At 41.9% G+C, this 72089-nt stretch overlaps 1 protein-coding gene across 1 annotated transcript; it reads right to left on the bottom strand.

The window, feature by feature from the left end:
- Positions 1 to 17165: 17165 nt before the first annotated feature.
- Positions 17166 to 48703, bottom strand: LOC137277750 (uncharacterized). The gene is made up of 2 exons (XM_067809668.1): positions 48637 to 48703; positions 17166 to 17524 (listed from the first exon to the last, which is right to left on the bottom strand). Exons 1-2 carry the CDS (start codon positions 48701 to 48703, stop codon positions 17166 to 17168), a joined length of 426 nt encoding a protein of 141 aa, XP_067665769.1.
- Between the last annotated feature and the right edge of the window lie 23386 nt (positions 48704 to 72089).

The following is a 72089-nucleotide window of genomic DNA, read 5'->3' as shown; positions in this document are numbered from 1 at the left end:
CCGGAAAACATAGATGAATTATCAATATGATAACAAGGGATTTAATTTAAGTCGGTGTGAAGAAACACCTGTCGCTGAAGCAAAGTGGACATCACTTTCCTGACAACGTCATCACTAGACACGTGGCTCGTTCCTCATATTCACGAGGCAAGTGCCAGTCACAATGATCACATTCATGAGACACGTGGCTTGCACAACTGATCACATTCATGGGCCACGTGGCTCTCACACACACATTCTGGAGACACGGGCCAGTCGCATGATAAACATTCATGAGACACTTGGATCTCACAATCTCCCCTATTCATGAGACATATGGCTTTCACAATCACGTGCCAGTCACAGTCACCACATTCGTGAGACACGTTGTTCTCACAATCACACATTTGTGAGAAAAGTGGTTCTCACAGTCACCACATGCAAGGGATTCGCGCAATCACCGCTATTATTAGACACGTATCTCTCACAATCGCCACTTTCATTAGACATGTATTTCTCACAATCTCCACATTCAAAAGACATGGGCTCTCACAACCACCTCAGTCATGAGACATTTAATTCTCACACAGAGTTACATCTTCACATTGGCGTTCTCCACGCGAAGTCGGCCATTTGTATTCATAAGAATTATGTAACTATAATCAAACAACTATTATCCAAATCCAGCTACGTACATCAATGTGTGTGAGTTCAGTTACAGTAGCATGTGTCGATATGTGGATTTGGTAGTTGTTGCAGAATCCCCTGTGGTTATTCCACGAGACGATCCTAATTGGAATCTGAAGTAGTTGTTCCAAGAGTCACCCTGGCAGGAATCTCCAGTGGTTGTTCCATGAGATGCCCCTGGTAGGAATCGCCAGTGATTGTTGCATGAGATGTACCTGATGGGAAACTCCAGTGTTTGTTCCACGAGATGCCCCTAATAGCAATCTACAGCGTGTGTTCCAAGAGATGTCCCTGATAGCATTCTCCAGTGGTTGTTCCACGAGATGCCCCTGGTAGGAATCGCCAGTGGTTGTTCAATGAGATGGCCCTGATGGGATACTCCAGCTGTTGTTCCAAGAATCTGTGGGGATTATTCCGATAGACACATGTGTACAGTATAAGAGTGTACTATGCACTTGACCTTTGCCGTAGGCACTTCCTCTTGAATGATCAAACGAACTGAAAAAAGTTTATTTCTGTGCAACCCCCTTTACCAATACAATTACATATTTTAAGGCACTGTGAACTCTAGACCTTTTCTTTTTTGTATTAACCATTCATTTCCCCATTACTCACCCATTTGATAACAAGGTTAGTTTTCAAACTGTGTTTGTGCACTTGCCGAATTCAGTAGCTTTTGAAATCAGTATTCAGTGCGGGACTACCGGAAGCTCGCATCACGTATCGTATCAGCTACGTCTAGTCATTTATCGTCACCTAGCGACGGCGGCGGTGGCGGCGGGGTGACAGGTCATAACGTGATGCAAGACGAGGTCACATCGCAGCTCGGCAGCAACATCAGCACAATAGGACCAAGCCCATCTTCAACATCTTTCGTGTCATTTCGTGTTTAAGCGGAACAAAGTCTAGACTAATAGTTACTTTCAGCTTCCTCTGATTCATAATGCTTCAAGGACCTCGACCCCAGTGCCCAGAACTAAATGCTCAAGGTCAGCCCGTTAGTATGCAATGTGGAGTTTCGTTTCTTTTTGTTTCGAACCACAGACTTTGCACAGTCCGGACAGACGCCGTATCCACTAGGCCATGAAGGCAGTGGAGGCCCGCCCCAATCAGTGTGTGTGCGTGTATACGTGCGTGTGTGTCTGTCGTGGGGGTTGAGGGGCTGGGGGTTGAAGAGGGTATGTGTAGAGCTTACTGTCGAATTGCGTGAAGGCTTTTAATGCACAGACTTTCCATGAGAATGCTTTAATGTATTCCAACTTTTATAAAGACTGACAATCGCACGCTGTGATTGTACGGTGTTGAATATCTATGATAGTTTCTGTGTTCACGACATCAGTACATCTACATCGTTCACAGAGACATACCATCCAGCACACTGCTGGGTAACAGATACTTCGGACGATTTAGGAGAAATTATACCATGTGTGATTGAAAGGGACTAAAATAAAAAAACATGTCAACGTTGATTGAATGACGTCTTTCGTGATATTCAATGGCCATGATGTGCGTGAAGCTGAAACAAACTGCCAGGTAACCGATATTTGAGAGATGTGGTGTAGCCCACTCGACACGTGATTGCAGGATACGAGCCAGGTACGACATGGACCAGGGGATGGCCGCGCCGTAAGATCCGGGCGTCAGGACCGAGGTGAGTAGGTACTAGGACGGCAGGGGGCCGGCGGCTACACCCAACACCCGCCCGACCTATTATCAAGACATATCTGCTGTAATTTGGGTATTTCCCCTCCACGGGATATTCCGAAGGGCAATCTATCTCCATGACATTGGATGACGGAGCGAGGTTGCTGGGTACATCCACCAGCTCCAGCTCAGCAGCGCCACAATACAACAAAACTACCTCGTCCACATCCACGCCTTCTCTGAATGGGCACAAACACGGCAAGTGTCAGACGCTAAAACATTGAAATATGAAAAGTCCACGACAAATTCGCTTTTGGTTGACTTAAAGGTACAGGACATTGGCAAGAATATGGGTATTGTTCAACGTTGTTGGCTGACACGCTTTTGATTACATTGGTAACAATAGTTACGAGTTTGGAGAAAGCTGAACCTTAATCTTGTGTGAATGGAGGAGAGGGATCTACATAAAGGGGACTCCTTATCCCAGCTCGTATTGTATAAAGCTCCAATGCCATTGTGTCGAGCTGCTGTATCGTCCTCTACCCCTGATGTCTGAGTTACAAGTGTATTCAAAGTGGTAACAATTGTACATTTTGTTTCCACCCTGACTTTATGTATTGGGCACACGTCAAACAATGGCGCCGTACGCGACCGCGGCACCTCCGTCAAACCTCGCCCCCTCCCAGACCCCAAGACGCCAGACTGTCGAGCGATACAGTTCCAACTGATTTAGTTTGAATCTGAAATGTTGCATGTTTGACTCGTGCGAGTATTTCAGAAAACACTCTTTCAAATCTCCTCTTCCCAGTGTGTATGGCAGGCTGACGAGATGTCTAAACATCCCCTCGGGTATGCATTGTCAGTCGTGTTCAAAAATAAGTCTCAACGGGTATAGTAAAACACCCGGTAACTCTTTCAGAGGAAGGTTACACTCTTTTTAAAGGTGAACTGAATTTTATGTAAAACACAACACATTTTGAAATTATCGATTCGATCGAGTCTCGGGTACGGAAAATGCCACATTTTAATACCCTATAACACAGCATATTTTTTTTCCGTGGCTCTAAAAGATACTACACCTGTTCCTATTTTCATATCGGGCAGGAAACCAGGTAGGCGTGTAGACATAGGTATTTGTTGCAATTGGTGCTCAGCAGCTGTTTCGTATAAGTCAACAACTTGGTTATACAAGCAATTGCATAGATCAACTTATGATCTTGTTCACTGGATTGTCTGATCCAGCCTAAACTATTTACGGAGCGCAGCTATATAGCTCGTATTTCACGGCATTAAACACCGAGCAAAACAAATGTTGGTTGAATCTTGATTCAACAATCCAGTGACTATCATTAAAAGAAACGGCTATTTATACAGTTACCATGTGTGACCACGCAGCCATTATCTACCGGCATGTTTGACCACGCAGCCATTATCTACCGGCATGTGTGACCACGCAGCCATTATCTACCGGCATGTTTGACCACGCAGCCATTATCTACCGGCATGTTTGACCACGCAGCCATTATCTACCGGCATCTGTGACCACCCAACCATTATCCACTTAAATGTCTGACCACCCAGCCATTATCTACCAGCATGTTTGACCACCCAGCCATTATCTACCGGCATGTTTGACCACGCAGCTGTTATATACCGGCATGTGTGACCATGCAGCCATTTATCTACCGGCATGTGTGACCACCCAACCATTATCCACCGACATGTCTGACCGCCCAGCCATTATCTACCGGCATGTTTGACCACGCAGCCATTATCTACCGGCATGTTTGACCACCCAACCATTATCTACCAGCATGTCTGACCACACAGCCATTATCTACCGGCATGTGTGACCACACAGCCAATATCTACCGGCATATGTGACCACACAGCCATTATCTACCGGCATGTCTGACCACGCAGCCATTATCTACCGGCATGTGTGACCACCCAACCATTATCTACCGGCATGTCTGACCACGCAGCCATTATCTACCAGCATGTGTGACCACACAGCCATTATCTACCGGCATGTGTGACCATGCAGCCATTTATCTACCGGCATGTGTGACCACCCAACCATTATCCACCGACATGTCTGACCACCCAGCCATTATCTACCGGCATGTTTGACCACGCAGCCATTATCTACCGGCATGTTTGACCACGCAGCCATTATCTACCGGCATGTTTGACCACCCAGCCATTATCTACCGGCATGTCTGACCATGCAGCCATTATCTACCGAAGGTGTGACCACCCAGCCATTATCTACCAGCATGTGTGACCACACAGCCATTATCTACCGACATGTCTGACCACACAGCCATTATCTACCGGCATGTGTGACCACACAGCCATTATCTACCGGCATGTCTGACCACGCAGCCATTTATCTACCGGCATGTGTGACCACCCAACCATTATCCACCGACATGTCTGACCACCCAGCCATTATCTACCGGCATGTTTGACCACGCACCCATTATCTACCGGTATGTTTGACCATGCAGCCATTATCTACCGGCATGTGTGACCACCCAGCCATTATCTACCGGCATGTCTGACCATGCAGCCATTTATCTACCGGCATGTGTGACCATCCAACCATTATCTACCGACATGTCTGACCACGCAGCCATTATATACCGGCATGTCTGACCATGCAGCCATTTATCTACCGGCATGTGTAGCACCCAACCATTATCTACCGACATGTCTGACCGCCCAGCCATTATCTACCGGCATGTTTCACCACGCAGCCATTATCTACCGGCATGTTTGACCACGCAGCCATTATCTACCGGCATGTTTGACAACACAGCCATTATCTACCGGCATCTGTGACCACCCAACCATTATCCACTTAAATGTCTGACCACCCAGCCATTACCTAGCAGCATGTTTGACCACCCAGCCATTATATACCGGCATGTCTGACCATGCAGCCATTTATCTACCGGCATGTGTAGCACCCAACCATTATCCACCGACATGTCTGACCGCCCAGCCATTATCTACCGGCATGTTTGACCACGCAGCCATTATCTACCGGCATGTTTGACCATGCAGCCATTATCTACCGGCATGTGTGACCACCCAACCATTATCTAACAGCATGTCTGACCACACAGCCATTATCTACCGGCATGTGTGACCACACAGCCATTGTCTACCGGCATGTGTGACCACACAGCCACTATCTACCGGCATGTGTGACCATGCAGCCATTTATCTACCGGCATGTGTAGCACCCAACCATTATCTACCGACATGTCTGACCGCCCAGCCATTATCTACCGGCATGTTTGACCACGCAGCCATTATCTACCGGCATGTTTGACCACGCAGCCATTATCTACCGGCATGTCTGACCACACAGTCATTATCTACCGGCATGTCTGACCACGCAGCCATTATCTACCGGCATGTGTGACCACCCAGCCATTATCTACCGGCATGTGTGACCACCCAGCCATTATCTACCGGCATGTGTGACCATCCAACCATTATCCACCGACATGTCTGACCACCCAGCCATTATCTACCAGCATGTTTGACCACCCAGCCATTATCTACCGGCATGTCTGACCACGCAGCCATTTATCTACCGGCATGTGTGACCATCCAACCATTATCCACCGACATGTCTGACCACACAGCCATTATCTACCGGCATGTGTGACCACACAGCCATTATCTACCGGCATGTTTGACCATGCAGCCATTATCTACCGGCATGTGTGACCACACAGCCATTATCTACCGGCATGTGTGACCATGCAGCCATTTATCTACCGGCATGTGTGACCATCCAACCATTATCCACCGACATGTCTGACCACCCAGCCATTATCTACCGGCATGTTTGACCACACAGCCATTATCTACCGGCATGTCTGACCATGCAGCCATTTATCTACCGGCATGTGTGACCATCCAACCATTATCCACCGACATGTCTGACCACCCAGCCATTATCTACCGGCATGTGTGACCACACAGCCATTATCTACCGGCATGTCTGACCACACAGCCATTATCTACCGGCATGTGTGACCACACAGCCATTATCTACCGGCATGTGTGACCATGCAGCCATTTATCTACCGGCATCTGTGACCATCCAACCATTATCCACCGACATGTCTGACCACCCAGCCATTATCTACCGGCATGTCTGACCACACAGCCATTATCTACCGGCATGTGTGACCACGCAGCCATTATCTACCGGCATGTGTGACCACACAGCCATTATCTACCGGCATGTGTGACCATGCAGCCATTATCTACCGGCATGTCTGACACCCCCACCCCCCCCCCCCCCACCCCCCCCCCCCACCCCCAGTAGCCCCTTATGGCGAGCACCGGTCACTTCTGGTTATTGTGGCCGGAACTCCCAAGAGTGTCGCATGGGTAGTTGCATGACATGTCTCGTACGTCAAAACATGTGATGAGTTACGTCCCTAAGTCGAGCAAAAACCCAGTAAAGGAGGCTTGAATCCAATATATGGGACGACCATCGGTTCGACTATACTTTTATTCTGTTTAAGTAACATATCAAAATCTGTATCAAAACGCCCTAGTCCGTCTCACGGTCGACCGGTTTGTCTCACCAGCTCCAGCATGGCACTTCCTGTCTTTGTATACCCACCTATCTGAAGTGAATAAAAAGATTTTTTTTAAAAATTAAATATATTCTCTGAGACAAAACATTAGTCTACGAAACGTCCCATCATGATCTAATAAAGATAAAACCACCCAAAAAACACCTTGCCTCTACTGGTACTTGAGCATCCCACCAAAGCGGTAACAGATCTTAACTGGCTACCGTTCCATATTTAGCTCACAGGTGACTTACGCTTGATTTAAAGCCAGGCTTATATGTGTATGCGAGTCAGTAGAATAAAATCGGAAAATCTGTTAAATAGATTTTATTAGAGATCATGTGTTTAACAGTCTATGATTTTAGCTAGTTCTCCAAGTCATGTAACAAAAATTAAATTACGACCTTACAATAGTCTGACATTTGGGAGTAAGCTATTTAAACCAGACAAATTTCAGCTGTTACTTTTATTGTTCATTATAGGAATAATTATTATCTAAACTTGCAATTATGTTAACATAAACAGTGTCGTGAAAAAGTCCGAAAATGTGTTTATTATTCGTTTCTTAACATTCTAAATCATTCTTAAGAGTGTAGATATGTTATATCTCCTTATGTTCGCTGTGAGAACAGATCTGACAGCGGAGATACTTCCTTAAATACACTATATCATCTCCAGTGTTGAGATATTTAAGACTCAAGTCATCCATTCAGGGCGTAAGTCAGCCAGCGCTTGGCCCCAAACAGGCGTTTTATCTGCCAGCATTAAGTGTATAGGGTTACAGGAGTTGAGCAATTTACTGCATAACGTGTTACAAGCTTATCTGAAACGGTCTTAGTGCCAAAATGCTATCTTTAACAGTATAGCTCAATCAGCTGTTTATCTTCCATGTAGATAACAGAAAATACTCAATCTATTGATAATGAATATTAATAGTTTTACTCTCGTCTCTCCACCCCGAGTTTCGCGCAGGACACTTGATATTAAACAGGCCAAGATAAAACACGACTTTCCTTTAAAATATTAGAAGATTCTACCGACAAAAATACATTTTGGATAAAAAATTATCGAGGCAACCACCAACAAGCAATGTCTTATATTTTAATTGGCAGAACACAGCGACTTTGGGCATGCAATAGCCCTATCTGACTCGCCATATTACTCAATTTCCAGTTATTTGACCAAGCAACACTTTTTCCTTGATAACAAACTGCTCTAAAAGTCAATAAATCATTTGCCCCTTGTCAGATCGTTTAAATGGTTGCGAAAAGAAAAAGAAAGATTTGTCTCCCTTGGCCCTGTGACCTTAATTTCTCACCTCACACGTAAATACTTTCGCTTTTCTCGATTAGTCTGGCCTTCTTCGTCAAGTAGCGGGTGGAGCCAGGACCTCATGCTAGTTTCGTATAAATCATACTCGACTATCGATAAGAGGGGAAATGACAAATTAGTTGAAAAAAAGGCCATGGACGGGAAAAAAGAAGCGAACAGGGAATTTCTATCGCAGAACATGAGACAAGTTGTATACTGGAGGCCTCCTTGCCTTAACCCCGCACCAATCCATCACTTTTCCGGTCGCTTACGACACCAACAATGTCGTCCCTATAACTAGATCACTGATTCGCAAACACAGACGACTGCGCAAAACTATGCAAAGACGGAACCAAGTTTACTTTTCTGTGGTCTCTCGTTACAACACTTTCGGTATTTTCTGATCACTTCTACCACCAAGATTCACCTTGTAGTTGCACCTTTACACGACTAAAACATCCCAAATCGATAATAAATACGGCACTTCAAAGAAATAAGCTCCATTTGCTGTGGAAGCAAGTGTCTCGCGATGCCTTCTCGACGCGTTAGGGGTCGTTTATTCCTCGTCACGCATCATCATTCATCCCAAACTTCCCCGTCTCGTCTCTCGCATCCAGGAACACCGTTATTCATCCCAGTGTTCAAAGCGAGGGCACGGTCGGGTGAAATTGTCAGGTTCTTGGATATCTACAAATGGACCAAACTTCCTCTTTAGAATATCCCTCAAGGAATCTATCACATTCAGGGAGAATTATTGTTTTGTATTTTAACTAATGTCTTCGGCAAACGACATTTTGTTTAGATTCCACGAATTTCGCAAGTAACATCACATTGAAACATATGTTATGTTATATTAGGGGTTACACTTTCTTTACAGTTCCCAAATATAACAGATGTTGCATTTGACTCCTTAATTGTTCGGTATTGTGCAATAATAAGCTCCTAATGTTTTTGTCTTAACGCCTAGATGTTTGGAAAAGTCAGTGTTACTTCCCTTCCCTGATAAACAAAACGTCATCCAAAGGACAAATGAAACTGTACGGAGCTATTACACACTAACTCGGGAGAGAAATTGTAAATACAAGCGTGAATCCATGTGAAACGAACAACTGTATGCTGAAACTGTTAAACGGGCGAATTATCTGTTTTTGAGTGGACGATAGATAGACTCTCGTGCTGAACAGAGGCAGAACTGTCTTAATGTAAAGCTGGTACATCGGTTCTATAAGGCGCCATGTCTCTTCGTGTCAATATAAAACAGACGGGACACCGTTAATTAACTTACAAATCTCACAAAGTCATAAGCAACTTGTGTTTACAATGTTCACCATGCATGTTTAGTGGAATGAAATAATATTAAGTAACATGATTTATTTAATGTGAAATAGATTATTTGAAAGCAATTGATAATTAATGTACTTTCGGAAACAAAATCTCGATAACATAGGACCGCTGACTGTGGTTCAAGTTATTCCCCCGGTACCGCCAAGTCTGTCCTTTGCATGTTTCCTGGTGTGTTTCACAAGGTAACGCAAAGATGGAGTACTACATGGATGTTTTAAACTACCTTGCCCGACTTTCTGATCACGAAATGAAACAAAGAAACAATGCGTTAATTAATTTCTTAAACCAACATGGGTGAAACAAGATAAATTGTCTGTGTTCACGAATATAGGATGGATGTTAGACTAACATTTTCAGTGTTAAATTCGTACCACCGTCTAAACAACAATACTAATATTTGGGGAAAAATCCGTGTCAAAGACAAATCGGTTGATAAGTTGCCAACCAATCAATCAACCAATCAACCACTCAATCAGTCAATCAATACTATCAGCAACAAATATTATCAGCAACAAATATTATCAGCAATATAATCATGGACATGGATTAGTGGTATTACGTCTGTCCGTAGTCTCATTCGGAACGAAATCCTTCAAGGACGATGCTAGTAATGCAAGTCTCTGATATTAGCCACGACTTTGTATTTTCGAGTTCCAGGTCGCCATGTTTCCTAGTATTTGAAATGAAACAGCCATCTGACTCCGGAGAAAGGATCAACAAAAGGAAAAGTGTGGATTTAAGAGAGACATCTCTTTGAAACGTGATTTGCTCTTTGTTGTCAGTTTGAAAATTACTTAGCACTCCATATTTCATGAATGATTGAAACATACTGATTGTTGTTTCACACAATGATGTGAAATGGTTGATCTCCGTAGTGTTTGTTGTATACATGTATACATTTGTGACAAACTGACCAACCCATTTCAAATCTCTGTCAAACTAACACAGGCATGCTGCCCCAGTAGATTCACATAAAACAAACGTGTGTCTCAACTAACTAAAAATATCAACCGATCAAGGTTAAACAGTCTGATTTCGTTATGTATTTGGGAATGTTCAGTGTTCTATTCGGGAATTGTTTCATTTCTTTGTTTGCTGTTTAGCGCCGCACTGCAATATCCAAGCTATGTGACGATGAAGTCATAGCTGTCAGTAACAATGAGAACATCACAAATATCAATAGAATATAACCTGTTCATTCAGATAATAAAAACCGTTGGGACAAAAAAAGCGATTTTACACAAGGGATTGCGAGCTGTGAGTTGACTATATGTAGTTCACAATGCCGTGTCAGAATGTGGTCAATGTGACAGTATTGAGGTCAATGTGACAGTATTGAGGTCAATGTGACAGTATTGAGGTCAATGTGACAGTATTGGCACGGTATTTATGTGAAGAAGGCCCTGGCATGATACACGACCGGGGTTGTTGTCTCATCTCCGAGCCCGTGTGGAACGCTTGTCATTCCAAAACCCCAACCAAACCCATCACTATGGCAACACCTATCAATCATCCAGATAATCTGGTAATCTTGGTCTAAATGACAAAGAGTGGTCAGTCTCTAATCACGTGCACCAAAGGGACTGGGGATGGCCGTTAGTGTGATGAATAACGCCTTCATTCTGGTATGTGCCAGAGTTGCATCCCTTGGCTGCTTGTCAGATGTGAACGTCAGATTAGGTCAGCTGTTGTCAAAGGGTTACGTTTGGTTTTTAAGGGTGACATATTTGCCAGTGCAGCCTCCAATAAATTGGTGTCAGTCGAAATACACCGGTGGAACGTCACATTCATTACCAGTTTAGTCATATGATAGCGTTGCATCTGAATATGGTATGATAATCACCAGACTGACCCTACTTAGGGGTATTCCTCTGGACAGAATGGTTCAGACATTGGGTGAAGGAACTAGCTCATTCATTGTTTCAGTCCTACACCAAAAGGCATTTACTCAATATACCATTGATTATAGAGACCCATCACAGCCAATCTCCTTACGTTGTTCTCCTAGACGATTTGAACCGTTAGAGACTACACGTCAGTATACTCGCAAACAGACTCACAGAGGGGTCTCTATATGAACTTCCACCCAAGTTTGTTTTGATTCTCAATGCAATTTGCGTTACTATATCGATGACAATATATCAGCACTAATGTTTCTTTTCAAACTGTCTTCGGAGAACTGTGTATGGAGTAACATGAAAATATTTAAAAACAAAACAAAAACAGCCCAAAACAACAAAAACGTGCTAATGAATTATCAATCATGAAACATGATAACAAGGACTCTGATATTGTTTTCTTCAGATTTCAGAAACAAATGAATCTAGACAAGACACATATCCTTGGGTTGCTGCCAATAGCGTCTACTCGCCTTTGTGACAACTTTCAACGCTGAAACGCGTCTTTCTTCATCGTCCGTGCCCATGTACTATCGTGATAAATACCTAAATACTCTCGACCATACATAACAATAGCTTCGATTTCAGACAGATATGTTGGGGATCCTAGAAGGGGCATTGTCACATTGTATCCTCAAAAAAACAAGCAAAATGTGGCAAACTTAAGGAACGCTTGACAGTGCGACAGCGCGACTATGTCCCTACGAACGTTTCGAGAATAGCTATTGCTGTTGGTTGCTAGTTCTGTCATAGGATACAAACGTGTTACCAAGTTGATCAGTTTTTTGGTAACTCGTAAACAAAGTCACGATCAATAATGAAACCCTTCCGGACAATGAACTTGTGTTGTGTATATGACGTCATTGAGAGAGAGTTACCAGCTGCACGTGCAGCAGAAGGCTCAGCCTAAGTAAACATAGGCTCTGCATTATTCGTTAACGCTGCTATGCTTTACCGAGTCTGACATGCAAGTCCTAGCAAAAGGCTAGCTTAGGGCTAGGTTTCACCGTGGAAGATCTACACCCAGTGCCAAGTGACAGTCCAGATGCCCCCATGTACATAAGATGCAGAAGGTGACAAGGATTTGCAGATTTCACATGCCCGACGATGATCTGTTACTGACTCCAACAGTCAGTCATGGAGTCAAGCAGAGAGTCAACCAGTTACAATCATTCAGTCAAGTAGCCCGTGAAAGAGTCAAAGACTCAGCGTAACCGACAGTCAAAGAGTAGATACTGTCAATTCAGTAAAACAGTTAGAAAATGAGCCAGTCCAATAATCGGTCATTGAATCTGATGAAGATTCAGCCAACGAGTCTGAATGAATCTGTTATAGAGCTTGTCAAACAGTCAGTCATACGGTCAGCCAAACTGTCAGCCAAAGTGCGGATTCCGTCAAACACTCAAAAAATGGCAGGACATGTTCATGTTTCAGCATGCAGATGTTTCGTATGAGCAAGAGACGAATCATGACAACAAAATACATGTACATATTTCACCTGTTGGAACACTTGCACTTTGCCCGCTCTCATCAGTCGTACACGCACTGTAGCTGACTTCATAAATGTAGCTGAATCACGCAAACAAACAATGGAGAAATAATACCAATTCTGTATTCGAACCTGGAGTTTATGGGAGTGACAAATGAACGTCGTGGCCATGATAGGAACCACTATTCAACCTACCTCAAATTACTAATCTCCAAGTGTACTCGTGCACTAACACGTCAAATGTGAGAACAATGAGTGAGTAAGGTTTTACCCCGCTTTTCGTCACCGAGAAGGATGTCGTTTTGTGTAAGTGTGTAGCGCTGTTCTTCAACCATATGACTTTCTCTTCGACCATCACACCCGGTAATTGTTTGATGATAGCTTGATAACGGTGTATAAGAATATACATCGAAACGTCGCTCTATGCAATGAGAGCCTATATAATATGTGTATGATATGGTCTCTGATGCAATATACAAGAAGTTGTCACATGTAAAGTTGTATGTTTGATTTATACACCATGCAATGTTAACATAATAAACGAATTAAGTCTGGATTTCCTCGGGTTCAATTTTAAATAAAAATTATTTGTTTTTCTCTAGCTAATGCATTTTCATTTTTTTATTCTAGGTTTGTTGAATTTACCTTGTTCATCGCCCACTGAGCTGTAATCAAGGTTTTTCTCGTCCTGAATATAGCTTTGAGCCAGACAATCCATTGATCGATATCACGAATCCTCATTCACGCTGTTGGAGTTCACTGACCCAACCAATACCCAGAGTCTGACCACCCAATCCACTTGGTACCCTTACGACCTGATAACAAGGTACTCAGACCTCAAGTCTCAGCTGGCGCTCTATCCTTGCATGGCCTGTCTGTATACTCTAACGAAGAGTCTGATCGTAATGATCCACTATGTTTTAATCATTTCTTTAATTATCTAATTATTTCTTTACCTCCGCTGGTTTTGATTTATGTAGGAACACTGGTTAACCCACTTATGACCATTCACCACCAGCTGAAGCGTGCACTTGTAGTGAGTTGCACAGTGTTAATACACGCTCACCTCAAAAACCTACGCGCGTTCAAGCAATAATTTTAATGATCCCAATACATAGTCTTTTGCTCTTACATGACCCTTAGAAGGTCACGGATTGCTAGAAAGAGGTTAATTACTTTTAACATAATTAAAGGAACCTCCGAGATGATGAAGTCATGGAGAGTTCTGCCTGACAGAACCTCGCTTGTTTAACCAGTTCGGATGCAACATCTGGGTTTAAGATAAGCCTATGCACGAACTCAGTTTTCCTTACCAAACCAAGTGGAACGAAATTAATTTGATAATAAGAGACTCTACGAACCGATTTCAGCAGGATAAAACAGGTTTTTAAACCCTATACCGCCTCTTTGGGGGAACGGTGTTTCTTGTACGTTACTGGAAAGTGTAATTGGGACGTTTAAAGTGCAAAAGCAATTGGTTCAACCAGTTATTTATGTGGTACAGACGAACACGCCCACATATTTTATTGTATTTCCCGTGCAGATTTTAGTAGGTGAAAGTAATTTTGCAGGAATGGTTTTACTTATGCATTTTAATTGAGATATTAAAATCTCGGAGGTTTCGGGGATTTATTCTTTCAGCAGTATAGACGCACTGAAGAGAGAATGGAGGGCAGACTTATTGCTATCATTTACAGTTATTTTCAGCTATATTTCATCCTCATATACTTTTTATGAAAAAATATCAGATGTATATTGTGTGAAGCCAGACCTGCATCTGTGAACTGATGGTCTGGTAATTAATGAACGTGTTGCTGAAATAATCCGAAATTCAGTCAAATGGGCTGATTTGGGTGAATTTACGAGAGAGCCGTAAAAGACACATTTTTATGGTGATTAGTGTTTGCATAAGTTATTTAACTCGTCCAGTACTTTACCACATCCTGTGTTTCATATTGAAATTGTTTTCACGTGACCTTCCACTTCCGGTTCAAGTGTAAAGTGTTTTATGACTGAATTTATATTTTCCAAATGAGAAGGAAGATAAAAACCTCAGGTAGTTGTACCTACCAGTCTTAAAGAATATATTTCAGACAAAACGTCCTATCAAGAGTTTCATAATTTACAGATTGTGTAATCTAAAAGATTTTTAAAGATAAAACAAAACTATTTGTGTTGTATAAGACACGTGTAACGTTTGTTCAAGCATGTTAATGTTCGGTATGTCCCGTGAAACCTCGCTAAGACAGACTCTGGAAATACTGCAAAGGAACCTATTCTGGTTGTGGTGGGGTGTTTGTTTTCTTGATATTGTTGCTGTTTTGTTTGGTGTATTTGCGTTTTGCTTTCCATTTTTGTGTGAGAGTTATCTGGAATGTAAGATTGAACATGTTCAGTCAGCAGTGCACGACATGCCATCAAGTACAGTCTACACTGCATTCATGTGTTCAGAATCGTTGTCAATGTACGAAATGTAAGCACACATCAAGTAAATGCTGATATTCCAGCACGGTCGTTACGTTTGTATATTCGTACATGCCATGATAATAAAACAATTTGCTACATTTTAAAGTTGTGTCTTTAGTTGTTTAACTCAAAATTTAGAAATAAAAATGTTAATTTCACACACATGCTCGGTGAATGTTTTGTTAAAACATAAAAAAATGTTCCCCTACGTGGTGTACATGCTGATCATAGCTTAGCGGTACAACGCCAAGCCAAGCTATTAAAATACATAGCGTAAATAAACAAACAATAATGGAAGCAGTTATTCCGCAGATGTTAAAATGGTACCCCAGTAAATTTTACCCCTGTCAAACATTTGTTGTTTTATATACCAAGATTTGCTCAATAATTTACGAAAACACATAAACCTACTGGCCTCGTCGAAATATTACGCTTTTTTCAGCACACTTAGCAAAAAAAGTATCATCTGAAATTTGATTTAACCCATAGCTTATTTGTACATTCAATTAGCTGGAGTGCGAACTTGACGCAATGCGACGTCATAAGTCACAATAAACTTTGTTTTTCCGGCATGCTTTTTGTGAAAATTGGCTATATCCCATAATGAAGGTGATGTTAGGAGCTGTATATATCTTTACTACTGGCATAACACTGTAAGGAGTATCAAAACATAGCTCCATGTGACAGGTGGATACTGTTTTCGTCATCACAAGAACGAAAAATATAGTGAAAAAGAGAAAATAGTAGGTTCCGACTTGCGGCGAAGAAATTCCGCTTTTATGGCAGAACAGTTTTACAACAGCAAGTGACGAACTACAAAGCACATTCGTCAGTAAATCTCTGCGTAGAGGAGCGAGCCTATTCCGGGTGTAGTATCACGCAAGAATATATCTGTGTGGTTTGTAAATAACATAAAAGTACAATTTGAGGTTAATGCAAATTAACTGTCAAATACGCCAGATCTTGTGTTTATTGGACACTTATATTCCCACTTTAAATAACTAAGCCACAACATACATACAGGCCATACAGTGACTGTAATATTAACTAAGCCACAACATACATACAGGCCATGCAGTAACTGTAATATTGACTAAGCCACAACATACATACAGGCCATACAGTAACTGTAATATTAACTAAGCCACAACATACATACAGGCCATACAGTGACTGTAATATTGACTAGGCCACAACATACATACAGGCCATACAGTAACTGTAATATTGACTAAGCCACAACATACATACAGGCCATACAGTGACTGTAATATTGACTAGGCCACAACATACATACAGGCCATACAGTAACTGTAATATTAACTAAGCCACAACATACATACAGGCCATACAGTAACTGTAATATTGACTAAGCCACAACATACATACAGGCCATACAGTAACTGTAATATTGACTAAGCCACAACATACATACAGGCCATACAGTAACTGTAATATTGACTAAGCCACAACATACATACAGGCCATACAGTAACTGTAATATTGACTAAGCCACAACATACATACAGGCCATACAGTAACTGTAATATTGACTAAGCCACAACATACATACAGGCCATACAGTAACTGTAATATTGACATGTATTTGTATATGTGAAGTTATCAAGAAAAAAAACATTTGAAGTAAATTCCAACCTCACTGAGTGTGATTTTGTTTTATGAAAAGGAAATATTCTTTCAAATGTGAATTCGAATGTTATATTCTTCGTGTAAGTGCTATTTGTAGCGGTGATGGTAGTAGTGGTTGTAGCGGTAGTAGCGGTGATGGTAGTAGTGGTTGTAGCGGTAGTAGCGGTGATGGTAGTAGTGGTTGTAGCGGTAGTAGCGGTGATGGTAGTAGTGGTTGTAGCGGTAGTAGCGGTGATGGTAGTAGTGGTTGTAGCGGTAGTAGCGGTGATGGTAGTAGTGGTTGTAGCGGTAGTAGCGGTGATGGTAGTAGTGGTTGTAGCGGTAGTAGCGGTGATGGTAGTAGTGGTTGTAGCGGTAGTAGCGGTGATGGTAGTAGTGGTTGTAGCGGTAGTAGCGGTAGTAGCGGTGATAGTAGTAGTGGTTGTAGCGGTAGAAGTGCCCCGTAACTGGAAAGAGAAAATTGTAAATTACTTCCACATATCAAGTTTTTTTCAAAGCGTAAGTATTATCCTCTGAACGTGTGCCAAATTTATAATACGTATGTACAGGGTTCATATTTTTCAAGGAACCAGTTAATTAATATAGAACTATTCCAGAAACTCATGTTCAAACGTTTAATACATCAAATGAAAACTGATTAATGATCAACCTCTATTAACTATTTTTCGGTCGGCTAAAAGAAAAGACTTTTAGAAGGCAAATTTAAGCAGTTTTAAACAACATCCGACTGCTGACTGTAAGTAAGAAGAAATGTTTCCATGGGGTATGTGCGATATACTGATCATGCATGCAGTTGCCTGATGTATTCATACGCCATTTGATTAAATATACATACTCAACAGGCCGTTACTGTATTCAGCGTGACAAAACCTCGCGGATCAATTACCGTCAATAGTATTTCCCCACTCTGTCAATGCTTAGAATGACTGGTGTACACAGTGAATTGTACCATGACGAATTAAAAGTAGGGAATTCGTTTTCAGGAAATGTTGCATCTCCCAGAAATCATTCACAATCCCGCACCTTAATAAATACCATTCTTATCCAAACGTTCGGAGTAAAATAAGTTTCTCATAAACTGCCACGATCATACAACACCCGGAGGTCCTTCGGCCAATGTGTAGCTGACGACTGACCTCTGTAACCTGGTAATTTCGACACGACAGGGTTAGGGTAGAAATGCCCTGTGGCACTCTTAAGAATAAGCACTCAGTGTGATATGTAGGGGATTCCAGAAATATACCCAATTAGCACCCTTTTGTGCACCTGCTTCTTGGCAGTTTTACACAATTCTGGCCATATTATTGCAGTTAACTAAACGTGTCAGCAACATATTGTTATCTGTCATCTGACTTTTCAGACAAATGCACATGTCTTTAAAACATTAAGTGTTGTCAAAGTTATGGACAAGAAGTGAAACAGTGTGTACAAACTACAGTATAAACAAAGTAAATGACTGTAGAACAGGATGTTTAATACTATTTATTTTTTTACCTATGACTTTTTTTCCTGTCATTGTTACCTATGGCCTTTTTGACGATCACATTCCATCTATCTGCGACATTTGGAATGACGAGATGATTCTGAAGGTAGAACTCAGTGGGATGGGAATCCACGTATCTTGCCAATATTTCACGAAAACATTCACAGAAAAGGTATAAATTTTGCATTTACCATTTCCGATAAACAGTCCAGTAAATAGTCAAGACATGTCGTTTTTTGCGATGTCCCACTAGTAAGTTATCTTTAGTTTGACTTTTCGTCATATGTTTTATTGTGACATTCAAACATTGCAACTATGTTTTAAGAGGAGCTGGGTAGTGTAGGAGTTTGGGGTAAATTTGGACATCATCCCGTAGCCTCCTGGACTTTACAATATTTGATCAATGATACTCCTTCATTTATAAACATAGAAACGTGTCGAGTTTTGAAACAATTTTGATTCTGCCGTTTGAAAAAAGGAGCAAACAAAACATGTGCTCAGTTTTGCTCATTCATTTAATAATTAATTTGCTGTGACTTACATTGCCAGACTGACATATTTTAAAACTGATAAATGGAATATACTAGAATTACATGTTATTATGCTTTATCATTCCGGTTTGCCAGGACGTTTTTGACGACTCTCACAACCCACCTGCCTGCGTGCAGTTGTGACGTTTTTGACGACTCTCACAACCCACCTGCCTGCGTGCAGTTGTGACGTTTTTGACGACTCTCACAACCCACCTGCCTGCGTGCAGTTGTGACGTTTTTGACGGCTCTCACAACCCACCTGCCTGCGTGCAGTTGTGACGTTTTTGACGGCTCTCACAACTCACCTGCCTGCGTGCAGTTGTGACGTTTTTGACGACTCTCACAACCCACCTGCCTGCGTGCAGTTGTGACGGTTTTGACGGCTCTCACAACCCACCTGCCTGCGTGCAGTTGTGACGGTTTTGACGGCTCTCACAACCCACCTGCCTGCGTGCAGTTGTGACGTTTTTGACGACTCTCACAACTCACCTGCCTGCGTGCAGTTGTGACGTTTTTGACGGCTCTCACAACCCACCTGCCTGCGTGCAGTTGTGACGTTTTTGACGGCTCTCACAACCCACCTGCCTGCGTGCAGTTGTGACGTTTTTGACGGCTCTCACAACCCACCTGCCTGCGTGCAGTTGTGACGTTTTTGACGGCTCTCACAACTCACCTGCCTGCGTGCAGTTGTGACGTTTTTGACGGCTCTCACAACTCACCTGCCTGCGTGCAGTTGTGACGTTTTTGACGGCTCTCACAACTCACCTGCCTGCGTGCAGTTGTGACGTTTTTGACGGCTCTCACAACCCACCTGCCTGCGTGCAGTTGTGACGTTTTTGACGGCTCTCACAACTCACCTGCCTGCGTGCAGTTGTGACGTTTTTGACGGCTCTCACAACCCACCTGCCTGCGTGCAGTTGTGACGTTTTTGACGGCTCTCACAACTCACCTGCCTGCGTGCAGTTGTGACGGTTTTGACGACTCTCACAACCCACCTGCCTGCGTGCAGTTGTGACGTTTTTGACGGCTCTCACAACCCACCTGCCTGCGTGCAGTTGTGACGTTTTTGACGACTCTCACAACCCACCTGCCTGCGTGCAGTTGTGACGTTTATGACGACTCTCACAACCCACCTGCCTGCGTGCAGTTGTGACGTTTTTGACGGCTCTCACAACCCACCTGCCTGCGTGCAGTTGTGACGTTTTTGACGGCTCTCACAACCCACCTGCCTGCGTGCAGTTGTGACGGTTTTGACGGCTCTCACAACCCACCTGCCTGCGTGCAGTTGTGACGGTTTTGACGGCTCTCACAACCCACCTGCCTGCGTGCAGTTGTGACGTTTTTGACGACTCTCACAACCCACCTGCCTGCGTGCAGTTGTGACGTTTTTGACGACTCTCACAACCCACCTGCCTGCGTGCAGTTGTGACGTTTTTGACGACTCTCACAACCCACCTGCCTGCGTGCAGTTGTGACGTTTTTGACGACTCTCACAACCCACCTGCCTGCGTGCAGTTGTGACGTTTTTGACGACTCTCACAACCCACCTGCCTGCGTGCAGTTGTGACGTTTTTGACGACTCTCACAACCCACCTGCCTGCGTGCAGTTGTGACGTTTTTGACGACTCTCACAACCCACCTGCCTGCGTGCAGTTGTGACGTTTTTGACGACTCTCACAACTCACCTGCCTGCGTGCAGTTGTGACGTTTTTGACGACTCTCACAACCCACCTGCCTGCGTGCAGTTGTGACGTTTTTGACGACTCTCACAACCCACCTGCCTGCGTGCAGTTGTGACGTTTCGGGGACATCGACATAATATGATTAGTATAAATTGTAAAACGACATATTCTGCCGATGCACGGTGTTATAATTATACATCAGATCATAAACATATATATATATATGTCAATGACATGACAGGTGTACAATACGTAATGTGCGACAAAACAATCGATTTGTGCAAAAAAACGACAAGTTTTATGTTATTAAGCGGACGTTTCACAAGCAGGATATTGATATCACGATGTCACTTTGTTACAAATATTTTATAATGTTTTGTCATGTGTTAGATACAAACAAAGACAAAATTCATTTAATAGTGAAATAATTTTCCATTTTTGCTGAGACGAAAAAAACAAACTCATACTTTTTTTAAAAAAAATAAATATTACATGAAATTAAAAAAAGAAAGTCTGACAATATTCTTTGCTCAACTTAAATTTCAATAGTAGTTGTAAATAGCGGGTTAGGAATCAAATTGTTATCGCAATCATGAAAATCGAGTCGCTCAATAGAACAAGCGATGATGTTGTTGGGTTGAGGTGAAAGACTACACACTCGCGTTTTTCTTTAAGAATGCTCCGTGTATGATGTGCTAAAAGTTTCGTTATTCTGTTAAAAACGCTACATGACACCGACCAGTTGTATTTTAAGGCTAGATGAGTCGGTTATATGTTCACGGACAAGAAAGAATATGAAATGACAAGCATTTTGGATGTATAGTGGCGACTTTGTTGACTCTGAACTAAAAAAAGTTGAGAAACCCTTAGCAGCCACTTGTCGTTTATCAAAACTTCAAAGTAAAATGTCACAATTGACACAAAAAATGATAAATTATTCGACGTGACCCTCCTTCGGGTTTTTTTCACAGCCATAAATCACAAATACCTGAAATTCGGGATGGCGAAAGTCGACAGAAAGCTGGAGGACTCGCCATCGTAAATTTCCATTTTTGCAGCGGAGTGCCAGAGTGCCAGAGTGCCAGAGTGCCAGATGTAGAGAGTTGCCAAGTATCCAGTAAATAAGGCGTGTAGAGACACATTTTAAAAAGTCGGAAAACGACAAAATGATACCAGTGTTTACAATAAGCTTTCTCGGAGTCTTGGCGCTGAAGTCCCATTTTAAAGCATTTAAGCAGAGAACGGTTAGTAAAGGGTCACTTCATTACAGAGATCATTTTGAAACGCTTGTCTCTGTAAAGGAATGTGGTGATGTTTTGCGGAGAATGTACAGTTGGTTTATGGGGATATGTGGCGTCTGACAAGGGATATATATTGTTAATAACGCTGAACGTTCCCAACACTGCGTAACCAACACATATGGGAGATTATGTTCAAAATAAAAACTGGGGATATTGTCTTTCATTTTTTTCTTTGTCTTTTTTGCGGCCCCATTCATTCTTGTGATTGTGTCGATATACCAACTGGATGAAATTAAACATTGTTTTTTTTTCCAAATGCTGATGGATATAAAAAAACACATCCTGGAGTAATAATCAATTCGTTTCTGTTCAGTATATTCTTTTAGATGAATCCCAAATAAATGTTCCCTGCATGAACAGTTCTGGTAATTTCCACCATAGTCTCAGCAATAAGATGTTATCTGTGAAGTTCAAGGTAGTCAGCATTATCACACGGACTTCCACGAAATGTTTAGAATCGAGCAGGTTTACATCAGGGTTTATCTAAATATGATCAGTTACAGTAAAATTGGATTGTCAACACTAATTCTTGATAAAAATAGTGACACTAAATTTGTAATGTAAATAGCAACAATAATGATCGTGATGATGGTGTCGACAATGATACTACTACTACTACTACTACTACTACTACTACTACTACTACAGCAACTACAACTACTACCATAACAACTGCTTCTACCAAGTGAGTGAGTGAGTGAGTGAGTGAGTTTGGTTTTACGCCGCTTTTAGCAATATTCCAGCGATATCACGGCGGGGGACACCAGAAAATGGGCCTCACACATTGTACCCATGTGGGGAATCGAACCCGTGTCTTCGGCGTGACGAGCGAACGCTTTAACCACTAGGCTACCCCACCGCCCTCTTCTACCAAGACTACTAGTCGTCGTCTTCATCATCAGCTGCAGTTGCTGCTGCTGTTGCTGCCGCTGTTGCTGCTGCTGCTGCTGCTGCTACTACTACTACTACTAATAATAATAATAAAAAGAAAAAGAAAAACACCTACCAATAATTAAATGATAATAATAATAGCCGTACAAACGCAATCAGTTTGTCGTCTGGCAATCCACTGACATTACTTGTCAGGTCGATGACAATCTACACGGATAACATTTCGTCCAGTTTAATTACTTCCTCTCAATGACCGGACAAGTCAAGTGTCGAACGTGTTCAGTCATGTGTCAAATATTTTCCCGGAAACGCCTACCGTAAAAATAACAATATATGTTGTTGTCGACATTCCTGGGTCTCTTGCCATGAGGATACATTTGTCAACGAACACAATACACCCATATATGCAGATGAAGGCTCGCCTAAATCGGATTATCCCTTGACTTTGAGCAAGATACTGTGTCCGTCGTCAATATCAGCCAATCAAAAACACACTCTTAAATTAATCATTGACACCGTGAGGTAATTGACCATTTCGTTAACACCATTTTCCCCGACACGCCAATCATGGTCCCTATATGAAAGAACTAAATCGGCCGCTGATATAGAAATCAAGGCGAAATAGACAGAAGGCTCGGGTGACAAGGAGTCTTTATAGAATGACAAATGCAGTCATGGTTTTGACGGATATAATCTTGATGTAAGGGAAATGCCTTCTCCCATGTTTCCCAATAATTACATACGTCTTATACCCCGTGATTGAAGCTGTCATGACGTCATTGTCGTTGAAGTCGACAACAGCTAACGAAGATGTATGGTGCATTTGAAGAGGACGTCATGGTATTTGGCTTCAGAGGCAGAGATCATGTACTAAACGTTGTGACATGCAGCTTTTAGATGCCCTGCCTGACAACACTACAATGCAAGTCATTAATATCCACGTCGGTTTAAACACGTTATCGATTTGGAATGTTGACACAACGGAACGTCGCAGGCTAACGGTAAATATATGACGTATTGAGCTGGCGTCACTTTCCAGGGATGCTAAATGGCCACTCACTCCAAACTTTGACATGGAATTCAGATGGTGCCATTCGTGCCTGACAAAGAAATAACTTGTAGTTGTTAGACCGTGATGTCGGGGTACGGAATATGTGGGTTTTATTATAGTTCAGCAACGTAAATGAACATCAGCGAGGGATAGTGTGATGGAAGGTATAGTGATCACCAGTGGACGGGCGTGTGGGTGTGGGTGTGGGTGTGGGTGTGGGTGTGGGTGTGGGTGTGGGTGTGGGTGTGGGTGTGGGTGTGTGGGTGTGGGTGTGGATGTGTGGGTGTGGGTGTGGGTGTGCGTGTGGGTGTGGATGTGGGTGTCGGTGTGGGTGTTCACCTCCCATCTATTGAGTATGTTGCTGCGCCTATTTAAAGACGATATCGTCACAATATAGGAAAACGCTTGTTAGATATTATATATATAAAAGTTCATGCTAACGAATACATGTACAAGTACAAAGGGAGTTTGGTTGTGGATGCAGTTGCGGATGCATATACCAAAACAATCCGACTCAGTTGTTTTAGACTAAGGTCTGTGTACCTTCCTTGGAACCTGTAAGTAGGAAATGGCCCAACTAAAGTCAGCAGCAGCACTGGGTATGCATTGTACCTGTTAACATCACTACTTACTCTCCTTGTAATATGTTTCATCACTGAAACAGTTTATCTAACATATCTAATTATATGTAGAACAGAGAAAGTGAAAGCTGAAATATTTTTTCACCACACAATATCATTCACGGAAAACGATTCCACGAGTATTCGCCCTAATTCTGTGTAGATACGTTAACATATTTAGCATATTCTTTGAGTGGCATTTAGAAGCTGGTGTGATAAACAACGGAGCAAGTTCTATGGATAATAAGGAAGCGACATTCCCACTTTACTTTCACCGCTGTTCATGTTCACGATGGACCTTATCTTAGCAAGTCCCTAATTGCCGAAAACACTCAATCCAGTGCAGGAACAAAATCGACTCCCAAGGATTCCCATAGAAAAGATGCAATGTATGGTTACGGAATAAACTGATTAATTTTTTGTGACTCAGATGCTGGAAAAGTGTCTCTTGTTTTCAGTACACACCAATGCCTCACCACTACAAGTATGAGAGCCTGTCGGGTGGTCAAACGAGATGACCCCGTTCATTGGAAGTCATTGTACCCCGACGTCTTGGACAGTTGTTTACAATATCAATCACTTTTGGTCGGGTTAAGACGTGAATATTTTCAAGTCGCTATCACATACCTGAAATACTGCTGAATACAACAAACAAACACAGAGGTCTTACTCATTTCTCAAAGAACCAGAAACATGTTGTGGAGTAACATAAATATTTATCAAAATGTAAAGTGAAATAAAAGAGCTTTAAACGGTAAATTCAGGTTGTTGTTTTATTTTCAGAAAACACTTTGGACTGTTTTTCCCACAATCTATAACAAAGGCGACCATTGTACGCGCCATGAACAAATATAAGTGTTATGGAGAAGAATGGGCTACTTAAAATCTGGACCGGTCTCCCACCCAGGCTATCTGCAGCGTCCGACTTCAAAGTAGTTATCTTGTGACGAAAGTGGCGCAATCGCAGAGGTCATGGTATCACCAGTCTACGCCCTTCGTGACTACGGAACTGTAGGGGGCGCACTATCTTTCATCGCGAATGTGCACTACCTCTAGTCGAGTTGTCAAGAGGCCCACCAGGCGGTGAGATACACGAAGATGAGGGCGTTCTACACCACTTTGACCTTTTCCGAGCCGAACTAATATATACCCGGTAGTTGTAGCCGACACTTCAAATAGGGATATAATTGTGAGACGGGCGCCATTTCATCAGCGTTTTAAATGAACTATGCATGCTAGGAGACAAAACAGACATTGTGTCCTACTGCAGAGACACATGAGATTGCTGGGTGAGATATCAATCATCCCGAGTGTGATGGCGTGTTTATATTTTCTAATCTAAAATGTATTTTAGTGAGTCGCTAAAGTTTTAACGCCGATTTGAAGAATATATAGGTGATATATATACAGGGTACTTGATGTTGAAGGAGACCCACTATAGTCAAAACAACAAAACAAAAACAGACACCAAATATGAATCGGAAAAGGATCGATCTGGGATTTGAACCCAGGATCAGTGGATCCTGAAACGTGTGTGCGACAACAGACCGGAATTGTTGGACGAAAATACTGATTTCATCTTCAAAACATTCCTACATATTTCATGATGAACTTTCTTTTATCCAAGAAGAGAAGACAACTCACGAGCTTGTTACGTCCCATGATCCGCGGAATGCTGGTTCTAATCCTAGCTCGACACCTTTCACCATTCTCTGTCTGTCTGAAGCGTTGTTAATTGTCGATCGTCTAAACTCATGTGCATTATAAACGAAGGTCTTAGTGAGGCTCGACCATAAACGATTTCCTTTCGTCCACTTCCTTGTACCTCGCAATTTAACATCATCCCCGAAAGAGCGCCGTCGACATTTTGTGTAAATTTTCACCAACAGAAACCTCATCACCTTCTTTCCTGCAGTCAAAATCTGTCTGACTGTGTATTTGGTTTTACCGTGGAAATTATTTTATTTGTCTGCTAAGGTGTGCTATAATCCTATGTTTCAAGGAAGGAAGTGTTGAGCCACCCAGGTCTAACTCAATTACTAGTATTTTATTGAACACAAAAACACTTTCCTCATACGACTCGCATATCATCACTCATATACTCAATAGTCTCCACAAGCTTCACATTAATCATGTTTTTCAAAGAAATATACCCTTCTATCATACTTGAAAATTGTGAATCTCGCCAGAGCCTGTAACAGAAAAGAAGAGAATAGGTAACCTCACCAGCGGATCCACACTGCCAGCCACCACCAGCATGTAGCTTCCTGGAGACCAATTGTTACGTTGAATCCCCGTTCATTGTTTTTTACCATGATTTCAAGGAGCGTTATACCACTCTTGCGCAGAAATTGTTTGATCAAGGTTACAACATTCAAGGCCTCAGTGAACCTTTGTAACATTTTTATGGCAGGCATGTGGAGGACATTTCCAAATTTGATGCATCAGTGACAAAATGTCCGATGCAATTCCTTTATTTTGACGTATACCATACATTTCCAAATTATTCCAGGTGCACGAAGGAATCACCTGGAATCATCAAGCTATGTACAATTACCGGTGTGTCATAAGAGCCCAGGACAAAAATACATTTATTTAATTTGTTTGGAAATATAAACACTGTCAATGATTAAAGCAGACATGTTTCTTTTATCATATAGACTAAGGAAACACAGAGCTCCCTTTCTGTTGTAACCAACCCCACTGTTAATCCCATACGTCGCTACAGAACACAAACTCACGCAACTACGTTCCATCACGTTTAGTGGGCGGGGAAAAACTAAAAGCTGTAGCTTCGTAAATTCCCCATTCCAGAGGGGGTAGTACCCCATAGTCTGCCTGGGCAAGTACCCCCCACCCCCACCCTCCAATCACTCGTCGTATAACGTTCCTGGCGCCCGGGGGGTCGGGATTCTGCCGTGGTGGTCAGATAAAACCGAGATGCAATCATATCGATGAAAGATGCGCTACATGTTTATGTGAGGTACTTTGTTAAGTAGTATGGATTTAAACCCAGTATTCCGCTGTGAAGCAATTAACGGGAGCTGGGCCGGGGCAGGACGACCCCAAACACCGTGGGATTTCTGGGTCAATGTGATTTGAATAAACGCTAAAAACTGGTTTATACGGCAGAATATTTTCCATGATTAAGACATTTTATTGATTTAAGGAAAAGTCTATTACCATAGCGTGTTACTGCTTTTGTTCCCCTGGATGGCGTTCTTTGCATTGTCAGTGTGAGATATACACATGGTGTCTTGTACCAGTGGCTATAGCTGTGGAAATGTATTAAAAGTGGAAATGTAATATAATAACTTTGAGAAATGTAATGGGATACAAACCACAAAACCATTTCCATAGTCTTTAAAATCTGTGATAAAAACCTAGTCCGTTTTACCATTGGGACTATATTATAATCATGTGTTTATGAATGAATATAGCGTATTGATCGTTCATCTAATATTTTGAAATGTTTTTGTGTAATCCAGTAAATAGTACCACGTGGTCAGGGATATGATGTTCCTGTGTGAACCGACAGGTGGCACAACACGCAACTTTATACTCTACTGACATATTTCAAAGCAGGAACACAATGCAAACTATTTGAAAGAAAAACACCAAGAAAAAAGAGGCAGATTGTACAGCAAATTAGTGAACTTCTCAAAAGTCAGCTACTTTGTGGCGATCCTTATTCCAGTTCCCGTATGTCTTCGTTTCAAAACGAGTTCTAAGAGCTTCGAATGTATCCTGTGTTAAGGGTGCTTGATCAGGGTTACAGAAGTGACAGCTTTAATATGGCTACAAACCGTTTTTTTTTTACATTTGAACATTTTCTAAATTACTTGATAGTGATTCATAAACACATGCTCGGAATCCTACAGTAGAATCATTTGATTGTGGGAATTGTATTAGTATTAGTATTAGTATTAGTAGTAGTAGTAGTATTAGTAGTAGTATTAGTAGTAGTAGAAGAAGAAGTAGTAGTTGTAGTAGTAGCAGCAGCAGCAGTAGTAGTGGCATCAGTAGTAGTAGTAGTGGAATGAGGTACATAGGTTTTTTTTATCATATTCGTATTGTAGTGTCGTGTTGTCGTTATATATTTGTCGGTGCAATAATGAAGTGTGTAGGCTTTAGTTTAAACTGAAATAATTTTGATGGATGCGCAATACGTTGTATATTTGATAAACTATTTCTTTACAGAGCAGGTTAGAGAAATGTATTTGATTTTCTTGTGATCCTTTAAGTCTCAAAGTCCTACAAGAAAATATCATTATAATCACGACTATTATGTGTTTTATGTATGCTATTATTTTTTAAAATACAAATTCTAAAAGGATCGATACTTCATGAATATGAAAGCATATTTGAGATAGCAAAATGAAACATAGTATGTTTTCCCTTCTGTTATTTCATGTTTTTAACAATTTATTTATTGTGTGTGTGTGTGTGTGTGTGTGTGTGTGTGTGTGTGTGTGTGAGAGAGAGAGAGAGAGAGAGAGAGAGAGAGAGTGTGAGTGTGAGAGTGTGTGCATATATCAACCGATGGCGGTGATTATTATTATTATCTTCTTTCAAACACTTTTAATTGTGTAACACTAGGTAATATGCACAGCTTTGTCAATTAACCTTAAGAGTTAAACTGACTCTTTATGTGCTGTATATTGATTGCAAACATACACAAATCTTTTAAAGATGAAGACATATATTTGCTGATTTATATGTAGATCGCTCTAATCCTCCAAGATGGAGTCTGTACGTTTGAGATGTTCTTTATTTTCGAAAGGAGTTCAAATTCTCGTCACCGAAACACATGTTGTTTTTTTTGTTCAGGAAATGAGTACAAAGCCATTTAAAACTACATCTCTACCCCATTTATTCGCCACTTCAATTTTCTGCCATTAGGAAGGTGATATCTTGATATACATAATTTGGCCACTTCGCTTGCGCGCGCAAACTTTAAGAGAGCACTAGAATTTACGAGATGAATGGTCTTGTTGCACGGTGTGATTACCTCCACATGAGAGCCATTAGGAAGGCGATTTTGAATCTGAGATATGATTCAGAACTGTCTCATACAAGAAAATGTACGCTGGAGAATTGGAATTATATACTGTTTTTGTTATTTCGTTACAAGAACAATGAATACAAGCAGTGCTACATGCAATATACATGGAACTTTTACAGAGATTATATATGAAAAAAGGATCTGTAGAATCAGAATTACATACGTAGGATGAGACTGGTCGCCGTAACTCGGCAAACTGCTGGTCCATTTCCATCACCATCAAATCACGGTTTCGTGGTGTTTACATTTTCACCTACCATCAACCCATGGCGTATAGTCACTTTTGCCCTGTCGTTTGTGTTTAGGGTATCGTCTTGCTAAATTACAGATGTGGCAACTTGAAAAATAGAACAACGCACGATTAATCATCTATGTTATATTTCTATCTGCCCCCTTGTATATATTTCTATCTGCCCCCTTGTATATATTTCTATCTGCCCCCTTGTATATATTTTGATGCAATGTCTATCGGATTAAGTTATTTTATATTTAATGGTTTCATAATTCAGCGCCGTGCGTGTGTGGATGTGTTGTTAATAATACACATGAAACGGATAGAAGCAGTTGGAAATATACATATGGAAAGTAAATACAGTTATTATAAAGAGAAAAAGATATGGGTAACTTACATGTCTCCCGAGTGTTTGCTGAAAAGCACATACCACTCTTTTTAAAGGACTTTTAACAATGGTTCCATAATTGTAATAAATAGCATGACTCTCCTTGGTAAATCATATTTATATCTCACTGAGTGATATTCCTAAGTGGATATTTTCATCAGTGAACGAGTTCAATATTCAGCGTTTTGACTTCTTTATTTCCTGTGTAATCAAATAAAACCATTCGTTAATGAACCAACTCATATTTAACATACGTCTATGAAATTTATGCATACATTAAATTATTTAATATATTAGAGTGTTTAATTTAATCTCATCAGCCGGCTTTAATGAAACTATGTTCTCGCGGCATGCACGTGTCACAAGCATATTCGTAAAACCATTACGTAGCAGACTACTTATAATAATTTCTACAAGATGTAGTCAGCATTAGGTTGTGTGTGACAGAGTTCAGTACATGGAGACCTGGTACATGGCCAGAAGACTACTGCCTTGTTTATTGCATCTAATATTAATTTAAACAAATACTATTCCTGGTCCTGACTGCGACCTGTCAGTACTCTTGTCTGGACCTGACAATCCAGTAATGTCGGATCCGGCAACAGTTAACCACGTCACCGGTCCCGTCCACCAGAACCGTCAATCGCCTCGATAAGCATCGGTTCCAAGGGACCAAATCTTACCCCGAATTCTTCCAGGCGGGTCAGTGTCCCGAGGCATTTATCAGAAGATGATGTATCTCCTGAGGTGCAGATTGTCCACCGTATTTGGTCTTATTTCTGATTGTCATTAAGGGAATGAACGATGTCATTTGTAATTATTCTTGCATTATTAATATCCATACAAGTCACGTTTATTTTCCATTATTGCTCACAACTATACTGCATCTCATGCGTTGTTTCAGCTAACAAGCCTCTTACATTGTTTAAACTGACTCTGGTCTTACTGCATTGTTTCCGTTAAGTCAAGTATATCGTATGCACGGGTAACTATTCCATTGTATTGCGTTTTCGTTTTGCACAGGCAACTATTCTATTGCACTGCGTTGTCGTTTTGCACTGGGAACTCTTCCCTTGCAGTTGACACAGGTGTCATAGTCCCTTGTATCAGCTCAGACAGTTCCTCTTGCATTGTTTAAACTGACTCCGTTCTTTCTGTTGCAGAGGCACCTCTCCCTTGCATCATTTCTGTTGGTACAGGTAACATAGTCCCTTCCATAGGTACCGCTGATACCGATAGTAGGCTTGCATTGTTTCAACTAACACAGGTAGGTAACTCTTAACCTGCGTTTTTTTTCTGTTTGAACAGGTAACGCTTCTCTTGTGTTATCACTCACCTGATACAAGTTTCTCTTGTGTGATTTCAGCTTGCCAAGGTAAGGCTTCTCTAGTGTTATCACTCACCTGAACGTGAGTACCTGTGTCATCACATCTTCAGTTACTATTCAGGTCTACGTGTTATACAGCATGAAGAGAACTTATACATTTGCTGGGCATCGCCGATAACGACAACATTTGCCTATGAATATATATTAAACACCAACGCTAGAGGATGTCGAATATCTCAAAGCCAGTCTGAAAACCAATGATGATACTGGAGGTTCTCCAAAAGGATTTGTTGTTCTCCGCCAATATCTCCCGGCACGTCTCTATGTATGCATATATATGTAAGGCGTGCGAGCATGCTCTATATTTTTAAATATATGTAAATGGCATCACCTACTGACATTACAAACTTAGAAATATACATTTAGCAAGGCTTCGCTGATAACGAAAATATGTACACTTATAAATATAGATTAGACACCAACGCAAATGGATAACCAGCCTGGATTATCTGCTGGAAATGGATCACTGGAAATTAATGATTGTGCGTCAGGTTTTCCAGAGGCACCGGGCATCTCTATATGCATGGATATTCATGCATGAGTGCGTGCGTGTGTGCGCATGTTGTAACCCTGCTACTTGGACAGAATATCCACCGGATTCTCTGTTAAAGTAGCAGGGTTACCACATGCGGACATGCGCGCATGCACTATGCATTTCCATCTCTTCTGTTCTATTTTTTGCAATGTCATCACCTGTTGACAAAAACAAATACGAAAAAAAAATCAGCCGCTGCATCATTACTTATACCTGCTGGTCTTTTAATGAAGGGATGGAATACAGGATGAAAGTGGCCACATGAAAATCCATCGAATCTGCCTCTGACCGACCGACGTTCTGACGCAAATGAACACTTCATTTCCATAAATGTGAACCTGAATTTTCTTTGATCTGTGTAATATAGTTGGTCTCAGCTGACACAATATAAAATCCACCCCGACATTAGAGAACGCATCTACGTTTGTTTGGAGAGTGCTGTTGCCGATGTTCACTCAAGAATGATATTTTCCCACTCCAGCATATGAAGGTATCGTGCCCAGTTTCTGCGACCCTGTGAACGTAGGTTCAAAGTTCAGATTCACCCTGGTCCTGGTTCCTGGTTTGCCAGTGGTAACAGTTTGATTCACCTACATCCTTTTAGCTATCACACCTGCATCCTTTTAGCTATCACACCTGTATCCTTTTGGTTATCAGAGCATGATACGATTTAAACAGTATTTTAGACATCCGCTAAAAGCTGGCTCACATCTAGCTTAAACATGTTTACAGTAATTTAGGGTCTGGTGCGTCAGAAAATGAACGTCCCAACCACAAACACAAACCAAAACCAGTCGTTAGAATGCATGAATGTCTTAATCCTCTTAGACAAAGGAATTTGATCACATTTCCTTGCACCATTTCGTCATTAGCTTTACCCCGTGTGTAGGCTTTTCTTTGGTCGACTCATGACACGTTGGGACAGTGTGGTTACAAATTGTACCGCTTTCAAAGCAAGAGCCAATTCTCAAACAGCCATATCAATTTCCATTTCATAAATAAAACAGTGGCACGGTAATTATAATGGAACAACTTGGAGAGGATTGATTGTCCTCCATTTCATTTTCATTTGTGCCACACTGTGAAATTCCAATAACACAGCGGATAACTGTTATTCTGTAAACAGGGACATTAGAGGAAAATTGATGAGGGGAGCAGTGGAGGAGGGGGTTTAGGGGGGTTCTTCACTACGGGTTTCTCAGAAATAATCGAAAAATGCTTTCCCTTATTTCTATATCCTAAATCATATCTTTCATATCTTGACACAGGTCATATAGGTACATAGTCTTGTATGGGAATGAGAAATCTTTCTCACTAACGTTCTCTTGATAACGTGCATTAGTGGACAATTCTCTTCCGATAAAGCGGATCCCGTTATTCTGGATTTCTGGAAGGAACATATTTACTGCGTGGCTTAGCACCTCGATAATCCAACCGGTGAGATAAACGTACCCGGTCCAGTTAAACGAGGTTCCAGAGTATGACACTGATTTCTGGCGTGGTACATACCTGAAATCACCAACGATCAAACTGGAAAGCAACAGTCCATGGTTATGGCTTTATGTGGATGTGGAGGAGGACATGGCATCTGTGATTATTTACGTGAGTGAGTTGACCGGAGTTTCAAGGTAGAGGGCACGAATGGATGGACCGGGCTTTGATGCGTCAGAACACGGGTTGGTGGACCGTGTTTTGGCGAAGCAGGAAACGGGTGGGTGTACCTGGGTTTGACACTACAGGACATGGATGGGCGGGCCGGGCTTTGACGCATTAGGACGTGCACTTGCTACTACAGGGGTTGGCTGGGTTGATGGACCTGAGTTTGACGCATCAGTACACGGATGGGTGGAGCGGGGTTTGACGCAGCAGGACATGGGTGGGTGGACTGGAGTTTGACCTACAGGACACGGGTGGGTCGACCGGGTTCTGACGCAGTAAGTCACGTGTGGGCGGACCGGAGTTTGATGCAGTGGGACAATGGTGGGTGGACCGGTGTTTGAGGCAGTAAGTCATGGGTGGGTGGACCGGGGTTTGATGCAGTAGGACACGTGTGGGTGGACATGGGTTTGGTGCAGTAAGTCACGGATGGTTGAACCAGAATTTGACGCAGTAGGACATGGGTGGGTGGACCGGGGTTTGACGCAGTAGGACACGTGTGGGTGGACATGGGTTTGGTGCAGTAAGTCACGGATGGGTGGAGCGGGGTTTGACGCAGCAGGACATGGGTGGGTGGACTGGAGTTCGACCTACAGGACACGGGTGGGTCGACCGGGTTCTGACGCAGTACGTCACGTGTGGGCGGACCGGAGTTTGATGCAGTGGGACAATGGTGGGTGGACCGGTGTTTGAGGCAGTAAGTCACGGGTGGGTGGACCGGGGTTTGATGCAGTAGGACACGTGTGGGTGGTCCAGGGTTTGACGCTACAGGACACGGATGGTTGAACCAGAATTTGACGCAGTAGGACATGGGTGGGTAGACCGGGGTTTGACGCAGTAGGACACGTGTGGGTGGACATGGGTTTGGTGCAGTAAGTCACGGGTGGGTGGACCGGAGTTTGACGCAGCAGGACGTGCACATAATTACTACCGCAAGGAATCGCACCTGTGTTATCGGCGTGACCCCGACACGTTTCCGTGTACTGTGAGTGACACCCATATCTCTTGTCACCCTTCGTAATCTTACTTCAAATTTGCTGAAAATAGCGCGAACCGACTATCAAAATATTTTTTCACATGAAACTTATTTACCAAATGCTCATTCCAGAACGTGACGGTTCCTTTCTGTCAACACATTAATGCTACTTTAGCAAGAGTGATGATACATAAAGATGATGGTAAGGATGTTAAACGCTCTGCCCAGTTTGCAGTATTGAAACATGGAATCAGTGTTAGCACACCGAAAGTACTTTATGAATATATGGTGCTAACTGTACACCAACGGTTATAATAACCGTTACTGTAATCGCTTAATGTATCCTATACATGTGATTGCTAATTTTTAAACACTTTATTCACTTTCTTCCTGACACTGAATTATCTGGCCCAGACTCACAAAGGCTGAAGTCAGTTTCTCATTTACACTCTGAAACAGACAAATCCGAAAAGTTCCAATACCAGATTTCTTTGGTTTCGTGAAAATAGATATTTTCAATTATAAATTATTGTTTGAATAGGAGACACTTAAAATGTTTTCCTTTCAGGGATTAAACGATCGTCAGTGATGGCGTCAGCGCCCTTTCCAAGCGCCATCTCAGACAGCAGTGTGCATGTTGACGGTATTGATAGTCGCCGTGTACGTTTTGCTCTACACCGCTCTCTAAATGTGTTACAGTTGCACGTCACTAAACCATGTAGTCCCGCTTGGCATCAATACAAGCTAATTGTCCGCGTCTGCTGTGTTGCAGCAGGCTACAGTCCAACACACGAACCCCCGTGGTTCCCCACATTACATTAAGTATGCCCATGATTTGAGGAAGGACTGTATTAGAAATATTAATTACAAATCTCGCCATGTCTCGTGTGCTTTTGAAATCCCGCTGTGCGGTGAAACACGATCCGTTCTCTTTTTCAGATGACCGGCTTTAGCCTGAATAATTTGTGATTTGTATGAAACGTATAATTTTTAGGATAAGTCTTCAAATTGCAATTCTTCCAGTCTGTTCTGGTCCGATAATAACACAATATTACCGTTACGCCGCTCCAAGGTCCCGTGAGCTTACATTCAAGCATGTCATAATCCATCCCTTCACCATCCCCATAGATAAACTCGGAAAGTGAAGCATTATCGTCCATCGGATGTTTCACCACTGTGTTTCTTATGATGTTGTGAAGAAAGATATGTTATAAGATAGCTTACCTTTTACAAATTTTGTTCAAATTCAACTGATACCTATCTCGACATCCCTCTTAGTTTAACATGATTTTCTCTGTTATTTACTCCACGCCCTGGAAATACCGGTTATCTCGAAAAAATTACTTTCATTTCCTTTGAAACGAAATATCTAGTTGACTGAGTGCTGGTACAGATAGACAGGACATGTCCTCACCTCTGAACATCCCGAGTCTCCACACTACATGGGTAACCTTGGTGTGTCGGCACCTGTGTTCGTGGGTTTAACGAAGGCAGCAAATGTAAGATGACTCAGCCTGATATAATTGAAATACAGTTCAAAGCGGCGTTAGAACCAACTCCTTTAATCACCATGTGTCATTAATGCTGAGCGATATCATAAAAGAGGGGAGAGGTAGGGGGTGGAGATGTTAGACGCTTGAAGAATCAGAAACAACGATTGTTCACCATTGCTGCTTAGGGAACAGTTCTATATTTGCCACTTCCATTGTACTTCGAAATATTGATCCAGCAGTACGCCCGTGTGAGTGAGTGAGTGAGTGATTTGCCCTTTTAGAGGCGCACTGGCACTTATTTCAGACATCTCAGGGGGTCAATGTGTTGGAAAACCCAGCCCGGTCTTAGACGGTTACCACTCTGGCGAGAAGTACATGCACCGGTATGCTGATGACTAGAAACTAGGATTCGAACCCGGGTGAGGTTTGGGGAATGCTGAAGGTACGCAGATCTGCACTTGGAATAGCAGGAAGAGATTTCAACGCATAGTCCACAATATCGCTTTGTTAAACCAAACATGGAAGCACGTCTAGTGATAGTGGGTGTGATAGTGGGGTGGAATGAGGTATTTGGGCGTTGGTCAAGTTCCACTCTGCCTTTGATGACATTATACGGTCATATTATGAGTGAATTCTTAATCATTCATAAGCTCAAAGTGCCTTCAGTAGTGTGACAACAATTGGCTAGCAATGTAAAGACCTGTAACTGTTTCACCAACAGGTTCCTTACATGTGCTTCATAACAGGAAGTAATTTAATTATACACGGGAGTACGTGAAATCATATTTGTGGGAATGCCATGGAAACAGTAACAAATTGACTGAATATTTATCTACGTCTTGTGCATTACATATAGGTTCGTTACTGTCTTCGAAGTCTCATAAGGTTCGGGACATGACAAGGACCTGTCGATTCACAGGATTTTTTTTAACTGAACTCTTCCAATTCCGTGGCAAGCAAAGGGAGACAAACAGGCTACTGGGTGGTACCTCACGTCCCCATATATCACATTGATCTGGTATTTCTGTCGCTTTTAATAAACAAAGGGGACTAACTGCAGTGCAGAGGGAATTAATTCACGTTAATGGGGTCTAGTTGGGTCAGGTAAGACGACCAATGAAGCATGTATGCGGCAGCGATTCACTATTATTACCATTGACAAAATAAATTGTCTGATTCGCGATACGACAGCTCCAGCCGGGCATTTCAGCGGGGTAGCCGAGTCGCGGGCAAGTGCGCGGAAACTGACCAATCACAGAACCTGATTTTCGTCTGCTGCAGAGCAGCACTTCCTGTCCATAAGATGGCGGACGACAAGTTGTCATTCGAAGCTGCGGATTCAATTAAACAGAGGATATTGGAAGACAGTCAGAGCGGGATCCCTCCCCCCGCGCCAGATCAATTCCATATACACTATACCCGAGCTCTCTGGAGTTGAACACTTTCCCTTCCACTAAGAGACGAGCAGCACAGTCCTAGAGCACTTTAGGACAGCCGAGTTTCAAATTTCATACGTGCTCAAAGAAATAGCAGGAACATATTTGCAATCGTGAATGTGCACAAATTGCATTTTATTGATAATCTTTAGCACCACCAGATTTCGTGGAAACTGAGCGAGGCTTCCAATAAGGTCTTTTGTTGTCTGGTTTGGTTAACCAGTTATAGTGGAGAAAACGAATGCAATATTTCGGATCTGGACGGAGATAAGATGAGTATATACGTAAAATATCATCCCAGACTTGTTTTATGCTGTTCATCTTTTTTCGTCGTTACGTCCAAGGTTTTATTGTGATAGATGATTATATCTAATAAATTATATTTAACACATTGCGAATATATATAGGGTAGTGTATATATATACTGTAGAATACTTTTATAACGAACACGGATATAACGAACTGACGCCTATAGCGAACTGTTTTGAAAAGGCTTGTGTATATGTCTCCCCCACACATCAGAAATGTGGACAGAAGCTTTTGATACTTGTGAGACTTTTAAAATACGATATATTCAATGACGAGTGCGTAGTGACGAGTGACTTGTGTAAGATTACTGACTTTGTAGTGAAAAGAACGTAATATGAATGAGTGAATGTACGAATAAACTGAGTAGGAATGTGTTGTACTGTATTGTGTGTTTACTGTTCCTTCAATGGATTTTCGTGAATAGCGAAAGACGGATATAACGAACTACTTTCGGTGGTCCCATGTAGTTCGTTATAAAAGTATATATATATATATAATACATGTGTGTATGATGTACATACATACATACATACATACATACATACATACATACATACATACACACACACACACATACATACATACATACATACATACATACATACATACATACATACATACATACATACATACATACATACATACATACATACATACATACATACATACATACATATAAAAGTATATATATGTGTGTGTCTGTCCGTGTGGGTGGTTTCACCGATACTTGACGAAATGTGAGTGTAAAGTTCTAGGCAGATACGTAAGTCGGTTTGCCATGATTTACAATCAGCCGTTTAGATATTCTAACCCGGTCAGTCAGTTTCATTTCCACCTCCCTGAGGAGTATACCAGTGACATTGTGAGGCTTCCAAATGTTAACAGTCAGACACCACCTCCTACCTGGTACCCATAAAAACTATACAATATGATGTACATAGGCAGGGGCGTTAAGTTACTAAGGTCAGAAGTGAATGGTAAGTTATGATGAAAATACTCGTTATTTTTATGTAAGGGCATACGCTGTAAATAGTAGTTTGTTACGTTATTAGCAAGTCATCGTTGCAGTACATAATGCGATATTGCGAAGGAAGTATATGAAAATGTAGACAAAACCGTTGCCACGGAGTAGTGGCAAAATGGTATTTTTAACACGAGTAATATGTAAACAAATTGTTTTCATCAGAAGTATATGATACAGTTTAGGACACTCCGTTTTATTCGATGTATTCCTTCTGATGAGCCTGGCCTGGGATTTGACCAGATGTATGTATGTAGTTGAAGGTGACTTGTCGTAATCCAGGGTCATGTTACAAGAGAGTTATCACCACCGAAATAACAAGCATACTCCAATAGCGCCACTAAATGTATCAAAACCACAAAGTATTGAACTAAGCAATCTGGCTTAAAATCTTAGACGAGTAAATGCAATATATACGCTCAGATTTTGTAGACTTAATACCAAAGAACTAAAATTCAGCAGGTTATATTATTTCACCCGTTATCCATAAATTGAACAAAATGAATCCTGGATATTAGGCAAGTCTAGCTAAATAGTTGAATATTCAGACGGATAAAAGACTAGAATTATATGCATAGTATTACTAGATTATTAGGCTCTATATCAGTCTAGTTTGTGTTCCCCGTAAAGATCCTGGTTATAATTGGTCTTCAATGCTTGCCGTTAGAGGCGATAAACAGGATCGGGTGGTCAGGCCCAGGTGGTCAGACTCGCTGACATACTAGTTGAGGCATGTCATCGTATCCTAACTGCGCAGGTCGATGCTGACGATGTTGAAAGCGGCATTGTCTGGTCTAGACTCGAGTATTTCTAAAATCGCCGTTATATGTCCTGAGTATTGCTGAGGATGGCGTTAAACAACAAACAAACAATCAAACAACAACGTCCAAGACCGAGTCCAATATATATTTTCAGATTGCGGAGACAAATAACATTCATTTTTGTGGTACCCCGCCATGATATATCCTAAACCTTTCTACATGATTTGTATAAAGACTCCTCACTCACTCACCAGTGTATGCGCGGTGAGTACCACCAAAATATAGAAACAGCTTGAAATCATATCCACTCTCTAGCGAAAATACATGGGTAAAAACTGAAGGCCTGTCTCTCACATGACCTGATACTGCTATATATCAAAGCGGCCATTAAGGGGTCAGTTGTTCTCATCAAATATTTGTAAGGTGCTTGTGTTCAGTTTACATTAGTCATGAACGTGTGATATCACACTTTTCCAAAATCACAACTCCGACGACAAAAACGACACTCCCGCTACAACATCCCGACGACGGATGTGGCAACAGTTTGTGTACATACATCGCCATGTATACATCAATACCACTGCCTGTCTCTAAGCCGTGTTGAAAGTCCCAAAACCCGATCAGCGACGGAACTGTCGTTGGCAACTACTCCTGGTCTTAAACCCATGTCAATCAATGCAAATTGATCACTTCAGCGAGTAGTATTGACTTGCAGGAGAGGCAGTCGAGGATAGACTTGTCAGTCCTCTTGAACAAACACACAGAACAGAGTCGTAACATGTTGCATGTGATGTTTAGGTTGTAGCTGACGCTTCTGTGTATGAACCTTGTTCGCGTTTTGTATCGTGGAGGGCGCAACACATTGGACCGTAAGTATATAAGCTGATCCGACCTCCATAGTGGCACGTACGAACAAAGTTTACTTTTCGTAAATCAAACACGGCGGATCATATCACGATAAGGTTTTCATTGTTAGAGATACACGTTAAGAGGCAACAGCTTGAGGGTGAATGTGCCTTACTTTTGATAGTCTTACAGTTTGTTGCACACAGTACTGACGTCGCACCGTGTAACCCGGATGTGCCGCATAGTGGAAGGGAACTGCATTTTTAGACATGTGGAAGTCATGAACGTGTCGAGGTTGATCTTTTCAATGAGGGTCGGTTGAAAGCTTTGCAATGATGACTGCGTGATTTGTACGCCGCTTTGAGTTGTAAGATCTAAATCAGTACCATAGCAGTTAATGGTACTCTTGTTTTTTTGAAGATTGTTTTGTGCAAAATAAACACTAATTGCCTGTCATCAATATTGTTGTAATTTGTCGCACAATTTCAAAAGATCCAAGGTATTATAGAGATAAAGAGATCGACGATCGCAAATGGCAGCCATGCTGGAAAATTATCCCCACTGTTAATCCGGCTTTCTGTCTAAACCGGCATTATAAATAGGTTCCCTAGGATGCCGTTTTAGATAGTTCTCACTGTATACACATTTTAATAGTATGTACTTAAGTGGATGGATTTTCCAATATCAATATTATAAAATAGCATTAAGTTATATTATAAATAGAGGATACTAAACGACCTTCCGTGTAATACCATTTTTATTAAACGAGTTCATGATTTGGCATCAAACGAGCGAAAGCGAGTTTGATACTAAATCTTTGACGAGTTTAATGAAAATGGTATTTTACGGAAGCGAGTTTAGTATTCTGTTTATTACTCGCCAACACTGACAGAAACTGCAGCGAAATTGCCTACAGTGTGAGGACTCTCACCTTTCAAGTCAAGCAAGGTCTAGTAAAATCGCGACATCAACATTAGCATTGTGACGTCACAACTTTGAACCATTTTGACGTCATACGTCAAGCGGTATTACATTAGTGTAATATTGAAGTGAAAATATTACACTGCAGTATCTTCAACGGGCGAGTAATAATTGTAGTTATATTACGGCGCGTCCTCTTGATTTAGAAGAATATCCAAAGTTGGCCTGTCTCTTCAGGTTACGAATCTCACAACATAATTAGAACAGACACTGGTTGAAACCCCTGGTTCCTAACACACCTAAGGGGCACAACTCGTGGAGGCGAATTAGCTCAATAAAATCAATTTTGCACAAATAAATCTGATTCTTGTTACGTTTGATCAATACTGCGAGCCCCTCCGTCATTGTCCCTTCTGGTGCTCTCTATCGCTGCATACAATTTACTCACTCACTCATTCATATAACCACTCAGTTAGAATGACAATCATTGAATATTTGCAATACGACTTATAGCATGTTTTGATATTAATGGGCAATTGCAATGAACAGGGGCATGGTGGCCCAGCGGGATAAAGCGTCAGTTGATGTCCTATTGGTTATGGGTTCGAATCTGAGGCTTAGACAGACGTACCCTTGAGTTACATCACGAATGTACACGATGTGGATGTCACGGTGATCTATCCTGCACCACCGTCATGTAGCAGAAAACGAGTCGATTCTATACCGTACAGTGTCAGACCATTACATCTACTATTGCAGTGCGAAAAAACCTGACAGAATAGAAAAGGCACTTCACATCCACGACCAACACTCATCAAAGCACTCACCGGCTCTTAACGGTAGATAGACACGTAATTTCCCTACATCAAAGAGGATTCACTAAATGAATGATGTCATTAACAAAAACACGGCAATACGATGTGTTGAGTTTATACAGCTTCCTCCCGAACAAGCTAACCCTGTGCTGACGACGGGCGACCAGATTCGCCTGGTACCACATGGGCAATGCCTTTCATGTCAGCCCCTGCTGGTGAAGCAAGACCCCATGCGCTGCTCCCAGTCTAAGACAGGTAATCCCGTTAGTTTAGTGTGTGATAATGGCCCTGTGGACCAGCACTGAGGCAGCAGGCACCGGGTGCTGTACCAATCTTGAGATGCTCTGATGACTTCAAAGCTTAAGCATGGTTTGTCAGTGCAGTTGATGTTGTGTGTAAACATTGCCAGCAGTCTGCATGGGGGTGACGTATATCCCCGGCAGATGATGCTGGGTGGAGAGGTGAAGGATGCCAGACTGGCCATCAGGTCTCGGGATTCATCACTGAGATGATTTATTATGTTTAGGATGGTGGAATTTTTAAAAGAACCAAATTAATGACATTATATCAAATGGGTGTAGTGTTGTGGGGATGGTACATATCAGACTTTCGATGGTAAGAGACGAAATCTTAAGGTTCTTATTTGCTTAAAATCAAAGAAATTTAAGGCAAATCATAAATATATGTCATACGATAATCTACATCGTATTCGAACATATCCATGTCGTCTCCCTGAAGATGGTTCTTCGACTGAGTGAATTTCAATAGTAACAATGTTGAAGTTTTCATTTATTAAAATGTTTTGCAGTGTCTTAGCACAGACCCACAAGTCTATTTAGGAATGAGGTACCTGGGAAACTCAAGTTATATGAGTGTCCAGAAGAGTGGCATTCACATTATGCAAAATAAGAGACTGAGGTGTCAGACCTCGGAAGAAGCTAAAGTTATCATTGCGAGTGTGGTGTTGAGTATAATGGTATATCCAGCACTATTTCGGCCAAGCGGTAACGTTTCGTATCAGTTTTATCTGTTCAATAAGACGGTACTGACTGACATGATCAGTCTTACATGCCGTTAGTAGGAGGAAAACTGGACTATTTAAACTTTTTTTTTGTTTTTTGTATGTATATGAATAGGTTATGAGTATTGAAATCGGACTTTTTAATGCTGCTTTGTTGCCACGCATCCCTTTAGTGGAACCAGTCAGGCCGCAGTTCATCAAAATGCCGACAAACCCAACCAGTCTCATATTCATTGATAGTGTGTATGTAGGATTTGGGCCAGTTCCTTCGATATCACCTTAATATAAAAGGCAGAAGTGCACTGGCATTTGAAAACACTGACAAACGAAACCGAGAACATGCTCTTCAAATCTAACTCATCAATATCAGACTCTCATGGAGAGTAATTTCATGTCGACGCCTGCAATCTATTCACCGTATGTATTCATTTCATTACATATGAAACGGTAATTGAAATATTGTAACAGCGGAACCATATAAAACAGTTCTCCGACTACTTCTTCAGGATCACGTGACCTCTGATTGCACCCATCACCCACATATGTCGTAGGAAATTCAACATGGCCGCTGTTGTCGTCTGTCTGCGCCGTGGTTTCAACATGAAGCTACATGGTGCGTGTGATTGCTTCATCAGATAGGGAGTACCTCTCTCAGATCTCCGCCATTCAAACTGTGACGATTGGGGTCACTACCGAGGACAGTTCTCACCCAGTGCTGAATATCATCTATCGACTAATATTTGCCACATTTGACGCCATTTCAAAGAAGGCTTATGCCTTTTCTTCGCGTACGTTTTTACATAGCACCGTTCGCGTGTCGCTTTAATTATGTGGTGCTCTTGAAATGTGTTTTTGATAAAATCGGATCGGAAAATTTCTTTGAAAAGAGCTTATTAGATTAAGCAAAAACTTTGTTTTCATTGCGCACGTCAGTTTGTTGAAAGCATACATGTGGCATATGAAATATGAAAAGAAAATCTTGGCGAAAAGTAAGTCAGTGTCGTCTCAGCTTGCCTCAGATGTTCCGACGTTGAAACTGATGCAAAGCCCCAACCTCGAATGTTCAGAAAGTGACCTTCATGTTCATAAGAACTGCAATACACCATATTATTACTACGTAAAATGACGTACAAACATGACATTGTCCATTGTGTTTAAAACGAGCATCATGCATTGCCAAGGTTCACACTTTGAATTAATATTCTGAGTCGCTTCACACATTAGACACATCCTGTGACTACAGGAGCAGATCTTTGATATTAATTCGCTGGACCATATATTCATTGTTGCTAATATTTGAGACGCGAACAGTCCCAAGTAAAAATGTATTTTGAGAGAGTGTTTTGTTTCATGGCGAGAGTATTAACTTCTTAATTCATATTTGAGCCGTTTCCTACACGCACTTAAAGCTCACTTAACGCAGTTGCCATTAAATCGAGCGGAAGTCGCAAAGCGTCGTATAGCACCGAGGCATCTGGTCCAGTCATTTGTGTTGATACAGATATACCGAGCTGTGTTTGTTACGCTTCACCTGATTGGTTCTCTAAACACAACAAACTAGATGAAGGGTGCTGGGGTCGTATTGCATGACCGGTGCCAGGCCGAGACGCCATAGGTTGTGTGTTATGGTAAATACAGACATCTACACTGAACATGTTAAACGAATTACTTGTCGCTCCCTGAAGGCGCCCTGTTTCCTTTAACACTTCCCAGATAGATATTGTACGAGGAGGGAGAATTACCGTACGAATATATCCGCTGGGAAAATAACGCTGATCAATAGCGTAATATATTGCAACAAAAGGTGAAACAAATAATAAAGAGTTGATGAGTGATTAAATGTGTCTTTTTTTAACTTCGCTTTGAACAGTATTCGAGTATTTTCACATCTTAGCGAACCGACGTGGGAAGAACGCCGGGCTAACTATTCTCGAAACGTTCGTAGCCACACGATCATGCGTCTTAATTCTTAACAAAATGGCTACGATCCAAGTTAAGAGTTCTTAGGGTTACGAACGTATCGACAATATGGGCCATGAAGACCAGCAACACGTTTGTTGTTTGTTTGTACCACGAAGACGATAATAGTGCAGAGACCCTGCGAACAAAGTCTCCTTAGACGACTGAGCTGTAAAGTGGTCCCATTAACAAGAAAAAGCCTGTTATGGTGGGTTCGAATCTTTCTCCGCTCTGTTCATGTTACAAGGATCGTCAGCACCGTACACATATTACTTGTCTTGCATATGCTACCACACTGTGATGTATGTGAATAACCGTTAAAACTAACTCATTCATTCACTTCCACATCCGGATGAAGATGAACCGTGGTACCTCAGCCCTTGACGAACAGACACGACAGCAAATCTCACTAAAGCAAGTCTTGTAAAATACACTTGACCAAACCGTTCAGTGATGTGTTTTTAAGTATCCTAGTGTATGTTTTACAAATAGCATTACTACCGATATTGTTGAGCTCTTCTACTCCACTATCACTATTGTTCTGTTGGGCTTTGGCGAGTCGGTATCGTCATCTAAGTCTGGCTGTGTATCATTTTCTCATCTGTTTAACATTCGGTACCCTGTCTTTATGTATAGGTGCTTGTATTTGGCTGCGAGATCATTTACATAAAATCCCGCATATAAAAACGACGATCTCTGTGTGTCATGTATCCGGATCTAATGGTATAGGTGGCGGTAGGGTAGCCAATGGTTAAAGTGTTTGCTCGTCACGTCCAAAACCCGTGTTTGAATCCCCGCATTGGTACAATGTATGTGGCTCATTTCTGGTGTCCCCTACCGTGATATGGCCGGGACATTGCCACAAGCCTCGTAAATACTCCCTCACTAACCCAGTCACTGTATGGCATATTTCAGCTGCGTGAATACACAAGTGTACACCAAGTTTTAGTTAAAATCTTGTCGCTCAGTAACACAGCGTACATTACTTTAAATCATGTGACAAGTATCGCCCAAGTGTTGTGTCAGGGTTGTGTTTATTATTACAGATAATTATGTGGGGAGGTGTAACAGTCTTGTTGTGAAGAACAACAAACGCATGCGCATTGCAATAACAATATCGATGCACGTGGCCGGCAAGGAATGCAGCCACGTGACCAACACTGCTTCTTGCACAATCTGGAGAATGACTCAGTTTCAAAATTTGGCAAAGAAGTGCTATAAAATTATTTTTTCAAACAAAGTTTTTAGTCCCTGATTATATTTCTTGTTTATTCAAATTAAACCCGCAAGTGTTCTCGGCGGTTATGTTTTAAAGATGGCAACGTCAGTGTGGTAAAACGAAACAGGAAGAAATATATAAAATAGAAGGTAAAATAGTCCTGTTATCATAATGGCAACACACCGCAGATATGCTGACAGGGAATTAGTTCACCGAATTGCTCCTACTAACGCTGTTCTAGTTAAAACCTGCACAATCTCAGTCCCTCTAGGCCTGTACTTAACCCTATACAATCAAGACGATTGTTTCTAGTACAGTACGTCTTCAACGTTTCAACAGTGTGTGGGAGACACAAGAAAGAACTATTTCCTTGAGAAAATATCCAACTCCCTGTACTTACCCGTCGCCGCTGATATTCTTGTTGTGGTTAGGACTGAAAATTAGCCCAATCCAGCTAATGTGTATAATAAGGCTTTAAAGAGAGCTGGAACTCAGCATACAAGTCGTTGTATATGGTCTGAGCAGGAACAAGTAATTGCCCTAAATCTTAGTCGATTACAAGGTTTACCAACAAAATAGTAGTAAATTGGTGGCAGGCCGACATGAGGGCTTCAGAAGGGCAACAATCTGGGTGCTCCGTAGGGTTCCAATGAAGAGGCCGGGTTGTCAAAGAGTCCGACGGTGCCTCCAGGAACTGCCTGGGTTGGCCTATTACTGGCAGCAGGAAGAGCCATGTGTGTGGTCAGCTCGTCTCCTTGCTGCTGAAACCCTTGATCTTTGGAAATGGCCAGATACCAGTGGCGCATGGGGCTTATAGAGTCGCCTTTGGTTAGAACTAAAAGTTAGACTTGATAATTGACCATTGAATTCTGAAAGGCATATTTTGTTAGATGGATTGAGGTCGAAATGTTCTATAACGCCTCACTTTGTGATGCAATTACAGCATCACGATGGTTAAAAGTGAATATGTAAAGATTACAGTTGCAGGAATTTTGTACCGGGCTTTTGAAGGGCCACTGTGGGTTGCAGCAAGCGAGCCTGGAACACCATACTCAGGGTATCCATTCATTTAGGTTGCGAAATCGACACGGTTCCACTGTGGGAATATTCTGGCATGGTTCCCTTATAGCAGCATAACACAACTGGGCATGGTTTTACCCAATAACATTTTTGCAGGGTTTCATCGTGGGCCCACTGTTACTTGGTTTCTTTGTCAGAGCATTCTTAGTATAGTGAACGTCAAAAGAAAGACGCCACGACACCAGTTCTTCACGAAAACGTAAGCACCATCCTGCCAGTCGTCACAAACACATGCACGGGGATGTCAATCATTCACCAAACACCACGGAGCTCTGGTAAAGACAGAGAATAGAAATCACACTGGACATCTTTTGGAGCTATTTGAGTTCGGATACAATTTTCCCAAACACTGGGCGTACAGAAGGAGTGATAAGTCATGGTCTGGACTTAAGGTCTGGAGACGTGAATGGAATGAGGAATGGTTGCATCTGGCGGCTACGTTTCGACCTCTCTGATGACAAATCACTCAACATAACAAGGTGCAGTATAAGCCTCGCAACGTCGTCCTGAAGAAGCTGAATTAGATTTCATTTTAATGCGATGACGTTACCCGACCAACTTTAAATGTCCTCAAATGGCATCTCCGCGGCACTTGATCATAAAATACACTAAGGACTGTAATAAAGTGAGATAAATTACCATCAATGTTCAGTAATCTGTAACAGACCTACACACCTGTGCGTTATAAACCACAGGTCATAGTGACATTTACCTACATCTCTCTGATCTCAGCAGGTAACCCTAGCTAACTGAGCTTTGAAAGGTCGTGCGATCATTCACTGTAAATCTCCGTAACGCTCTACCCCGTCATTAGGGCACTGAGGAGGGAAGAATCACGTGAAATACCCACCTCCGTCCCCTAAACAACTCGCAGTACCTTGCCCTGGTGACAACTGGGGGATGTGTAAATCCCGCGTATCCCCGTAGATGAAATCTAAATCCATATCCGGATTAGAGAGGTGTAAGTGATAGGGCAGTTCTTCATGTGAAGACCACACTGCACTGATGTCACCCCTGTATTTGAACTGCACCATCGCCTCATCACAGCCAGAGTGAGTGAGTGAGTATGATTGTACGCCGCTTTAGCAATATGAAAGCAAAACCGCGGCTATGGAGGGGTGGGGAAGGGGATGAGGTAAGAACCAGAAGTGGGGAATCGCACATGTTGTCGGGGAGATGGGGTAGTCTTGTGGTGGGAAAGACCTTTTCCCCAGATGAGCACAATGTATGAAACCCTTTTTCTGGTGCCCCCTGAAGTGGTATTGCTGGAATGTTGCTGAACGCGGCACTCATCTACCAGTAGCGTTATTATCATTTTGCTACGTCCGAGCGAGTGGTGAGGTGGAGCAGCTGAAACGTTGTCAAACGTTGCCTTCGTGAGTGTCGCACGTACTTGTATGTTGGCGTGCGTGTGTGCGTGCTTTTGTGTCCTTGTCTATGTGTCTGCTTCCACGAGCCTGAAGTAATGTTGCTTTTTTAAATAATATTAGCCAGATGAGATACAGTACGGCAGTTGTAGCGTAGATACATCCCACAAACTGTACTCAGCCTCTCGAATCGACTGGTCTCGGCTCTAACCAAACTTTCATTTTTCATAACTAGTCTAACGCAGGCAAAACATACATGATGCCATGCACGCAATTGCCACGAGTTTAAAAATGATTCATTGCACAGCAATAGTCATAGCGGACATTTATCAGCTTTGAACTTCCACGTGGAACGCTTTTAGGAATGTGAAACGTACATTCATTGAATGCATGCTGCTCTCTTCAAAACTGCAGAGATACGTATATATGAAGGATGTAATTAACAGTTGAAAGCCTAACCCCAGTGAGATATGCTGAATGCATGTGACGTTGTAAAGACGCTTGTGATCTTGTGTGTGCATTAATGTTTGGAAGTCTGCAGGACGACAGGTGGAGAACAATTTCGTCACAATGACATTCGCCAGGTATACGAGAGCAAAGACATTCTTGCCACATATAGACGTATATATTTGGGTGCGACGGGCAAACCTGAAGGCTATTCTAGGTTTGAGTGAGTGAGTGAAATTGGCTTGACACATTTTACCTCTGTTCGGAATCAACCACATGTTACCTGACCACCACTTCCTATGTATGACAGCACTATTTCCGTGCTAATGGGTCTCCACATCTAAGATCTGCAACCACAACACTCTTATCTCTTGCATCAATCACATTGTGGTAGTCTTGCTACTGCGGTGTGTTTCCAGGCAGAACAGTCACGGAAGAACGCCCAAACACGACTGGTTTCTCGTTATTACAACACTTGTCGTAATTTCCATACACTTACATGGTTTTTTTCAGTGTGGAATAAGCAATTTTCATGAAGTGAGTTTGGGATGGACCTGAGTAAATTTAACAGACAAGTGTGAAATCATCTCTGCTCTACGCATACAATTGCAGTTCAATTTTCCGACCACTATTTAACAAATGACATCACATTTCTCAACTTACAGATGGTTCCTCATTGTACAACACACAGGCCGCAATGTGAGAGTGTTCTCCGTACAGCAATTAAATTGTTGCCATTCGGTAAATGAGCAACGGAATATAAAACAGAAATTATCGTAGATAAGATAATTCCTCACAAATGTGCAAAATGAAACTTGGATCTTACGAAAATTTATTTCATGAAAATGATTTATGCTACACAGAATTAACATGTTAGTGTATGGATTTTATGTCATGTGTCCGAATATAACTGTCACGGTTTTGTATATATACAAAGTGTATTCCGGTGTGGGTGCAAGCATTCCTTTTCTATCTGATTCAACGTACTTTACACAGACTACTAAAGTTGGTGACGAAACTCAGCGACTGGAGTCTAGTGGTAGAATTAATGGCCAAACTCGACCTAATGTTCACTTATTCAAGCAAGACGACCTCAAACTGTCTCAAGTCAACGTTTTGCTTCGGACGACACCTAACATGTTTTGTCACCGGTGTCTTAGCACTGATTACATATTGGTCCTAACTGCACTTAGAGATCGCAATGTCTAACATCATGTGCCAGAACGTGTACTTCATGCCACGAAATCAGGAAAATATTAAGGTAGATTCAGCTACCCCCAAAAATCAAAGTTGACAACTAATATTTTTTCAAACACTAACTAAATATTTTCGTTGCCTGTGTACATTAAGACTTTCCTGAAGAGCATGACATACATAACGACTTCACTACCGGACTGAAACGTACACAATCTGTTCCGGTTGCTTCAGCGAATTCCAAATGATCCGGTTATATCTGCCCCTTTCATTTAATCTCAGAGATTACCTCCGCCCCTAAGAAGTTGGTTTAGATTGACAGGGGCCCCCGTGTGCTGTATTACCCTATACAACATTAAAGCATACTTGATGATATGTAGACCACGTACGGGGCGAGATCTAAGCAAAAAGACGTTCACTTCCTCTTCTACCGTTCGACGGAGATACTGATAAGGACACGTACTCTGCCACGCCAATCACGTTGACTGACACGTCAAATGAAAACGACTCACGTGAAATGTACACGTACCGTACCACCCAAATAGGTGGGCTATGCTAATGATTTACAAGGAGTGGGAGATTACAGTGCCACACAGAGGAGATCATATGTTGTATAGGCTAATATGAGTGAGTAAGTGAATTTGGTTTTACGCTGACCCCAGCAATATTACATATAGACAGCGTCGGTCTTTCAATAATCGAGTTTCGACCAGACAAATCGGCGGTCAGCATGAGCATCGAACTCCGCAACTGAGAACCGACGACATATGTCAACCAAATCAGTCTGTCTGACCACCCGATCCCGTTAGTTGCCTCTTACGACAAGCATGGGATACTGAAGGCCAGTATTTTAACCCAAACAGTGTGTTACGACTAGATACCGCACAGGGTGATGTATACTGAATATATACCACCTTGTGTTGAGGAGTCGTGGTATCCTGACACCCAGAATACGTACGATAACGTGAATAGTTTCTGGTGACCAATGATATCGCATGAGCTAAACGTTTCGTAGCCTTTAACTTCTATCTCTTATTATATGTCTCTGTCCACAGAAATTGTTTGGGATTGTCGACATTGATCTTTGTGGTGTACGTGTGATAGACTGATACAAATCACCAGAATAGTATTTTCAGTGACTGTATATGCCCGTGGTTATTATCTAGACAATTCGTTGCATGTTTCAGTGATACTATATATGTTTCCATATATCTATAACAAATAGCATGGCTTCCATAGTGGTCACGTGACATGCTTCTCACTCATTATGGCCAGAACTGTTTTTGGTTCGATTCCCCACAATCTATCACGTAAAGATTGTTTTACTCACTTTCATACAGTACGACAACGCCAAGCTTGCACATCTACAGAATTGTTGACTGATACAAAAAAAGTTGCTGAATCAAATAGGCAATGTGTTTTGAAATGAAGCAGGTCAGCATCCCCCATCCGTAGAAAATGTTTTATTTTGTACTTGTAAGATATGAATTATTTCAGCCATATTGTGAAAGAAGTATCCACACACACACAGAGACACAGACAGACAGAGTGACAGGCACACACACACACACACCACAGAACGAAAACAAAAAGAAAGCAGACGAAAATACACACACTTATACGCGCACGCGAAACATACACAAATACACACATGGAGACACCACACTGAAACATCCAATTACAAACATACAATCACACGCACAGATACGTCCATGAACGTGCACACAAAGACCTCTGACGAACTACCCTTACCACTACCCTGTTTCTCACCCTCCAAGTCGCGGTGGGGTACCCTAACGGCTAAAGCATCTGCGCGCAATGTTGAATACCCGGGTTCGATTCCCCACATTGGTACAGTGAAGCCATATCCGGTGTGTCCCGCCGTGATACTGCTTGAATATTGCTAACAGCAAACTCACTCACTCACCTCACCCCCACCCCCCACTCACACACTCCCGTCAGCCTTCGCTTCCCACCAAGTCCGGCAAGATGAAGCACCCCTCGCGCCCGACCCTCCTTGATTGTAGTCAGCTCCTCCTGTTCAGCGTGTTATTATTTGATCAATTCTGATTGATGTTTTAGTTTGCCAGCGTTTAACCTCGCTTTAGAGGGTTCCCTCTCGTATGCAAAACCTTACAAATGCAAGCATGTGTATAACAGGGCGTCAAAGGGGATCCGTCACTGACTGACGGTAATGATGGTAAGGGGACGTTGCGGGGTTTCAGGGCGTCCCTGGCGCAGAGCTTAGTCCCCAGAGACAGCGGTAGGGCGGAGAGACGTAATGGGGAAACACTGACATAGGTGGGAACCCTAATTAAGTCTCTTTGTTAATTCCATCAGACAAGTGACGTTGGATCAAATGATTCAAAAAGGTTGACTTCATTAAATGGTGTGTCGTTCCCGTGGCAGCGATAATGGAAAATACGCACATGAAGACACGAAATATGATCAGAATAGAAAACAAAGTGGACATCGTCATTACTTGACTTCCTCAACGTAAAGAACAATACGACCATTGTTCATATGTTCCATTACAAAAGTAGGGGATATTCCACTTTGTGAGTATACCACTAGCCAATGCATGTGAGAACAAGTTATATATATATCCATACATGTCCAAAGGAATGGACTAAATTCTCACATCCTCCCATAACTTCTCTTCTCTGTCTCTTTTCTCCCTGGATTCATCATTTGCATCTCATCAATCTTGTAAATCCATTATCCCATAATTTTATTAATGGTATATATTCTGTCAATGTTGTTTTTAGACATAATTCAAATTTCTTCTAAAACCCTCGACTCGTGTATTTTAGAATTAAAGAATTAAATATAAACTAGTGAATAGATCTATCTATCTATCTATCTATCTATCTATCTATCTATCTATCTATCTATCTATCTGTCTGTCTGTCTGTCTGTCTGTCTGTCTGTCTGTCTGTCTGTCTGTCATGAACACAGTGGCGCCACGTGATGTTCCTGAAAGACACAGAAAATGTGCCTTGTTAAGGAGTCCTCTCACTTAGCCAGACTCTGTAGAAACAGGTCTCTCACATAGCCAGAGTGGGATTTGGCTCACTAGGGTTAGTGTTTTGATAGCACTGTCCAGATGAGTCATAGTCTGTATCCAAAAAATGCTGCTCCAAAGTGTTCAGTTAGTGAGACAATGACATTTGTATTAAAGTGAGGTGCATTCATATAGCATTGTGTGATTTTTTTGAGGATTCAAGGAAGTGTTCAATTGGTGAGATTAACTTGATCTTTAACTTGATCGGCAACTGAGGAGGTATTACCAGTATATATGGTAAACTTTAGTGAAATAAGTTCATCACAATGGCAAATGCATGTGTAGAGATCAGGTTCATAGATAACAACAGGGGAGGCCAGTATCTTGTTCACAACAACTACCAGTTCAGTGTGATATCTAGATGGAGGAATGACACTGTCTACTGGCGTCGACACCGCGTTTTGGGATGCCCTGCGACTCTTAACACAAAGAACAACGTTCAGCCACATAACCATCGAAGTGATAGAAGATCGGTTGCCGTGACAGAGTTTGTCAACAATCTGAAGAAGAGAGGCAGCGAACAGCTTACCCCGATCCCCACTATCTACCAGGAAAAAGTGTCGGGCCTCAGAGATCGTGATTAGACGGACGACGCTGCCGATGTGGTGAGGCGACTTCCCCACTATAACGCATGTGATGCTGCCATGTACCGACAGCGATCCAAGAAGACCCGCGAAGAAATTAACCTCCAAGGTCCATGGAGAGAGACGACAACTGGGGAGAATGTCATCATCAGTGCCGACACCTGGTTCTGCGATGGAACATTCAAATCCTGCCCTAAACTCTTCAAGCAGATCTACACAGTACATGCCCATGTAGATGGAAAGATGTTCTCTCTGGCATACACCCTTCTACCCGACAAGAAGGCATGCCCAAAGACATGTGGTCTGGCCATTCCGTACAAGGACAACCCTGTAGTGTATTCATTTGTTAGACATGCCACAGTGCTTCCCCCTCTACCCATGAACAGAGTTGAGGACTTTGGGTTCTTTGCATTTGAAGAGAGACCATCACAGGTACCAGGTGTTGACAGATTGGCAGATTATCTCACAGTGGATCAACAATCGGTCATTCTGGAACCATTTCGACACAGTTAGGCCTAGGACACAACTAACCACGTTGAAGTGAGTGAGTGAGTGAGTGAGTTAATATTTAACGTCAGGTGGTCAGGCTGACTTGGCTGACTCATGTCGTCGTAGCCCGATTTCCTATATCGATGCTGATGATGAATCACTGGATTGTCTGGCCCAGACTTGATTGTTATCGACTGCCGCCATATAGTTGGACTAGTGCGGCGTTAAGCAACAGAAGGACAATCACAGATTTCTGATTACACCTGACTTAATTAATTTTCTCAAAGGCGAAGAAAAAATTGTCTTATACCGGGGAAATCCCGTCCGGTTATAACGAAATTGGTTTTTGATATCTTCGAGTAAATGATCGAAGGTGATCTCAAAACTGATTGGAGCTGCATTTCAGGTGTGACGGCGTGTCAAACTGATGGTGGAGAGAATCGCGTTACTCCTGAATGTTGGCACGATCATGGCAACGCTGCTTACTAACAAACACACGTGGTCGAGGGGAACCAGGATAGATTATTAAGGTTTGGTAGTCACAGTTTTGCACACAAACCATACAAGTTCGGGTGTTCAGAGACCACTGGTTTAACATTTCACAAATTATTATTTATATTGTAAATCTAACGTTAGTGCTTCTAGATATAGGAATGTTTCCTTTAGATATGTATATCTCTAAAGCATTTCAAGTATACAATGAGATGCTTTATAGTAACTCTGATATCGGTATAGTGAGATTATAACGTATTTTAACTGCATATCTAAAAACTCAATTTCGGGTCACAGTGATTCTTTGAAGCGCTCAAGTGTGTCTCTACAGAAAAAGTGAATACTTAGATACAAACTTTACCTGATCATTAATCATTGAAGTAGCATTTTAACAATTATGAAAATAATGAAAGCCATCTGGAAACAATGACAGTTGAGTTCTGACAGTTACAAGAGACCCTGGCAATTGTGACGTCTTTGACGGTCGGGTCAGTTGTGAGCCCTGAATGTTTATCGTTGAGGAAGGCAGGAGAGCAACAACGTGGTACGCCAATCAGGTATAAAAAGGTATATGGTGTAAAATTATATATGATCGAACATCCATGTATCGCATGTCTTGCTATAAGCAGCCTAGCAGTTTAACCACATCCGTTAAAAAGGAATAGGCGGTGTAGTAAACCAAATGAATGAGCGTACGGCTTTACGCCGCTCCTAGCAATATTCTTGCAATATCGCGGCGGGGGACACCAGAAATGCGCCTGACACATTTTACCCATGTTGGAAATGGAACCCTGGTCTTTGGGGGGACGAGCGAAAGCTTTAATCGGTAGTACCCAAGATTCACTTTTTTACCATAAAAAATTATGTGTTTGTTTGTCTCCCAATGCCGTACCCATTATTGCCCCAAGAACTTCCAATGTAAGCGAGCCTGGATCAAACAATCCCGTGAAGCGACAGTGGACAACCACACAACACACCAATATTTTCATGCTTACATTTGTGAAGACAAAACAAACTTTTTACGTCGCGTGGACATTTTATGTCGTCTTTCTTTCCGCCTTACAATTCCAATTTCATAGTAATTCTGAAAGACCTAAAACATGAAAACCGTTTCAAGGATACGCTGTCTGGAGTTCTAGATCTTTTTACAGTTAGAATTATTCCCCTTTCAGGTTGACCCTGATCTTTGAGACATAACTAAATGTAACTGAGATGCACAGCGACAAAACTCGGAAAGAAATTGATTTCTGCAGTCAGTGTGGTGAAAGTTTGAAAGCGTCACGCCTCGTAGTGTTCGCAGAAACCACTCGACCGTGAAGATACCGTTATCATTTTACGACAATCCAAAACATTTCCAAAGGCCTATGTGGCCTCTGTCTCGGGTCACTACCTCAGATCGAGGCTATGAATGTCACGTGATCTCGTCCACGTCAAGCCGAATTTCCTGTGGCGGCCACAAGGCCGAAAGAACAGCCAGCGCGGGGGCTTATTAGCAAAAGTGATGAATTAACCCTATTTTCACAAAATTCTTTTTGTCGCGTTTTCAAAGTAACTGGAGATGTAGAAAGGAGCCTTTTTGACATTTGAGGGTATTTCTGACGCAGATACGTGTTAACTCCGGGCTCCTGTGGCAGAGCGGGTCGCAGCAAATATTCGGAAACCGGCCTAAGTGGAAAACGCCAAAGAAATTATTTTCGTTGCATTTTTGACTTTCGTTTGTGTTTTCACACTGTTACCGTGGATAAAGCTTTAGCAGACTCAACTTACAGAAGAATTAGATTGTGTGTTTACTTAACGCGGGTACATGGACACAGACAGTAAATTAAGACGAAACATGTAAACACTACAAGATAGCATTCAATAAGCAATGTATTTCTTCAGATTTCCGTTGCTGGTTTTTATGTATGATAGTTGTCGTTTTTAATTTGAAATTAATGTTGCATTCATTACTAGCCCAGTTCTAGATGCATGAGATATACCAAATATGCAGTCATTTAAAAAATATTAATTTTTAACTTGAAATCAAAGATGCTCGGAACAAAAGACTAAAACCTTAAATTTTCCTATCTGATCATATTTTATAGACGGTAAAGTTTATTTAGGCCACAGCTGTGTAGCTGTTTTTTTCTATATAGAGACCCATCTACCTCTAGTGCGCGGATTCCATTCTAAACAGGGACATGCTGAGTCAAAGGGGTGAGCGTTGTTTAGTAGAATAGAGACAGACAAACAGAGGGACATGATTTTATGTTTTCAGAATACATTTCAATTGTCAGCTGATTTTATCTCCGCCTTTACTCAGTAGTATGAGCAGGTGTTCCTATTTTATTTTCTGTCATTGAACAAAAAGTCATTCTGTGCAGTTTCTTCCTAAACTCAAAATTTACTTCAAACTAAATCATTGAGAGCGAAAAAACATATTTTAAAAATCCAATTACGTTCGTTTTGCGTATTTTCTACCCTATATGGAATTAGTGTATTTGTATCTTTGGAACAGTTTAGCTGTTGTTTGTGTGGAAATATAAAACTCAAATATCTACCAGTGTCTGCCAAATCATTCAGATTTTTACTCCAAACCCATTTAAAACACATTTGCCTACATCTCCCACCACAAAGAAAACATGTCGTTATTTTCAGTTGACCTCATCAATTGATCGTACTATTCCTCCTTTTTACAGTGGAGGATATCGGCGGGGAGTGTCATGGGTTGTTGTAATATGACATACCTTCAGAACACCCTGGTGATGCTTCATGTGGCACTCCTGTCGGATCTCCAGATAAGATTGCTGTTGTTTCTTTTTCTCATCAGTAATCGTGTTATCTTGTTGAAAGAAACAAAAAGTGTCATCGTGTATCTAAAAAGTTTTTAAAAATCTGTCATCAAACGCGTTTATCAAAGTATTTTGTTCGGGGATGTCTCAAAAACTCAAAACATTCAAGAAATGGCAGTCCGTCTGTCTGTGGTTGGTAATGCTTCTGAGTTATGAAACACGTTTAACAGACGGAAGTTCCATGAAATGGTCCCTTGATATACATATCTGTCGACAGCGCTGTTATGATTGTTTCTGTTGACAACGGATTCGGCCCACCGTGGATGGTGTTGGCTATAGATCTCCAGTTGAACAAACGTCTCATACTTCGCTCAATGGGTGTTTAGTTGTGTCATTTGAGACCGGTAATAGTGTTAAACGAAAGACAGAATATTCCTAGAATTCTCCGTCTATCGGCACGACTTCAGTTACCCTGAACGCGGCACATTTGTCAATCGAAAAGTTGGTTTAAAATTTCGACATCCGTTCTACGAGTTTCTTTGTTCGGAGGTTTTCAATTAATTCAACGTCAGACTAGAAGCGCGCTTGTGCCGCTCGCACGCTCCGATACCACGGAGCCACGACATCGTTGTCACAACCATTAATAGAAAGGCTCGGACGAAAATTGAATGAAAAATAGTCATGTCAGCCTTTGGGCAGATAATATCAGACTGATAGTGAAATTGGGAAGTTTTACAATTATTGAGTGCTTCACCAAGGGAAAGTTCATCTACTTGTAATAAACTTAAGGCGACACGTTATCTGATGAGTAAAATACTCCTACGGCGCACCTACATGTCAAAAGGCTCATAATTCTTGTCATACTTTCAGTTCGATATTTAATCTAATACGTCATGGTTTCAATATATGTGTTTGTGAAACTGATGTCTGAGTTTGAAAAGGGGAAATTGGGCTTACATTCTTCACTATGACACTATTGATACGCTGGCATTATATGCTATGAATGATTATACTTTCGATTTCTTTCTCTCTTATATTCGTTCTTAAACACAAACCACCACGCTAAAAACAGTGTATACCCATGTTGGACAGTGGCTAAAATGAAACAAATAATTAATGGTTATTTCACAGCTGTCTTTTCGATATAGGGTTCGCAGCGGTTTGGTATTTTCACCATTGAAACGTCTTGATTATTTTTCTGTAATATTTGGAGAAAGCCAGTGTCAGGTAAATCATAGTTCTTTCGTTTGTCCGACAGTACAGTTATGTTGACATTGAGGCCAACAAGCAAGGGTATTGTTTGTTGTTTAACGCTGCTCTTTAACATTCCAGCTAACTGTAAATTAATCGGCTCTGAACACAATATGAATGCCCTGGATCAACCGGACCAAGTCAGTCTGTCCATCCGATTCCGTTCGTTGCCTCATACTACAAGACTATCTTCACTGGTGCACTGAGATTCGAACATAGTGTACGTTCGTAGTTTTTGTGGCTCAAGCATGTCGCGTATTCATGCACCCGCATTCTCGAGGGTATGGGGGTGACTGTTGTGTGGGTGTTACCCCGATATTAGCCATAATCGAGGAGCGTCGAGAAAAGAGTCATTCTTCGTCACGTGACACATTTTAGTCTTGACTTATATTCGACGTGAGGGGCGATCACTCCAACCAATGGGCTTCCAATTGCCTCGGTAACAAACTATATACACAATGTCGTCCTGTGATAACTCGAGGGGCACCTAAAGCTGAGCTTGAACTACCAAAGAATGTCGTTATTCCCTGCTGTCAACAGCGTTGCGGTAGTAACACCACAGCTTGTTACTAATTCCCAGTTCTAGGTGTCACGGGGGCGATGGGGTAGCCAAGTGGTTAAAGTGTCCGCTCGTCACGATGGAAAGCCGGGTTCGATTCCCCACATGACTACAATGTATGAAGCCTATTGCTGGTGTCCATCGCCGGAATATTTCTCAATCACCCACTCACTAGACCAGACAAGCCAGGGACTGGAAATGGAAACAACCACCCCAAACGGAGCCAGCATCACGTGGTTGTAACTCCACCAGTTTCAGGCTGTCATGATTATACATGAAACTGCTGACTGCAGAAGAAAGCAAGCAAGCAAGCAAGCAAGCAAACAAACAAACAAACAAACAAAAAAACAAAAAAAACAAACAAATATCTTCACAGGATTCCACCCAACCCACCCAACTTGTCCGGTAATGAGTTGTCAGCCGGTATGATATTCTTCTATCTTGAAATCGGGTCCCGCTAAAAACAAACAAAAACCAATGCTCATAACGCCACAATATTCGTGGGCCTTGCCGTTTAGCCTGATCGAATAGCGGCCGTACATACTACCACAAAGAAATAAAACAATCACGATTCTTGATTCTTAATCAGTCCAGACAGTAAGTGAGTACGTGTATTATTTAGGCAATTTTAAGCGATACGACACTTACACATATGGGGAATCGAACCCAGGTGAACGCTATAACTACTAGGCTACCCAAGCAAACCCGTGCCTATGGTAACTATGGTCATATGTAGAAGATCGGGTGTTCTGAAACTTGGTTATGACTGATTAAATATAGTCATGTGAATAAAATGCGATCTATAACGTCTTTATGTGTATATCTATTAGTAAAGTTGTTCATATTGTATCTGTCTCTGTAGCGTGGCCATGACATGGATCACCCATTCCACAAAACACGCCCCTCTTCGATGAAACAAGCCTTGTATATAAGGCATGTTACTGACGCACTGCCGATTTTGCAAAGAGGAAAAAGCATGGCCTAGAGACGCAAGATCACTTAAACATTGGGATAAATATGCATAAAGATCGACTACCCTGGACCGTTTATTGGAATAAACCCTCCTGGCATTCTCAAGGGATTCAGATTGCTTGGGTTTCCACGAGGAAATGCGAGACGTCGCCTTTTAGTTGCACATCGACCTGGAAAGCTAATCCGTAACCCATTCGCAGTGAGAAAATAAAACCACTGAAGCGTCCACATTGACAAACTATCATACGGTGAAAGCTTTGATATTCCAAGGGTTATAAACTTACGGAATTCTATTCCTGATCGGGAGGTCGTTTTCAACAGCTATTTTGCAAGAGTTTCTCAGACAATAAAATATCTTCTAACTCCATATAAAACATAACGGGTTTTGAAGGATCGTTGATTTTCTGGAACAGTTTTTCAAGTAGTCTCGAGGAGTCTGTAAAAAAGTAATAAAACGGTTCAGTGGAAACGAAACAGAAAATTACTAAAACACGCCCTCGATGCACGATGTGTGCCGCCATTTTGTTCACCTGTGTGTGACGGGCCTCGGTTTTAAATGTTGACTCCTAAGCATGCGACAAGCCTACAAATACAAATCTAAAGTAAATCTCAAATGTTTCGGCAAGCTGGATGTTCCTCCAGCGATTTCATGACTCGGCTGATATTTGTTCTTTAATTCCTGGCTTGGGGCCCTGCGTGCTGCAGCCAATACGTGACGTCACAGCACGTGACTCTTTGATAATGACGTAGAGCGATATTTTTCTCGGGGATTCTCGTTCACAAATGAGGCAGAAAAGAAACTCTTTTAAAGAGAAAACAAATACTTTTTATGAAAGAAAACGGCAATCAAGCCACAGATATCACGCTGAATAGAGTCGAACCACATCGACCTCTTTCCGACATGAGGAATTATACATGGAATGGCGGAAGAATAACAATGTACCAATTTCCTGAAGAAATTGCATGTTTAAACCTAGATCCCTCATTCTGATACTAAGACATGGCAACGGGGAATGAAAGGACGGTGGTCTTTGAAACCTAGATCAAACTGATCTTTTATTTCATAACATTATTCCCAGAAATTGTCCAAGTAAAGCAAAATTATTTTTCAATAATTGCGCCTTTACGTCCAATTTCCCGGGTCTTTGAAGCCACGTGAACCATCGTGTAACAACGCGAGAACAAAAAGTAATAACTTCTTAGTATGACACACGCCTTGTATTTCTGCTCGTGTTAGAGTGATCAAGTTCGGAAGTAAACTTGGAATTATTCCCATACTATTTTTTACTATTTCTTTTGAAGATATGAGTCGAAACCTTTATGGCACAAACTTGATCGAATGAATCCAATGACTAGTTTGTTTTCCATCAGGACGTTCTTTAACGAAGACCCGTGAGGTCGACCATGATGGTGTTCTGTTCAAGTACTACATAGATATGTCATTAGTAATTATGGATGGGGAATTATTCTAATGATAATCAAAAAGTAATGGTCTTTTTTACATATCATAATCACAGTACGTTGCAGAAAAAACTCATTTGGCATAGGAACCGTCCATCCGGGCGACTTCTGTTATGTAGCGAAGTCATCAGAGTGTGTAGAATAAATCAACACAAGTCGATGAAAGTTTAAAACAAGTATGCATCCCGTGACAACATAAACCTTCAACGACTTGTGTTGAGATATTTGACACCAAGACAAGGGGAGAGTGAGATTCTGTTTACCTTCCAAATCTCATCGTCCGTCTTTCTCGGTTTCTAAACAGTAAAGAGTCTTGATTGTAAATACTGCAGTGGAAGTGAAGTTAGTCATGTCATTTCATTGTCTATAACGACACAACGGTGTTCAAAGCATTGTCTCAATGGAGACACCGCCTTAGTCATCAAAAATTGTAGGAAGCAAGTTGAAGACGACGTATATTTGAAAGTCACACCTACCCATGACCCGAATATGCATTAACTACAATTAATTTTTCTCGGGGCAATTGTTTGCTGGTTCGTCGTTTAGCGGTGCACATAGCAATATTATCTGTTATGAAGCGCCGGTGTGCCAAGACTCGAGTCTGAGTCAGTCGAGTGATAAACAGTATGAACATCGATTCAACCAAGGCAGTGAGCCTGATCACCCGATCCTTTAGTCGCTTCTTAGTACATGCATGGGTTGCTAAAGATCAATTCTAACCCGGATTCATCGAATTATCGCGAAGCAGCCACATAGTAGGGAGTATTCAAATGTGTACATGTGTAGATATCCCAACTATGACTGTCCGGATTAACCAGAGTCCGGATTGACGAGTCCCTTCTTCGTTTAATGTGAGTTGTCCAAACAATAAATACTCCTGCTGCTGACCACTGGATTGCCTGGTCCAGACTCGATTATTTACAGGTATCCGCAAGATAGAATTAATACCGCTGATTGCGGCATAAAATTCAAGTTACTCACTCACCCCAAACAAAATTCTCTCGGAAAGCGGAGTTTTCAACGATGACATTTCGACTGTTAAATATCCCCATGTGTATAAATGCCAAACATCACTCATAATTATATATCCACATGCCTCCCTCGAACTATCATCATAATTATATATCCACATGCCACCTTCAACTATCTTCGTATATCCACATGCCACCTTCAACTGTCATCATAATCATATATCCACATGCCACCTTCACCTATCATCATATATCCACATGCCACCTTCAACTATCTTCATATATCCACATGCCACCTTCAACTATCTTCATATATCCACATGCCACCTTCAACTATCTTCATAATTATATATCCACATGTCACCTTCACCTATCATTATATATCCACATGTCACCTTCAACTGTCATCATAATTATATATCCACATGCCACCTTCAACTATCTTCATATATCCACATGCCACCTTCAACTATCATCATAATTATATATCCACATGTCACCTTCACCTATCATTATATATCCACATGCCACCTTCAACTGTCATCATAATTATATATCCACATGCCACCTTCAACTATCATCATAATCATATATCCACATGCCACCTTCAACTATCTTCATATATCCACATGCCACCTTCAACTATCTTCATATATCCACATGCCACCTTCAACTATCATCATAATTATATATCCACATGCCACCTTCAACTGTCATCATAATTATATATCCACAAGCCACTTTCAACTATCATCATAATATTCACACGCACACCAGCAAACGGGGTCACAGATGCCAAGAATCCGTAGACCTCAGCATATGAATAGAGGCACCAAACAACAAACATTATTAACAAAAACGTCTCATTATGGAGTAAACTCACAAGATTTCCCTGACTTCAACACGAATCACTTCGTCCCCGTAGTTAATCTGTGCTGCCCTTAATACTTGTGCCACTCCATCTAAACTAGCCACCAAAATAAAAACGTTTGACACGAGAACAGAGGGAGATAGAAATCAGTATGCTACAGATGGAAGCAAAACATGGGCATGTGGTCAGCATCATGGGATGCTGCAAACCCACCATCAGAAGACACGTCTACTTTATTTAGTCTGGCAGGACTGCAGACAGCTAGGTTAGTGGTAGACCAAATTTCTAAGTATGCAAAAAGAAGGCCGGTATTTACGGGTACTTCACAATAGAAACCGATGCGTCACTGCACATGACGTCATCAAGCAGACTAAGACATCCAGCCAGCAGACGTGCTGTGGCCGGGCGACTCAGCCATCATGGTATCTGTGAATATAGAACTTTCAAGGGCATGACGTTGACGCGCCAACACCGACGTTCTAGACTGAGATGGACCAGTACTGTGCCACACTGGCCGAAGCGAAACTGACGAAGAATGCTCTATAGTGACGAAAGCAGGTTCCATGTCTTCAAGATCTGTCCCCAATGAAGTACCGTTGGTACCAACTGAGACGTCGTATTAGGGAAACGCCAAAAATTAGCCACTGACGAGGAACGCTTTAGCAGCAAGAGGAATGGCGTCGGATCCGTAATCAGACGTCAGAAGACACACCTACTCAGTTCAGGCCTGCATCACTGCTAGGAGTGGACACACCCAGTATTGAACACTATGCGCTGCCCAGAAAGTTGTAAAGCTCCTAGTCGATTCTGCACTGGTGAAGGAATTCTGAATAATGCACCCAAGGGCCATTCATGTGCCATTAGATCACGACCTGCGTCGTGTTTCTTCTTGTTATCCACTAAATACTCTTGCTGAATGATTGCTTTTTCATACAAAAAATTAATGTTACCATAATTTGCTACTGGTGGCTTTTCTGTTGGACGCTAGTCATTAGTGATCCTGAAACCTTACATGGTAGAGACTGGGTGTTATCTCTTTAAAACAAACCCGAAATTTAGGCCTGGGGTTTCTCACGCATACAGTTCTACCTTGTACCTTGTTTCTGATATAGTTATTATGTTAGTGTCATAGCGTCATAGCGTAATAGCGTAAGCCCGCGATTGTGTGATTGTTAGTCAGTACGTGATCGTACGATAGATGTGAATACATGCTTGCGTGAGTGGGTGAGTGAGTGAGTGCATGCTTCGTGATTGCGTGTGAGTGTGCACACTTGCGTCAATGTGGTGTTGAAAGGTGTGGCTGCGCACGCATTTTCAACTTTTGTGTGATTAAAATGCATTATTAATCTGGTATGTACGTAATGATGCGTTTTATTCGACGGTATTGTCTCATTGTAGATCATCATCGTCCCGTGGCGGTTACCGTTGAGGCGTTACAGCTGACCTGTCAACCAGTCCTCTCCACCCTTCCCTGTCCTCCGCACGTTTGACCGCCTCGCTAATCTTCAATCCTGTCCATTCTGTGATATTGTCTTCCTATCTCTTCTTCTGTCTTCCTCTCTTTCTTCCTCCTCCGACTGTTCCCTGGAGCACTGTCTTGGCAAGCCTCTCTCCTCTTGTTACGTGACCGAACCATTTTAGTTTGCGCCTCTTGATTGTGGTGAGAAGATCTTCATAAGGACCAATGGCTTGCCTTATTCTGTTTTTGACTTACTCATTGGTTATGTGGTCTTTGTAAGACATGCCAAGCAGTCTTCTGAAGCATCTCATTTCTGAGGCCTGAATCCTGTTCCCTAATTCTGCTGTAAGGGTCCATGTTTCACAAGCATACAGGAAAACTGAGTGGACAAGGGAACGCATGAGTCTTATCTTTGAGCTGAGCTTGATTGCCTTGTCCTTCCAAATGATGTTCAACTTGGCTAGTGTTGCAGCTGTCATTGCAATTCTGGCTAGTACTTCAGGTTTGGACCCCTCATCTGAAACTATTGCTCCAAGGTATTTGGAATTCTTCACGGTTTCAAGCTCTTCTCCGTTGGCAGTGATATAATTGTAATATATTACTGTGATAATGTTTGTGATTTTAGTCTCATGTGTCCATTACTTTATATATTTAATCTCCCTCCCTCCCTCTCTCTCTCTCTCATTCGAGAGAGAGGTTTCATTATCACTCATCCATTAAAACAATAAAGCTTGACACATGTGTACAGAAATATGTATTAAACACGCACAATAACATAACAGTGCACAAAGTATTCGAAGCCCCCGACACTGTTGGCCACTTCGCCATGTTCTCCCCGGCTACAACAGTGGCCAACAGCAGGCGACGATACCCATTTCCCCAATAGACTGGACGTCCAAGTTTATTACGGAGATGATGGATTTAGGAGGTGACGGTCAAATTGGTTTATTTGAACCCCACGCCCACACAATCTTTCCCACAGTGAAGGCTAGTGGTCAGTCTACACGGACGGGCTCAGGTGCACGGAGGGATGAAGCAATGAGGCGGGGCAAACATTAACTGGATTGAAACTATAGCGTCTAGTTTACATGGTCGGTCCAAAAGCTAATTTTGTCTTTTAGTTGGTTGGTCGAGTGTTATTTGTTCTACACAGTGCAGTCACAGTGTGGGAAAAAATGGAAACGTTGATACGTGGAATTTACAAACTCTTAAATTTTGGGATTTATTTTTTTTAAAAATCTAATTTGTAAGCAGTTCGTTTTCTAAAGGAGTGACCGTTTGATATTAGGGGTGAATAAAATATTGTTAAAATATTTTCCCGGGATGTTTAAAAATACTAGGATCGCCCTGTTCAAATAGCAAAATATCAGCTACAAACACAGTATTGAAGGGTATTTTCTTAAAAAAGAAACAACTTTGGCTGAAAGACATACATGGTAACAAGCCTCAATCAGGATATTCCCAATATCACGATAGGGGAATCATCGAACGGACTTCACACTTGTGGAATCGAACCCGCTTATTGAGACATTGGGGCAACCACTAGGCTACCCCAGCAGTCCACAAGAGAATGAAATGGCCGTCCCGTATGGGTGAAAACAATACATTACGGCACCAGATGTACAGAAGCGCCAGTACCAACAGCAACAACAAAACAACAAATTCAACGACTGGGTTGTTTTATTCACAATTCTGCATACGTATTTGATCATACACGTACAAATTCGTCATTGTCTGCAAAATAGCTCCCTATGATAGTATAGGGGCATGACTCAGGAAAGACACTTGCTTTGGTAGTGCCAGTGTCAAGTTCACGGAGACTAGATTTGTGAAGGGAGGTCGCTGAAGTCTTCAGTTGGAAGTTCATGTGGAGACAATGTGTTTATTAAATAGCTGACAATAATCTGTGAGATGACGTCCTCGGATGGACAATAATCTGTCTGTGAGGCGAGGTACTAGGTTGGACAATATTCTGTGTTGTGGTGTCCGCATGTGGACAATAATCTATCTGAGAGGTGAAGTCCTCGTGTGGACAATAATCTGTGTGAGAGGTGAAGTCCTCGGGTGGATAATAATCTGTTTGAGAGATGAAGTCCTCGGGTGGACAATAATTTGTCTGAGAGGCGAGGTACTCGGCTGGACAATATTCTGTGTTGTCACGTCCTTACGTGGACAATAATCTGTCTGAGAGGAGACGTCCTCGGCTGGACACTAATCTGTAAGGTGAAGTACTGCGGGTGGACAGTAATCTATCCGAGGGGTGAAGTACTCGGGTGGACAGTAATCTGTCTAAGAGGTGAAGTCCTCGGATGGACAATAATCTATCTGTGATTTGACGTCCTCGGATGGAAAATTAATAATCTGTCCCTTTGGCGTTCTCGGGTGGACCATAATTTGTGAGTTGAAGTCCTCGGGTGGACAATAATGTGTCCATGTTCCTGTATGTGTGGGTAAAAGAGAGAGGGAGGGGGCGTCGGCGCGTCTGATGCTAACCACGATCCAAACAAGGCACACATTCCCACATACGTCACATTTGAATGCGCACAACTGTTTCTTGATGGAGGCGAGACGAGACCTCTGTTTGGATCGTTATCGGTACAATATAAATCATGTCAGTTGATAGAGTTAAGTTAAATCAAGGTATAAAGGTTCCGATCAAACTTTCTGAAACAAGGCATCGTTTCAACCGAAACCAAACTGTCTTCTAAAGATAGGCAGCGTTCCACTATCTAGCCAAAAACAGGCACAACCCATGCGCTTAATAGGCAGGTCTCCTGTAAACTGACAAGAGCGTACGTGTGTACCAAGCTGCCTCGCAATCAATACCTTGCTTTATTCGATGTAAGACTTAAGATAAACCAGCCTCATTCTGGGGGTACTTACAGATCTCGTTTGATTTAGTTTTACATCTGGTCCACAGTCAGATACAATAAATTACCACACACACACACGCCTTACAGTTTATTCATCAGATACGATAAAAATAATCCCCAAAGTCTGATACTGATGTGATCTAGTCCTCTTTTAAAAGCTATAAAATATTAACATGTATAAAGTTGTCGACATTCGATCTGATTTTGTGCAGATACACAACGGAAGACAAGACACATCTCTCCCGGGGCACGAGAGCAGCTGAAATCGTCATCGCGGGTCACGTGACAAAATGAACAATCATAGTGTTGTTGAACAAGAAAGAGTATGTTATTCGTAGCCACGACATTCTCGCTTCTAGTCTATAACCAACAAAAACATTGCCGGGGTGAGAGAGAGAAATCGGATCTGGAGCCATCAGTTAGTTGTCCGTCATGTTGACAGCTTGGCCAACTGGAATAAGAAACAGGCTATGTACACTGATAATGTGTGTGCCACACATGCTGAAAGCACTCCGAGAACAAGCAAAACACTTTTTGTAGGGTAGCTTTAGCCTCCTCCATCCATTATCTGAAAAATCTATCGTTGACGAAAGTGTTTTAGTCGTTAGTAATGTAATGTTGCGATACCAGCCATTTAGCTTGGTTGCCGGCTGATGATTCAAAAACCTCTTCCGAAGCTGAGGTTAGGTAAATATGACGAGACAAAGAGCTAGAAAAGTAGAAATGATACGTCGTACAGAAAGTAAGCCCTCGTCGTTAATACTTGGCGTTACGTTGGCATCAACTCAGAGGAACTGAAGGATGTGTCCGGGGTGCACTCCGTCGTCAGTAGACAGGGTGTCCGGGGTACACTCCGTCGTCAGTAGACAGGGTGTCCGGGGTACTCTCCGTCGTCAGTAGACAGGGTGTCCGGGGTACTCTCCGTCGTCAGTAGACAGGGTGTTCGGGGTACAGTCCATCATCAGTAGACAGGGTGTCCGGGGTACGCTCCGTCGTCAGTAGACAGGGTGTTCGTGGTACACTCCGTTCTCAGTAGACAGGGTGTTCGTGGTACACTCCGTCGACAGTAGACAGGGTGTTCGGGGTACACTCCGTCGTCAGTAGACAGGGTGTTCGGGGTACACTCCGTCGTCAGTAGACAGGGTGTTCGGGGTACAGTCCATCATCAGTAGACAGGGTGTCAACGAGACAGAGTGAGTGAGTGTGTTTGGGCTAACCCTGATATAGGACGGTGTGCCAGCTTCATGCGAGACAAAAACTCAAAATGATTCATGCCTTTAGATGGTTACCAATTTGATGAAACATGGACATGGAGCTTACCAACCTCGGAACAGGTCGACTCTGAGATTCGCACCCTCGAGAGACGGTGGGGTAGCCTAGTGGTTAAAGTCTTCGCTCGCCATGCCAAATACCGATTCGATTTGCCACAAGGATACAATGTGTGAAGTCCATACCCGAGATGTTTCTTGAATACTGTTGAAAACAAATGAATATTCACGCGCACACAGAGGAACACGGACAGATTATTGTCCATCCAAGGTGCGTGACACAAACATACATATTCTGGATAAAAAGGAGGTGTATCATCAGGAAACAATATGATGCCAGAACTGACATGTGGTAAATCTGTAAATGCCCAACAAATTAATTTAGATTGTTTCTGGATACCTGTTAGTAAACATATCCAAAATGGTTCATTTGTAAAACGAGTGCATGTATGGTACACGTGCAAAGTCAGCTGCGAGACTTAGGGGTAGTGACAGCTGAGTCCAAGCAACATCGAGCATTATGACAGGTGCTCAATAACCTCAGTTATTTCTCATTGACTTTTGAAGGCATATCTGTTTGGTTTGAGGGTTATATTTTGAGAAATAAGATAAGATAAGATGAGATAAGATAAGATATTTATTGCACATCATTCCGTCATGTAACAGAAGCAATATTCTATTAATTATATGCATGTCTTTTTGAAAGCATAAACATGAACTCTGGGTGGTAGAGTTAGGTCCTTCCCACCTCAGCCAACCCTACTGCTATTTTGAAGCTTTCACATTCGGACGTTTTGTACCCCCTAGAGTAAACAAATATACATGTGGCACAAGAAAACAACATTTTTTCAAAGCAAAAATTATTTTTCAAAATGTGGTCTGGTAACGAAGCTGGACTGTACATACAAATTCCTATGTATTATTCTGTCAACGAATATTTGTTGTTTTCTGCATCTGCTCGCATACCTATCCGGTGCATTTTGTTGTCCACTTCTTTTACACAGGCATAGTTTGCACGTGCAAGATATGATTTGTGCACTGACAGAATGGCGCTCAGTTGGCATGTGCTATTATTCCAGGTCACGAGCTATGTCGAATGTTTCGTTGATGTTGGCATGGAGCAGAATTCATGGAAATCCAACGATAAGTCAAGTCTATCTCACTCGGTAAAACACAACATCAAAGCAGAGACGTCACGGTGTATTTGTGTACGAAATGTACCGGAATTATCAATATTCAGTCTGTCTACGAGAAAATGTGTATTAAAATGCGTCTGGGCTATCTGGGAGCGTCAGCGACAATCTGATAACACGTTTATTGGTTAAACACACGACTAGCGAACAATATGACCGTCTACTATCACCTCCATACATCACCGGAACGAGGTTGTAGTCTGTGTTGAGGTATGTACGCATGCCTCCAGGTAAAAAGATTATGCTTTGTGGAAGACTGAATGTGTGAAAGAAGATGACAGTGGAGATTATCAGTTCTTAGCAAGTGTTGACAGGCGAATCTTCAAACAGCAGTACAGATTAAGATACATGTTTTATTGTGGAAGTGAACTTACGCATGCGCTTTGAAAGTCGTAAAATCATTTTAGCGTGGAGGGATTGCACAAGCGTCGGGAAATTGCCCACGATAAAATGATGACATATGATACGAGAATTATGAAACTGTTTCTAAACATATAATAACCTTTTAGCAAGAAAAAAATCAAATTTACCAGTTGTCGTTCTGGTTTAAAAGCTTCAAACGCGCATGTCACGGCCAGAATGCGTTACCGAGCGTATAATCATATTATCACGTGCAGCACGAGACGCAAGGTGATCATTAACCAATCAAATCGTTCCAAACCATTTGTTTCAGGACCTAAGTTATTCAAAAGTTTCTTTTAAAGGGATTATGTATATAAGTGTAGCTTTGATTACTCTTTAATAATTTTCACCTTTGACGAAGCCATGCTATAGCCTTTGCTGAAAAAAACCCAAAATAACCATGGTAACGGAATACCATCTGTACTTGCACCGGATGCAAGGAAATGTAAACATAAAATGCACCATTTCTTACCATTTACGATCTCCAACAGGGACGCTGATCATAAATGAGGATTTCATGAAGTCCGGAGTTTTTTCTTCACGATCGGCGTAACACTGGCATCATGTGACTCTAGAAATGGCCATAGCTCACATTTGCGTGCATCGTCTTCTGTTAGAAACAGCTGCATCGGTTTTGAAATG

The sequence above is a fragment of the Haliotis asinina genome, chromosome 1, assembly GCF_037392515.1.
Source record: "Haliotis asinina isolate JCU_RB_2024 chromosome 1, JCU_Hal_asi_v2, whole genome shotgun sequence".
Classification (NCBI taxonomy): Eukaryota; Metazoa; Mollusca; class Gastropoda; order Lepetellida; family Haliotidae; genus Haliotis; species Haliotis asinina.
This window is presented reverse-complemented; position numbering and strand designations above follow the sequence as displayed.

Bases quoted from the DNA above. Each gene is read 5' to 3' on its own strand.
- LOC137277750 (XM_067809668.1), bottom strand. From the start codon at position 48,703: ATGGATTTAGATTTCATCTACGGGGATACGCGGGATTTACACATCCCC. The intron at 17,525-48,636 runs GTACTGCGAGTT...TTCTCTTTCCAG, and splicing joins CCAGTTGTCACCAGGGCAAG to TTACGGGGCACTTCTACCGC.